This window comes from Syzygium oleosum, unplaced genomic scaffold (assembly GCF_021117445.2).
Source record: "Syzygium oleosum isolate NSW1041296 unplaced genomic scaffold, Sole_v2.1 Sole_v2.12, whole genome shotgun sequence".
NCBI lineage: Eukaryota > Viridiplantae > Streptophyta > Magnoliopsida > Myrtales > Myrtaceae > Syzygium > Syzygium oleosum.
The window spans coordinates 10,565,445-10,637,533 of NW_026607496.1; the positions used below are offsets into that span (position 1 = coordinate 10,565,445).

At 38.7% G+C, this 72,089-nt stretch overlaps 4 protein-coding genes across 4 annotated transcripts in view; 3 read left to right on the plus strand and 1 right to left on the minus strand.

Moving 5' to 3' along the window:
• Nucleotides 1-237: 237 nt before the first annotated feature.
• Nucleotides 238-3,103, minus strand: LOC115674182 (dual specificity phosphatase Cdc25). The gene is made up of 3 exons (XM_030596524.2): nt 2,945-3,103; nt 2,711-2,849; nt 238-663 (listed from the first exon to the last, which is right to left on the minus strand). Exons 1-3 carry the CDS (start codon nt 3,025-3,027, stop codon nt 493-495), a joined length of 393 nt encoding a protein of 130 aa, XP_030452384.1. The 5' UTR covers nt 3,028-3,103; the 3' UTR covers nt 238-492.
• A 19,764-nt stretch (nt 3,104-22,867) lies between these two features.
• LOC115674224 (uncharacterized) lies at nt 22,868-26,180 on the plus strand. The gene is made up of 4 exons (XM_030596568.2): nt 22,868-23,030; nt 23,135-23,212; nt 23,451-23,549; nt 25,936-26,180. The coding sequence occupies exons 1-4, from the start codon at nt 23,028-23,030 to the stop codon at nt 26,011-26,013; spliced, it is 258 nt and encodes an 85-aa protein (XP_030452428.1). The 5' UTR covers nt 22,868-23,027; the 3' UTR covers nt 26,014-26,180.
• A 28,356-nt stretch (nt 26,181-54,536) lies between these two features.
• On the plus strand, nt 54,537-59,336 carry LOC115674187 (ACT domain-containing protein ACR10). The gene is made up of 6 exons (XM_030596529.2): nt 54,537-55,039; nt 55,547-55,765; nt 56,723-56,828; nt 57,309-57,645; nt 58,161-58,445; nt 58,785-59,336. The coding sequence occupies exons 1-6, from the start codon at nt 54,886-54,888 to the stop codon at nt 58,920-58,922; spliced, it is 1,239 nt and encodes a 412-aa protein (XP_030452389.1). The 5' UTR covers nt 54,537-54,885; the 3' UTR covers nt 58,923-59,336.
• A 12,238-nt stretch (nt 59,337-71,574) lies between these two features.
• LOC115674234 (protein NUCLEAR FUSION DEFECTIVE 4-like) overlaps nt 71,575-72,089 on the plus strand; it is a 2,303-nt gene continuing 1,788 nt past the window's right edge. The window contains exon 1 of the mRNA XM_030596578.2: nt 71,575-72,089. This exon is cut by the window's right edge and continues 1,788 nt beyond it. Within this exon, the coding sequence (XP_030452438.1) occupies nt 71,725-72,089 (365 nt within the window). The 5' untranslated portion in view covers nt 71,575-71,724.

The following is a 72,089-nucleotide window of genomic DNA, read 5'->3' on the forward strand; positions in this document are numbered from 1 at the left end:
GTATCGATTGAAACGAAATCAAATAATTGCTGTCTATGGTCTCTTAGAAATCATCATATCATGAGATATAAGAGCCCAATCACCTGTGAATCACAACTGGTTCTGCAGATTTCAAGTAATCATCAAACAGAGGCAGACATTGTCCTGTTCATCTCTAGCCTCCTCTAAATAGAAAGCAGTGAAACAGCAGGCAATAATGTGTGTAAAAAAGCTCAGCATCCTTACTACACATTTGGATAGCTTCGTATCTTTCGCGTTTCATATGTTTCGCCGCAGCCAAACCCAATTAGATCCAACGACATCGGATTATCTGGTATTGCGCTTTGGCCATTGCATGTAAGGAAAATCAATATTCTCTGTCAGACCAGCAAGTATAACAATTGATCTAAGACTTATGACCAGCAGGCGGTGTCTTAAAGAACAAAGAGTGCTTGTAGAATGGCCACACATCGAGGAGCTTCCTAATACAACATGCTACATCATCGTCCATGACTATCCACTATGACCCTTACACGGGACGTCGGTGCAGCGACATATGGGCCTCCCCGATGCTTCCCATCCATTATAGCCACGTTCAAGCACTAAAATGTCTTTGATTCCTCCATCTTCCTTTATCTCCTTGAGATAATTGGCTAGCGTCCTTGCACAAGTTGGGCCGCGTACCTAGACAGGCATCAACACAGTTATAATGCAGAACTGCATATCCATCCATAGTCCTCAAATATAACTTAGAGCAAATATCTACTGACAAACCCAAAAGCATGCTTTTCAATTCTGAAGTACATTAGGATATATTGAGAGTATTTGGGGAATATTTACACTGACTATGCACAAATGCAATACACGGATTGGTAAATACGTAGAGTTTCAGGAGGAGATGCAAGAGATGAAAAAACCAACAGAGTAGTTCCATAGCATGGCCTTGTCAAGACAAAGACTAAATGATAGACCAGCTATAGTCCATAAGTCCATTCGATAGTTGCGTAGAAAGTCTCTCTTCAGTATGAAATTCATAGCCGGAGATCCGTATCTCCATCTATAATTTGTATTCAACATCTCACTCGATAGACAAACACACTCTCACTTGCACGCCTACCAAAAAAAGGCGTAAGATACACACTCAAAATTTGATAGGCAGGCAAACAAGTGAGTAGAGAGGCAGGCACACACGTGAGTAGAGAGGCATGCACACATATGATAGACCATCTTTAAAGAGACCATAGAACATGAGTGATAAAAAAAAAATGTAAGTAGAGATGCAAGCACACTCTCGCCCACTCAATCTCAATGCAAGTCTTGCATCAGGGTGAAAGTTATAGTTTGAATTCTGTAAGTCTAATACTGTGTATTCAACATCTCCAAAATGGAAAGAAGATGGGATGAACCTATCCATACAGAGTAAAGAAGTTCCAATTTAGGAACTGTATAGAATAGAATATACAAAAATTAGCTTTTACTTCATCAATATAAGATTCACCACTAAAACAAAGACGAGAGTACAAAAACTAATGACTTACAGTTACATAGAACTATAAAAGTGAAAGAAAATGGAGAAAAACGCAAAGCACTTAATGTTGGGTGGGGAGATTAAAGAATTTAAGAATAGCTAGACAACTCCCATCTGATCATGCTTCACAATATTTATCAGGCATCATTGACAATAAAGACAGTTTGCCAACCCTGTGAAACATGCACAACACTGAAAGAGAAAATCAGCCTATCATGATATCATCTCATTCCCAGAGTTATAACCTTAAGTTAATCTAAAGACAAATGAATGCATAGAACTATAGAAGTGAAAGAAAATGGAGAAAAAGGCAAAGCACTTAATGTTGGGTGGGGAGAACAAAGAATTTAAGATTAGCTAGACAACTCCCATCTGATCATGCTTCGCAATATTTATTAGGCATCATCGACAATAAAGACAGTTTGCCAACCCTGTGAAACATGCACAACACTGAAAGAGAAAGTCAGCCTCAAGATATCATCTCATTCCCAGAGTTATAACCTTAAGTTCATTTAGTGACAAATAAATGCATCTTGTCCAACCAAGTTTTCAGACGCAGGTTTTAAGGTCAACTCCAGCAATTGCAGTCCGCATTTTCAGATCACAAACAGGTGGAAACAGGATGAATCCCCCATCTCCCCGTGCCCCCCCAAAACGACAAGAGTGCAGAAGTCCACGTTTTCAGTTCCCATGACTATGTAAGGAAGCCTTACCCACACCCGCAGCTTTCTTTCTTTTTTTCATCTTTCACACTCATGGAAACTTGAGGGGAATCAGGATTTACCTACTCCGGACTAATTCACAAGGTTTATCAGCTTGTTCCTGAAGTTTCCTCAATGTTCCAAGGTAGACAATTTACTCTCCACCACAACACGAGAATGCAAGACAGGACAGGCACTAACCAACATTGGCGACAATATCCGTTTCGAGACGACAGTGAATTAACATCACAAACATACCCAATTTGAGTTAGTAACTTGCTGTTGAGTCTATCAAAAACTCAACTCAACTCAACTAGTATGCTTAGACAGGTATCATCGTAACTACCAATTTCCCATTTCTCCAAACAACCAGATCATGTCGACCCACCATCAAGATTTCGCTTTGCGGCCAATCAAACGACGACATCACTTAAAAACTATATAGGATAAAGAGAACAGCTGGACATAGGAGAAGGCGCTTGAACAATCAAAACCAAGAAACCTGGCTTAGGGCGCAATGGAAAACGAGGGTGTCCTTCCCCTCGACGTCCCGAACGAGATCGGCGATCTTGTCGGAGAAGCTGCCGCTCGCGTAGTGCAGGGACCCCGGTATGTGGCCGTCGTAGCTCCTCTCCTCGTCCCTGGATCAAACGGAATTCCCCCTCGATGAGAAAAAGAAAGAAAACCCAACAGAGACGCGGGGATGGAGAGACCAGAAGGCGATGTTCGAGCTCACCGGACGTCGACGATGGCGATGTTGGGGCGGCGCCGCAGTGATAGAAGCTGGGCGCCGGTGACGTAGGAGATGCTGCGCGCCATACTCTGTCTCTTGGGTCTCCGGTTCTTCTGATTCCAGATTTTCTGGGGAACGAGCGAGGGCTTTGCGGACTCACTAGGGCAAGGGCAAATTGGCTAAAAAAATCAAAAATAAAATACGACGTTTTAGAAAATATTTTCTTAATATCGCTTTAAATAATTAGTTAATAAAAAATATCTATATTATTAACGATAATTTAATTCAAAATATTTTCGTAGATAATGAAAATATTTTTTATTTTTTTTGTAAGCGATACGAGCAATCATTTAAAAAAAAATATTTCCCAATAATTCGTTTTTCACGGAACATGAGCCAAGAGAAACTTTCAATGTCTCGGAAACGTAGACAATCTTTTACGATTACTATAAATTTAGCACAAACTTTTACATGTCTCGAAAAGCACAATATCTTTTACCATTGCTGCACTATTTACGCTCCATTAATATTCCTTCTATTCTCGCCGTCTTCTATTCCACATATCAAATAACGTGGTTGTCATTATGCTGATTGTGCACATCAGCAATTGTTACCCTCTCCAAACCGACATTAAGTAGCTTATTCTTCACCGCAAAATTAACTTGAAATTAGAGCCGACAAAGACGAGAAGGTGGAGTTAATGAAGGTGAGGAGTTACCGTGAGTTTGTCGCGAATTAAATGTTGCCCTTAGTACTAGACCGAGATAAAATTAGAATTGGCAATTCGAGTTCGCTTGTTATAATCAAGTTTTACAATCATGTCAAGCAATGTCATTGAAAATTTCTATGCCTTTCAATTGTGCTATCACACTTATGTATGTTGAACTCGCATTGATTTATGGCTAATACGTAGAATAGGTGACGGCAAGAATGGTTAGAATAATAAGGAATGCTATTTTTGATACAACTATAAAAGGCTGGGTAACTTTTGAGATGTTTAAAAGTTGTTGATTTGCACTAATGGTTAAGAAAGCTGCAATGCAATCTACAAAGGTTAGAGATTGTTTTGTCATAATCAAAAAGAGGATAACTGTTGAGAAAATCCCATATGAGCGTCTCAAAGATTACGAAATAATCTAAAGCTGCTAACAAGTATATTTGAGTGTGTAGTATGAACAACCTCTATAGAGACAAGTCAAATGCAAATGGAATCGACAACAGGACGTCCAAAGCATCGAATGGCTTTGGCTCTGCAGAATGAGAACAAACTATTAAACGCAAAATGGGGCTAAGCCTGAAGGACCTTTGCGGAAGGAGAGCAAGCTCTAGAACAGAGTTCATTAAAACTCGGATGGACTAATAGAAGGTGAATAGTTTACAGATAACGAGGACGTTAATTTGCTTGGAATACCCTGTTTTTATAAGGTGAACAGACCATATGACGAAATTTCGTAAAAAATCTGAAAGGACCGTTTTGCAGAAGCAGCTCATGCTAGACGAAATAAATGGTTCCACATATGAGCCTCCATGTCCAAGCGGAAAGACCCAAGTCTTTATAATTTGAATTGGACTCAAATTGTTGTTTCACAGCTATCTATAAGGGTTAGAACCTGCTCAAAATAACTTGGAGTGAATGGAACATGTTTTTGCTATTTTGCAGGAAAAATGTCAAGAAGATTGTAGAAGCAGTGTTCTATTTTGGGAAATCACCTTCTACGCTCCTTAGAAAGAGGTTTTGATGGCGTAGAAAGTGGCTCTGGTGGTCAAAGTAGGTCAGACCTTGACTGAACAAAGCTTCCAATTCGTATTTTGAAGCTTGGAAGTCTTTATAAATATGTTAAAGTTGTTGGTGATGTGGGCAAAGCTTACGAATTCTCTCTTGCATTGAATTTTCTTGCTTTTCTTTATGTACTGTAAAGTGATTCGTAATTGTAAATCTTTGTAAGAGGCATGAATATTTGTAATTTGGAAAGAGAATAATATAATGTAATAAAAGGCGCTCAAGTTTGGGAAAGCAATTGAAGGTTCAAGTAGAAGTAGCACACTTTCTACAAGCTGTAACACATCTAGGATTACATAGTGAATGGCAAAAGTACACCAGAAGTGCCATAACTTGTGTACGGCGATCATTTTGGTGCCATAACTTTTTTTCAGATCACTTTGGTGCTAAGTCGGAGGAAAAGAGATCACTTTAGTGTCAATTTGGCCGGAAATCCGACGTGGCATTTTTTATTAATTTTTGCCGCCGACGTGGCTCGCCGGAGGCTGAGTCAGCGTGTACAGTTAGCATTTTTAATTTTAAATATTTTTTTTCCTTTTTTTTTCCTCTTCTTTCCTTTTTCTTTTCTTTTCTTTTTTTTCTTTTCTCCCCTCGCCGGCCGGTTGCCGGTGGCCGGCCGGCCACCGGCGAAGCCCGGGAAGGGCTGGGCGAGGGCGGCCTTGCCCATGGCCGGCGAGGGGCGGCCTCGCCGGCGACAGGCGAGGCCGCCCCTCGCCGGCCCAGGCGAGGCCTGCCCTCGCCGGATCTGGCGAGGGCGACCCTCGCCGGCGTCGGGTGAGGGAAGCCCTCGCCGGCCATGGGCAAGACCACCCTCGCCCAGCCCTTCCCAGGCTTCGTCGGTGGCCGGGGCAACCGGCCGGCGAGGGGAGAAAAGAAAAAAAAGAAAAGAAAAGAAAAAGGAAAGAAGAGAAAAAAAAGGAAAAAAAATATATAAAATAAAAAATGCTGACTGTACACGCTCGAAAAAATTATTTAAAATAAAAAATGCTGACTGTACACGCTGACTCAGCCTCCGGTGAGCCACATCGGCGTCAAAAATTAATAAAAAAATGCCACGACGGATTTCCGGCCAAATTGGCACTAAAGTGATCTCTTTTCCTCCGACTAGGCACCAAAGTGATCCGAAAAAAAGTTATAGCACCAAAGTGATCGCCGTACACAAGTTATGGCACTTCTGGTGTACTTTTGCCCATAGTGAATTATATAGCCTTATTTGAGGTCATTAGAGCTGGGAGAGTCGAATAGGCTAAGTAGAAATCTGAACAACAAAAAATGTGATTTGCATCTCTTTTATCTTTTGAACTCTTTTGATTTTTGTTTGATAGGAAATTGTGTTTCCGCATGTGTGTTCACATTTCAAAAACAGTGGTACACCATCTATGTGCTGTTCATCACTTTCTTCAAAAAAAAAATATATATATATATTTTGAGTTTCAAGGATAAAGTTCATTTCATGTTTATTTTTTCAACGCAAGTCGGGACTGGTTTAGGTCTTTGCTACATTTATACTAATTTCTGGTTGTCTTTCATTTCCGAAAATTTTACTATGGACGATTACCTTTTACTAAGATAAGTTTGTTTCACGAAAAATGAATGATTCGAAAAATATTTTCCTTAAAATGAGTACTTATATCACTTAAAATAATTAATTAATAAAAAATATTTTCATTACTAACAACAATTTATGTTTATAAATATTTTCATGGATAATGAAAATATTTTCCTTCGTTCACTTTTGCAAGTGATACAAGCGATAATTTTTATGAAAATATTTTCTAAATCTTTTATCTTTCGCGAAACAAATGAAGCCCAAGTGTCGAGACACTTTATCATGAATAGCTCAAATTTATGTTTTTCACGAAAAAAAGACTAAGAATTACTTACAACATAAGAATTAGGGCCCGTTTGGTAACGTGCCAAACAGTAAAAATTTGTTCTTTTGTTCCCAGAAATAGTTTGGGAACAGAAATGCGTTTGGTAAACTTTTTGTTCCCGGGCACATTTTTGCAAAAATTTGTGCCGAGAAACAGTTTTGGAAGAGAAACAAGAAGTAAAAAAAAGTTGCTTCTTGTTTCTCGGCATAATTTTGAGAATCAGTTTTTTTTCTTCTTTTTCTTTTTTTTCTTTTCTTCTTTTTGTGTTGCTCTTCTTGGGTTGTGGCCGGTCGCCGGCGACCGGCCACAGCCCAGGGCCGGCGGAGGCGAGGGTCCCCCCTGCCGGCGAGGGCGAGGGCTGGACCCTCGCCGCCTGGGCGAGGCGGCTCGCCGTCGGTCATGGCGAGGTCGGCCTCGCCCAGATCTGGCGAGGCCGAGCCTCGCCGTCGTGACCCACGGCGAGGTCGGCTTCGCCGTGGGTCGTGACGGCGAGGCTCGCCCGCCAGATCCGGGCGAGGCCGACCTCGCCATGACCGATGGCGAGCCGCCCGCCTCAGCGGCGAGGGTCCAGCCCTCGCCCTCGCCGGCAGGGGGGACCCTCGCCTCCGCCGGCCGCCGGTCGCTGGCGACCGGCCATGGCCTGGGTAGAAAGAAAAAAAAATAAACAATTCAAAATATTATTAAACTATTATTAATAACAAGAAATTTTGTGTAGTTAGCAAACGCATTTCTGTTCTTTTCTATTCCAGGAATAGAAATTTTAGACAGTTACCAAACGCCTTCAAATGCTTAGAAATTGTTTCCGGGCACAGAATAAAAAAGAACCATTTCTGAGTAGAAATAGTTCCCCGACATAGGAACATTGTCATGCGCACCCTTAGTCTATCATATAACTTTCAATTTTGGATTTATTTTGATGTTGGATCAGCTTACTTTATAAATATCAAGTGCGGGTTGGGTCTGATCCAAATCCTTTGGTATCCACTTGATTTGGAGTTTATTTTCATGACGCAAATCGGGATTAATTGGGGTAGTTAATAATTTCCGATTTTTTTTTCGGATTTCGAAAAAAGTATGGATGCATTTGTATTCTAGGTTCGATTTTGGTTTTTGTTGTTTCGATTTATTTGTTAAACATATTTGTATCTTAAATGAACAAATAAATTTCTTGATTTCAGGTCTAGGGTTTTTCTTCGTTAACTAATGGATCTGGATCTCGAATACAAGCTCTTCACCCAAATGCCCGCCTGACACAAGCTTTGTTACGGTTATATCCTTTGTCGAGTAGTCTCATTTCCCATCTTAATTTTTGGGGTAAAATTAATATTTGCGCCCTAGGTTTTTGAGAACGTTGCAAGTTGCCCCGCAATATCTCAATTTAAGCAAAAAAATCATTATGATTTTCAAAGATGTCAACACCGGTGGAATTCTTATTGGAGAAAGTCAATCACATGCTCTCAAGTGACCAAGTGATAGGGATGAGCATGGGTCCAAGGTAAAATCACGAACCAGCCGTTGGAACTGGTCCAGTTCCGGGATCTAGTGGAAATCGATCCCTGGTTCCAAATTTTTGGAAATTGTACTATGCGATTAGATTCATAGTTTTCGGGTAGGAACCAAAGTGTGGATCGAAGAACCTAAGAACCGAAAAATCGAACTTTTTATTTTACGTGTTTTGAACTTTTTGTTGTATATTTTATTGGGTTAATACCACGAAAACTTCAAACTTGTACACCTATGACAAATTTACCCAGGACTAATTTTTTTACTACCAAAAACCCCAAACTAATATACCTGTAATAAATTTACGCCAAACTAATCTTTTGACCACCAAAAATTCCAAACTGGTACATTTGTGACAAATTTACCCTCTATTAAATTGGATTAATACAAAAAAAAACACTACAAACTAGTATACTTGTGACAATCGGAGGGTTAAACCCCAAACTAGTAAATCCGTTAATTGTCACGTGTCATTTAACTTAGCAATTTGACAGTAAATTTAACGAAAACTAATGAAGGGTAAATTTAACACGAGTGTTCCAGTTTGGGGTTTTTGGTGATCAAAAAATTAGTTTAAGGTAAATTTGTCACAATTATACCAATTTGGGGTTTTTCGTAATATTAATCCTATTTTATTTTACTTATTTATCTTTTATGGATTGTTGCTTTTTTTTTTGTCAGGAATACTAAAATTTTTGTTAACTCAAAGTAAGTTATCCAACCTAGGTTTCGAGGGATAAGACAGCCAATTAGTAGGGAGTTCTTTTTTCCGTTGGGCCTTTGCCACCCAATCTGCCAACTTGTTTATCTCTCTTGGACAGTGGGTCATACGCACACCCGGATGTCCCATGGGCATTACTCATCGTCGTTCAAGAGGCAGCTAACCAACAAAGTACAATAGCTTTGTACTTCCCCAATTGCCGCACAAAGCTCCTCTTAGTTGCACACTTCCTCCACGAACTGAAGGCATCCGAGTAACGCTAGGGTTTCGGCCGCCATGACTGATCCGGTAAGAATTGAGCTCGTGAAGCCATGAATCAAAACACCCTGTAGTCGCGCACCACCATGGTGATAGCATAATCCGATGAGCATTTCATTTTTGAGCAATCGATGTTAATTTTGAGAGATTCTCTTGCCGGTAGCTGCCAAGTAGGACATAATCTAGCTTCTTGTTCCTTCTTCCTTTTTGTTCCACAATTCCACCTCAAGTAACTTGTGTGCTCTGTGATTGCGAGGTCTTTTGCTCAGGTTTGACCGGCATGATAGGAAGATACAGATATTATGTGCCTTCCAAATTAACCAAAGAATGCCCGTGATTTCCTCATTTAGCAATAGGTTTGCGTTTAATTCAAAGCATTGTGAGATCCATTTGTCCAAACGAGTAATAGGTTGGTATAAAAATTGCAGCTTTAGTTTCGAATTCGCCGAAATTGCTGTTGTCCATTGACAAATCAGGAAGACATGCTCAATTGTTTGCGGCGCTTGGTTGTACAGGGAATATATGGGATTGGGTAAGATCCATCTCTTGTAGAGGTTTTCTTTTGTGGGTAGGGTGTTTTGGCAAGCGCTCCATAGAAAGAGTTAGATTTTGGGAAGAGTGTTTAATTTCCATAATTTTGTCCAAAAGGATCTGGGAGTTTGGAATGAGGTGGAGGCTGAGGCTGTTTGCTGTTGTAGGTTTGCTAGATATAGCTTGTTGTCGGCACTTATAAATGTATAATTCTTGTCTCTATTCCTTGTCTAGACCAACCGATCCTCCTTTGAGTTTCTGTTTAGAGGGATACCCAAGATGGATGCGATCCCTTCCTTGCATTCCAAAAATCTCATTCGGGAAAAAATATTTTTTTAAATAAATGACTCTAAGGCTGCGAATGATAACCATTCTGTTTCTCTATTTCTGTTCCAGAAATAGATTTGGAACAGAAATCCGTTTGGTAACGCAATTTTAATTTCTATTTCTGGAACAAATTTTTGTTCCAGAAATAGATTTGAAAGAGAAATCAGAAGTTAAAATTTTTAGCTTCTCTATTTCAGAATGTAAATGAGAAACAAAATTTTTTTTTCTTCTCATCACTTTCCCTCACTACTAGTCGGTCACTCACCCGCCGCCCATCGCCGGCCGCCGCCACCCGCCGACCGCCGCTACCTTTCTTCGCCGCGCCGCCGGCCACTGCTCGCCACCGGCCTCCCCACCGCCGGCCGCCGACCACCGGCCACCTCCCGCCACCATCGGCCGCCAGCCGCCTTCCGCCGGCCAAAAAAAAATTCCAAAAAATCCTTAAAAATTGAAAAATTCCAGAAAAATTCATAAAAATTTCTAGAAAATAAAAAAAAGTCAGATTTCGGGAAAATAGGAAATTTGTTCATTTTTTCCAAAAAAATAAAAAAATTTCAAAACTTCACAGAATGGCTTAGAATACTTGTGGCCACTCACTTGAATGAAATTTAAATTTTTTGAAGTGCCTAAAAAAAATAAAAATAAAATCAAAAATTTCAAAACTTTACATAATGGCTTAGAATATATGTGGCCACCCACTTTGTGTGAAATTTAAATTTTTTGAGGTGCCCAAAAAAATCCAAAAATCAAAAATTTCAAAACTTAACGGAATGACTTAGAATATCTGTGGCCACCCACTTTGCGTAAAATTTAAATATTTTGAGGTGCCCAAAAAAATTTAAAAATAAAAAATTTCAAAACTTCACAGAATGGCTTAGAATACCTGTGGCCACCCACTTTGCGTAAAATTTAAATCTTTTGAGATGCCCAAAAAAAAACCAAAAAATTTAAAACTTCACAGAATGACTTAGAATACTTGTGGCCACCCATTTTAAGTGAAATTTAAATTTTTTAGGTGCAAAAAAATAAAAAAATAAAAAAAAATTAAATTTCACTCAAAGTGGGTGGCCACAGGTATTCTAAGCCATTCTGTGAAGTTTTGAATTTTTTTATTTTTTGATTTTTTTTTGGGCACTTCAAAAAATTTAAATTTCACTCAAGTGGGTGGCCACAGGTATTCTAAGCTATTCTGTGAAGTTTTGAAATTTTTGATTTTTTTTGGAAAAAATGACCAAATTTCCTATTTTCCAGAAATCTGACTTTTTTTTATTTTCTGGAAAATTTTATGGATTTTCTGAATTTTTTTTAGATTTTTAGGAATTTTCCAGATTTTCTAATTTTTTTATTCTATTTCTAAAAGAAATGAAGCGATTGTCTGCCGCCCGCCGTCCACTCGCCGGCCACATGAGAAGGAGAAATTTTGTGCCGTTATCAAATAAATTTCTGTTTCTGAAATAGAAATTTTGTGTCGTTATCAAACATGTTTTTTAGCATAGAAACTCCTCCAGAAACAGAAATAGAAAAATCAATTTCTGGCCAGAAATTGATTTCTGAAACAGAATGGTTATCATTCGCAGCCTAAAGAACCAATGGAATTTGTAAGAGTCTCCACGCCTGCTTACCGAACATTGCCTAGAGATAGGTCACGGAAGCCAATCCCTCCACTATCTTCTCTAGTTTTGACAGTTTCCCCACTCTTCCAATGCAGCCCAGATTTCAATTCATTCTGCTTCCACCAAAAGGAGGCAATCCTTTGCTCGATCGCTCTACACACCGAGATTGGGATTTTGAAAATGAACATGGCATATTGAGGCAAGGCTTGCACGACGGTCTTGATCAATGTTTCATTTCCTGCTTTAGATAATAGCTTCTCGTTCTAACCTTCCAACTTCATGTTCACCCGTGGCAGGATCTACGCAAACATTTGCTTCTTGGTTTGTTCTCAACTAGAGAGGATTTCCAAGTACTTCACTGTTTTATTAATCAAATGTACTCTTAGCTCTGAAGCCATGTTCTTGCTCAAGTTTTTCGGGCATCTCCCTCATTTGTTCAAGTTGATAGTCTGTCCCAAAGCAAAGCAGTAGTGATTCAACACTGCTGCTAAGTTCCGATATTTCCTAATCTTCCCATCCAAAAAAATATCCCATCATCCGCAAATAACAGGTGAGACAAGGTAGAACAAAACCTGTTTAACTTGATCTTGTGATGTTGCTATCTTTGATTGCTTTACTTAGGAGATGAAGAGCACATTAGATGTATTATGAATAAGTAGGGAGAGAAAGGATGACTTTATCTAATGCCTCTCGCGAGTTGGAAGAAGTTTAATAGTTCTCCGTTAAGTTTGACACTAAAAGTCATCGATTTTATACACGCCATGATGTTAGGAACATCCATTTCTCACAAAGCCTATTTTCTTCATCCACGCTTCCAGAAAGTCCCATTCTGCATGATTATACGCCTTTTGCACGTCAAGTTTTAAATCGCCTAAAATTTTTCCTTCTGTTTTCTTACCCTCAGCTGGTGCAGCACTCCTTGGACAACCATGATATTGTCTTGGATTTGCCTCCGCTTACAAAGGCACTTTGGGTCCATTTGGTTCAACTTTGCAAATGAGACTTGCAGGATTGCAAATACCTTTAGGTTAAAGCCCACTGGGGAAATGCAAATGGCATTTGGTAAAATATCCTTTGTGAAGCTACTTTAGGCCAAGTAGTGTTTGGCAATTTTTTTTTGCAAAGGGCTTTGGAAATTTTCTTTTTTATTATAAAAAAAAAAACTTACCCTACCCTTCGCCGGAGCTGGCGAAGGCATACGGCCGCTGGCGAGCTAGATTTGGCATCGGCGGCCATCGCCTGAGGTCGGGCGACCCCCGGCGAGCCAGATCTGCCACCGGCGGCCGTTGCTTAAGGCCTAATGACCCTTGGTGAGGGTCGCACGATGCAGGTGAAGGCCTCGCGCGACCTAGGCGACGGTTTCGCGCGACCCAGGTTGGCGGCCTGGGCGGTCGCGCGACCTCAAGCGGCCATCGCTTGGGTCATGCGACCTCAGGCGGCCGTCGCCTGGGTCGTGCGACCTCGCCGGCATCTCGCCGGTTCGATTCAGTGTCGACCGCCCTCGCCAGCCGCTCCACGGAAAAGATGAACAGTAATAAGAAGGGCAAAACCGGAATAAGCTAGAATAAGTGAGGGTAGTTTAGGGGCAAAAAAATTGGGTTAAGCATTTGCCAAATGCTAGACCAGCTTTGGGCTTTGAGCATTCCCAATGCTAACTTTCGGCCGAAAGCCCATAGGGAATGCTTGCCAAACGGTTCAGCATTTTCCCAAGGTGCTTTCAAGGCCGAAAGCACCTTCCCAAAGTTGAACCAAACACCCCATTTGTTCCACGGATATAATTTCAGAGAGTCAAGATTTAAGACTGTAACGTCCTCATCCTCACCTCGAGGTTATTAATAAGATGTTCCAGTCACGTCGCCGTCCCATTTATTTTATCTTCTCATTAAGAGCATGCAGAAGCATACAACAAATACCCAGACGACAACAAGCAGTCAGGAAAAATAACTTTGCAATACACTACTTCTTATATTACATGAGTGTATTTTACAAGCCTCTTTCTACGAGCCTTTTTCCGTTTTCAACACACTACACGTATCCGCGTAGGCTGGAGAAAATTCCTATCTCCTATAACATGACGACAGCTCTCAAAACTGGTGTGAGACTTTCATGCCTACAAATTTGAAAAACAACGGAGTGAGTCGAGGACTCAGTAAGTAAAACTCACTAAACTCTGGATAGGAGGATGCCTCGCCATCAAACAAAGCACATGTCATAGCCATATCAATTGATAACAGTTCAATAGCAAAGATCATTCAAACACACGCATTCTGTGTGTGCATAAGATGATCTCAACTTACCTTTCTATTCAAGCAACAACATCTCAACCAAAAGCATGCACGTGAGGGATTCATTATCTCAACCGTTGGTACGGCTCTTCCGGAAATTCTCCGGGCAACGTCCCCTAATCCAAGGGTGACGGCTATTCATACGAACTTAATTGGGCAACGTCCCCTAATCAAATGCGACGGCTATTCATCCGAATTTAATCAAGTAACATCCTCAATCAAGGGCGACGACTATTCTTTTTCCCCGTGTGACCATGCCAACAAGTATCATGCCAACTTGAGTACTTCACACGAAGTGAGCGTCATGCCATATAGCCTCCAAAATCTTACATCATGCCGGGCACGAAATCAAGTTCGTGATCCGAATCGACCGGCCATGGCGCCGACCTACACCAGCAAGGCTTGGATCGATACGCCTCAATACCGACCCTCCAAGCAAGGCTCGTTCCAACAGGCCTCGACGCCGATCCGAACCAAGCAAGACTCATTCATGGCCCGAGGCGTGTATTCATACATGAGCAAACCATACAAAATGCATATACATGCACGGCAAGCTATATCAAACGTACACAACAGCGGAATCCACGCAAGAATAAAAAGAACATGACTCGCCCAACAACGTAACACATCACCCTAGCCAAGGTTTAGTAAGTCTACTTACAATACCATACAAGCACAACAAGAACATGACTTGTTCTACCAATGTAACACATCGCCCTAACCAAGGTTTAGTAAGTTCACTTACAACCCTTTGAGGTTGTGGTCGAGTGTGGCTTAGGGGTGAGCCGAGCGGCAAGGGCACGGCGTGGCACGGGCGCGGGTGCGGCAAAGGCGTGGCCAAGAGAGAGAGAGAGGCGGCCAAGAGAGGAAGTAGCGTGAACAAATGGGTGATGGTGCAAATGAAAGCTAAAGAGTGGAAATGCAGGGGCGGGGGGGCTCATCTATTTATAGGCTTCAATCTCATCATTGTTTGTCCAAGTGGTCCAATTGTTTTCTTTGAAGTGGCAAACCTATTTGAGTGAGTTGGCTAGCCTAATGAATGAGTGGCAAGCCCAACAAGAAGAGGTGGCAAGCCTAAAGGGGAGATGTGGCATGCCTATGCCATTAGGAAAATCATGAAGCCAAGGTGTGCATTTCTCATTGGCACACTTGGTCATGAATCATCAACTTCTTCTCCAAGCAAAATGTTGATCCATCATGACCAAATCTTCCTTATGCCACCTAATATGATGATTCACCCATTGTTCCAATCAAGGTCTATCATAACTTATTTGAAAGCTAAAAATGTTTAGACTCTAACTCCAGAAGATACCAACTTGAGATTCCCACGTTTTCACTTAGAAAATAGTGAATCTTTGAAAAAAGGTAAAACTGGCAGTTTCGCGCCAGTTTTGAAATTAGCTTAAAATAATTAGTGAATGAACTTCAAAAATTCTGGAATTTAAATATATCACAGAGAACACCTTGATAAGTAATTTTCATGAGGAATTAAAAGTCTAATTTTTTCTGTAAATACCTCGTTCGGGAGCTTAAAGTCAGACTAAAAACTGTTTATTGGAACAGAATTCTTGCTTCTCAACATGAGCTCATTTCAGTAACCAAATCATCTCCAAAAATTATAAAATTTAAATATGTTGTAGAGGAATAAGTAATAAAGAGCTTTTGTGAAGGAAGTTTTTTCAGAATCATTCTATAAAATTTTATAAAAAATCAAGAACGTAGAAAGGTCACTGAAACAGAGCACTCGGGCAGTCTAGCGCGGGTTGGAGATTTGGCGTTCGTGCTACCCAAAAAAACTCCAAAAATTATGAAATTAAAATATGTTATAATACCAGATGTTTTGAACAACTTTTATGAAGAAAGTCTTGCAAGATTCGAACCATAGAAATCTCTACAAAATTGGGAAGCGGTAAAGGTCTAGCAGAAACCGAATATGGAAATCACAACTCATGTTCAAGAACTACTCAAAACTTGATCTACACGAATTTATATTCTAAAACACCCACAACCAGAAGCTAATTTCCATCTCCACCATCCATTTCCATCAATATCCTACATCTACAACCAATTCAACATGCAAACCATTCCGATCTGATATAGGGAGGCAGAATTTCACTTGCCTTAACGGCAGAATACTGCGTGGCACGGTTCGGAAAGGGAAAGAGAACCACAGCAAATTCTCCTCAAGCCTTTCGTCGAACCTCAAGCCCACGGTGAGAAGGAAGTTGGCGGCATTAAGGTCTAGAAATGGATCACGAGGGCGGACAGCAAGCTGGTGGTGTCAGGCAATGAAATTGATTCAGAACAGAAGAGAAACAACGGAGGAGGAGGTTTTGTTTTGGGCGGTACAGAATGAGAAGGGAAGAAGAAGAAGAAGAATAAGTCGGCGAGAGGGAAGGAAAAAAAATCAGAGACTTGGTGGCTTATGTGAATTGATCTCCTTCGCCGGTTGACTGAAGAAGAGCATAAGTTGTTGACCGGAGAAAAGAAATGGATAGGTGGCTGTGGTGATGCAAGGGAAAGAGCAGCTGGCGGTGGTGGCGATGCTGCTGTTAGTGAGAGGAAGCAAATGGTGTGGGAACTTAGAATAGTAGAATAATATGTTGACCAAATGATTGAAAGTGGATGAAGTGTTGGTGATGGCGTGGAAGATGGAAAAGCAGAAGAATGGGCTAACCATGTAAATTTGTTACATGAAGTCGGTGGAAAAAAGAAATGGCGTGCAGAAATTCAACTCGGGTGGATAAAGTGACTAAAGTTCATAGCGTAAACAAAGGACTTGATAAGGTCAGGACGGTTAATTCGTAACACAACGTTAACGAATGAAATGATAGATAATTGTAGCATGGTCTTGCGGTGGCTGACAAGGTGATGGTACGGTGGTTTCGTGATAATATCTGAGTCTTTCGAAGTTGACGCTTCCATAGCTCATTGACGGTTATTTAAATTCCCACGTAACGTTCAATTACGTATGCTCGTTAACTAATGGACGAAATTTTTGGGATGTCACATATGTTGTACAAACTGCAAACAGTAATTTTGGTGCTGAGTTTTTTCATTTTTTGGCTAGTTTTTGGGTCTACCAAGTTAGGGGCTTTGTAGTACATCGAAAGCACTTTTTATGGACTATAAATTTGCTTGAAACGGAGTACGGTGAAAGAAGTTATGGCTCAAATAAGTTCGTTGCGCGAACTACACATAGTCAACAATAATGGGTATCCACTATGGGTGACCTTGCCGTTGGCGCGTATGTAGCGTCCCCGGGCTCTACTTACAAACACTTCTTTAATATGTTATATTACTAACGCGAGCAAAAGACATTTACTATTATGAAGCATATATAATATGAATTATGTGAGATCAGGCACCTTGTTTCTATACTAAAAAGGGGCACATTCGGACCAATAAATTAACATCACTTCTTATTTGCACATTTATATGTGTTCATGGGGGTGGGTACAAACCATCTATACATCATACTACACATAGGAGGCCAAAAATTGCCATCCACTCCTATTTCTAGAGTAGTCAACCAAAAAGTCCCGTCTCTACTCCACGATGCCCTTCACGGCCGCTAAAGCTAAAGGCCGTAACATAAAAAAATGATCCACTCTATACAACTTAGTATCCCGTCTACTCGCCATCACCACCGATGCTACTACTATCGCTGTCAATCGGATATGGAATTGGACCAAGCAAACGCCCATCAATCTTCACAAATACTACCACCAAACGATAGGCAATACACCCCGAAGCTCTTCCTACATTGACCTACAAAACCGACGTACACTTCGTAAAAACAACATTAGGGAAAGCAGAATCCATGAAGTCATCGAACGAGCTCTCAAAATCTACGGGTACTCTATATCAAGCAATAGGAATAGCAGGCAAAGCAGCCATGACTAGTTATCTGTCAAGAGGTTCAACAATAAAGGAGTGAGCAAAGCTCAGCAAGAGAAACGATCCCATTTCATGCAATTCAATCCACCAACCATGGAGTTACAAGGTTCGTACTAAACAATCATTAGCTAGCATGGTTTCTTGCCATAGTTTATAGGACGCTAAACATATCAAACGTTCTCAATTAAACTCATTTCGAGATCATTGTTAACACAATATAATAGCAATATGTAAGAGACAACTTAACAATTTGCAATAATGCCACGAGCACCTACCACATTATTTCAATGTTTCAATTGTTTAGTCTCACGCCCGACTCACGGATTTCGCCGGTTATCCACCGGTCTGCGTGAGGCACCCCGGATTACGCCGATTTACTAATCGGTCCGGCTTCCATGGTTTATCAACCACATGCATCTCTACTCCGAGGCATCGCAATTTGCTAATCACAGCATCCCCGCACTCAGGTCAGGGACATCCCGACCTCCTACGGGGCATTATCGGCGCAAGGCCTAATGGACATCCCTTATGGTAGATTCATATCACACAACTCAAGCACTTTCTTTTGTACATACAGCAACAAAACCATTTCATGCCGTACATTTCATCATATCTAGCAAGTACATTGAATAACATATGCCATAAAAGTGATTTAACACCTTATTATTGCATACTAGCTATTCATATCCACAATTTCCATTATCTCTTACCACAAGGTAACCCAATTTGCACCACTATTTGATATCATATTGAGGCCAGTCATACCTCATTGGAAAGCCTAAAGGGTGTGGGTTCTATCTCCATAAGACATTGAATTGCGGTTTGGTCATTTTCAAGTAGAAAATCATGACTTTTTGCCAGTGGGTAAAACTAGACAATTTTGCACGACAATAGTAATCAAGGCTAAAAAATAGTAAATGACCCCAAAAAATTATGAAATTTGAATATGTTATAGAAAAAGACCTTAAATGACATTTTTCATGAAGGGTATGAAGCCTAGATCATTCTGTAAACATGGCTATTGGTCACTTAAAGCTAAACCACAATCAACCCGTTGGAACAAAATGTCTGCTTCTCAATAGAGACCCATTTCTCCACTCAGATCATCTCCAAACATCTCGAAATTTTTATATGTCAGAGAAAAATAAGTCACTTACAACTATTGTGAAGGAAATTTGTTAAAAATCTCACTGAAAAATTTATGGAAATTCGAGAAAGTATGAAGGTCACTGATTTTGCAATATTGGATAGTTCGAACCCGGTTTGAAGGTAGGCCTTCGTCCGACCCAAATCAGCTCAGAAAAATCTAGATTTAAAGTATGTTAAACTTCAAGAAGTGATAAACAACTTTTATGAAGAACGCATCCCCAAATTTGACCCACAAAAGTATTTACAAAAATAGCAAATAGACGAGGTACAGTAACTACAATTCTAGGTTTTAAAACCAGACTCCAAGAAACCAAACCTTAGTTGATACTCACGAAGTTTTGTCCCGCAAAACTCAAATCCATAGGTCTAAACTAACATGCAACAGCCATTCCCACCTTCATTCAACAATCTAAACCCGTCATCTTCACATGCAATTCGATATAAGCACTAAGATTTACATGCGATCACTTCTAAAGCCAAGAAACTCACATGCACTCACCGTCCAGGTCTGGAATTTCATATGCAAGCACATACAAGACCAAAAATCACACATGCAAGAAAGAAACATTCATCCACAGCACATTACAAGTAAAACCAAGCATGTATAAGGATCAATAGGCTTAGAATCAAGCCGTTTCCCTTGCCTTGGTGATTCTAGAACTAGGATTCTTCCCCTTTGAGCTGCTGGTGTGACCTTCAAGCTTGAAAATGGAAGAAAATGGGATGAAGATGAAGATGGAGGTGGTGGTGGGAGGAAGTGAAGGTGGGGTGGGGTGTGTGTCTCGACCAAGGTTGAGAGGAAGAGAGGATGAGTGAAAATGAAAGAAATGAGAGAGAGAGAGAGAGAGAGAGAGAGAGAGAGAGAGGGGGGGGGTGGGAGGGGTCGGCCGAATGGGGGGTTTAAGGGAGAGAGAGTGAGTAATAGTCTAGTCCTTCATCATTAGCCCCTAGAAAGTGTATCAAGCAAACTTTTCACCCTTGCATGAATTCTCATTGGCTGAAGTGGGCGGCCATGCATGATTTCACCCCAAAAATTCACTAAATTTCTATGCAAAATTAGCACTAAGTGGCCGGCCATGCATATAGTACATTAGGGTTCCAATCGTGTCCTATGTTATGTATATTAGGTGTACATAATAGCCACACAAGGAATATATTAATGGCCATTGTCCCTAAATTATCTTAAATGGTCATTTGGAACACATAAACTAATTAAAAACAATCGTCGATATTAAAACAATTCCCCTGTAACTCACTAATTTATGTAACGAATTTTGAAATGTCACAGCGTAGGCATCGTTTTATCAACAAATAAGTGTATTTTTATCGATTCGTTCGCTAAAATATTGGTTTACTTAGTTTTTCATACCGTTTTTCATTTTAATTATTAAGTATTTTAGTGTGTTGGCTCGAGTAACCACCATAGCTTGGTTTTTTCAGCTTTCCTAGGTGAGTAGTGCTATTTCTTCTTTGAGTTTGTAAACTCATGTTTTAAAAATGATATATTATAAATATGTTATGAGATAAAATTAATGGTGTTTTTGTTGCATAAAAGTATATCGAGCATTTACCGCCGTTTTGTCTATTTGAAATAGAAAGTTATCTTTTGATTTCGATTTGAGTTGATTGCATGTAAATGGTTTGTGAAACCTTTTGGGAAAGACTCATGAGAAGTCCTTGACTTTAATAATGGGTTATGAATGGTTATATACTGATTTGTGAAATGGTTTATGAAATAGATTTTGAATTGGTTTGAGAAACGTAATGCGATATATGAAATGGCTTCGTGAATTGTGAAGGATGCTGTGGGTAAGTATTAATGCTCAACGCCTCTGTGAATCCATTGATGGGTTGTGATGATGCGCATACTAGTCTAAAATATCCCTTTGGGCCGAGCCATCGGCAATGTAGGTGGAGACCTAGTCAAAAGGGCAAATTTTGTCGCCTTGTCACGGGGCGTTATCCATGATCATGATTAGATATGTGAGCGCAAGATTGGCCAATGGAATGGAACATTGGCGTGTTTTTTCGATGAAATTGATCAATGGGCTGGACCATTGATACTAGTTTTGATATTATTATTTGAAATGAGTATTTTGATATGAATATACTTATGTTGAGGTAAAATACAACTCATTTTGTTTCTGAGGTTTGTTATATCATGAAATTTTGGTGTAATGATTTATGCTTGTGTACCTTAAACATGTACAGTGGATGCTCGATCTACCTAGAAGAAATGTATTACTCACTGAGTCGTGGTAGCTCATTTCTCTCGGGGCATGAGCGTTTCAGTACTGTTTCATTACCATGGAGGACTTTTTTGATAGTAGAGACTTTTTGGTACGAGTAATATATAGCTGTGGAGCTTTTGAGTTGGTTTTGATGGATATGTGTGTATATATATTTATATATATAGCTATTAATGATTTATAGTGAACTCTGATATCGTAACGAGATAACTTATATATAATAAGGATGTCAATGGGTCGGGTCGGTTTTTTTTATAATACCCGACCCGACCCGAAATACTGAACGTGTGTGTTTGGCCCGACCCGAGACAAGACCCGAACATGATACAGCCGCACGATCGGGCCGGGTCGGGTCGGGTTTCGTGTTTCGGATTTTTATTTTATCACAAGGCACAATAGAACATCAATCAGAATCCAAACAACACCAACGATCTTTACTCCTTTGAAGCCCACCATCCCCAAATTCCCAGTAACACTTGAGCTCAAGAACGTCACAAGAACCCAAATAAACAGAGAAATCGCCCACTTCAGAGACAAAAGGAAGACACAAAGAAAGAACAGCAAATCACTTGAGAACGGTGGGTAATTATAGAGCACGAGATTCGGGACTCCCTCATCGCGGGCTCTGGAAATGGCTTCCAAAGCAGCGTACTCTAAAGAACCAACACAAGCGAGGACGAAGATATACCACAAATGACCCAGTGTCCGATCTAAATCTGCAGTGCCTGATCGAGATCCCCCTCTGCAACCGCGATCTCTTCTTTGCATCCGACTCTGTTTGAACCCACTCAAGAAATGCGGACCTCCAAAACCATCACCCAAAAGCACCGATAGAACGCCAAACTCATCCCAAAACACAAAAGGAACAAAGCGAATGAAACCAGAGAGAGAACTAAAAACTGAAATTCTATTCACCCAAATGCAGAACCCATTCGTACAATCATAGACCCATAAACCAAACCTCACAAGTTCATTTCGTTAGGAACACAAAACGCACTTCACCTAACACGACTGCAATCGATCCAGAACAGCGTTTTTCAGCCGCCGAAGCCGTACAGGGTCCTCCCCTGCCTCTTGAGTGCGTACACGACGTCCATGGCAGTCACCGTCTTCCGCCGCGTGTGCTCCGTGTAGGTCACGGTGTCGCAGATCACGTTCTCCAGGAAGATCTTCAGCACCCCGCGCGATATCTTGGCAAGATAGGGTTTCCTTCTTAGAAAGGTTGGGCTCGGCTCATGTGTGAACGCAGACGGCAGAAGAAAAGTTTCATTGTTTCGGTTGGGCTCGGCTCGGGTACCCTAGCCCAATAAAATCAAAATAATACCCAATTATTTTTACTGATACCCAAACAAATTGAGACCCAATCTGACCTGATACGAAAATGGGTCGGGTCGGGTCGGGTGATCAATCGAGTTCTTTGGCAGCCCTAATATATATATCTTTTGATATCAGATTGAGTTTTGTTTATAATAAGGCTAAATTCTTTGAAAAAAGAACAGCCGTGTCATGCCCCTATTCTTATTGAGTTAGAGGTAAGACAGTTAATGGTAGGGGACATCGATATGAAAACATCAAGCGACTAATATGGCAAAATTAAGATAGTGAGGGGGGCAAGTTGCAACCATCCTTATAAAAACCCTAGAGGCAAAGTCGTTTATGCTCAAGTCCGGATCTGGATCCACCGATTACGAGCACTTGACCCGAAAACCCGCCCGACGCAACCCAGGCGTACGGTTGTATCCTCGGCTCGAGAAGTCTCGTTCCCCGTCGTCTTCAACTTCTTGCGGTCGTTACCTTGAACGCTCCGACAGGAAACGATAGTGATTCGACCACCGCCGGGAACAGAGTAAATCGCCGCAAATCTCATCCCTCCTCGAACGCGCGATCCGATCCAACATGGTGAATCCTCCGAAACCCTCGAAACTTTCCGCCATCATCTTTCATCGATGGCGAATTCGTCGAGGTTTTTTTTCCCCTAACCTCGTGTGGAATTGTCGGATCAGGTTTGCTTGGCGTGCTTGTTGCCTCTCTTCCTCGTCCCCATCGTGAACTTACTGCCCCTCCTCCTCGACATCATCATGGTAAGACGATCCTGCCGCTCGCGTCGTTTCCTCGTTTGTCTAATTCGCCGTTTTCCTGTGGATTTCTTGGGTTTCTTTTCGTTGGGTGATTGTTGGGTCGGATTCGTGATCGAAGCATTGTGTTGGGACGATCGTGGTGCTGGGCATTTGCCCTTTTGTGCGGCTTTCGTGGGCTTCGCGTCGAATTTGGTTTCGCGAGCTCTGTGATGTGAAAATTCTAAATGGTGAAAATTCGCAGGCGAGAGTATACGCCCTTTTCGGGTGGGAGTACAGGAAGCCTGTGAGGACTCCTCCAGCATGTCCATATAAGCCAACAGCACCCATAAAGGATGGCAAAGTAAGTTATTGGATATAAAATTGTGGTTTTTGTTCTCTGCTTACATGCGAATCACTTTGAAGTGTGTTGTGAGTTTGGTTTCGATCCTGGAGTATTTGCGAATTCGTAGTCCATATAACTCATGTAGGAATCTGTGTACTACGGTATTGGTTGTAATGGGAAAACTTTTAAAATTGAGGCGAAGATTGTTTCCTTGAATCACCTATTTTGGTCAGGCGCATAGAATAGACTGTTGGCTGCATAGCTGAGCACGGGGTATGATGTGCGCTAAGGGTTTTCTTTTCCCCTTCTTTTAACTTTGCCAATAATTTGGACCTATAGGATAAAGAATAGCTCGTTACAATTGGAGATGGAACATTGGGGCTTTTTCTTTGTTGGAAGAAGTCGGACTGAAGTTCATTGTTGGTTTATCTAATCAATGTTCTTTCTTTGCGCTTTTTGTAAAAATTGGTCCCTATTGTGCAAGTTAAGTTGCACACAAATGCTAGCAGATAAAGAGCGACATGATTTGGTCCTTCCCTCAAAATTTAGTGGAAAGATTAATGGTACTTGAAGATTGGAGCTCACCTCCAATTTGATCGTGAAAATCAAGCATGACAGATTTTCTTGCATGTTCATCAAATGCTTGTCAGGAAAAAGTATGTGGATCAAGTCTCCTTAGCATTTTGTCACTTTCTTGAGAATGAATATTGGTACTTAGATGGTGCTGGAATATACTTACTGTTGCTTTATTGGGAAACAGTTAATTTATCCCTGCAATATTGTTGATGTACATCAAACTAAGTATATCTGCTTGTCAGGAAAGTACATTAAACAGTTAATTTATCCCCGCTGTTATCGAGTCACGGAACTCTGTATTTTATCTGAACAACTGCTCTAAAGGAGACAATGGGGTTTTACTTCTGTATAGTCAATAATGATCTTAGAATACTTAGGTGAAAAAAATTGGACCTCTGAGAACAAAACTGTGTTTACTTCCAAGAGCTTATTTCCTCTGTGCACGAAAGTAAAGTGTAGAAGTGTATCATGGGTTCTAATTTGAGGACATTTCAGTGTCTGGTGACTTCAACTGAACTGGCTCCATGGTACATCTTATTTCACATCTTATCCTCAGATTTAGCATTGTTGCTTCTTTATCTAAATGTTTCGTTTACTTGCAGTTACCGTTTATCAACACCACGGTCACTTCATATTCCTTGACTAAATGTTGATGGTTATGAAGCTGCTTCTTATTTGGTTTTTGATGGTCTATGCTGCTGGAACCTCACCTTTTTTAATAATCATAATACAACCTATTAACACGTATACAATTCCAGAAATTTCTTTGAAGAATGGCTGTGCTTATAGAAGTATGTACTTAAATATATGGGCTCCCATGCTCCTATCGTTGACATTGTGTAGTTAATGACTTCTGTAATCCTTAATCCATAGTTCTGGCCTTTAATCTGATAGGGTTATTTATTTGGTTGGGGGAATAATAAATGGCTTGCAATGGGCATTTTTGAATGCTCTCTGTTTCTCTCTCATTGATTCTTATTTTATTGTCTCTACTTTGTCACGACCTCCAGGAGAAGGTTTGGTTGGAAATCTTTTATCTTTCTTTTCAAGTCTTGTCATGAATGGTTGTTTCATGGGTGTTTAATAAACTTTACTTTGCTGAAGGGTTATTGTATTTTCAATTACTCCCTTTGCGCGTAATCAAAACCAAGGAATGGTGGTCAGAAATATTTCATTGGGAATGCAGTTTGTGCTTTTGGATTTGCCTTCTTCCTGTGAACCCAAAAATGAAACCTGCTAGGTGTATTTTGTTGTCTCTCTTATGTAGATGGAACACCTTCATGAGCCTGAGCTTTGTTCGTGCACAAAATGTTTGATTCATTGATCATGGTATTTCTATACATGTCCTCCTTTCATGCTTGTGCAAGCAAAACTACCAAAGAGCTGAGCAGCTGCGTTTGAGTCTTCATCTTTCGTTGGGTGGATCTGGGCCTGTATCAATGCAGTAGATCAGTTATCCTATTTAGGGATATTGCGGAGGGCTTTGAAAAAATCAAATCATAGCAGACAATAGTAAACGGGTTGATGTCACAAGTGCTACTAAGCACCTGAAAGAAGGGGCATTGAATCTGTTTTTAATGCATCATGTTTATTGTTGCCATGAATTTTGGTGCTTTCATCACTGGGTAATCCATAAATGCTAGTGCAGTTTGTAATCTTTGTGCCAGATTTGTAATCAAGTTGTAAACATAGGTCAGTGAATAGTGATATCCTCCGGGGAATGAGGTGTAGCAGATATCTATAATGCCTCTGGACTTGCTTCCTTTTTCTTATTCACATCTCTTTCTCTAGAGCCTTTCCGAGTTTTTCATATTTATTCACCTGGCAGGTAGGGGAAGGAGATGCACCGGGTGTTCCTGAGTCAACCGGAAAACCGCCGGAAGTGGCGGACAAGAAGGACGACTGATGTTAGCTTGATTGAGAAGCAAAGGAAAGGAAGAAGAGGAAGAAGAAGAAGACACTGCATTATCTTAAAACTTTTGTCCATTCAAGAAATCCGGTCTGTGAGCTCGTGAAAAACATGGACACCGAGAGATTGTTGGTAAATAAATGAAAGATTCACTTAGGTCGAAAGTGATGTTTTCGTATGATCTTTGCAATTGAAATTAGTTTCTCTAACATGGTCGTCGCCATTGCCGGCCGGAACCTTTCATCTGGTAATAGGCATGTTGGACTTTCCAAATGGTTTGGGTCCCCCCAACGGACAGGTCCAGTGAGAAGAGGCCCTCGAGCCCAAGACATGATCTAGCAAGAAAACTAGATCTGCTGTACCAGAATACAAGTTGCTACAAGACATGATCTAGCAATAATTCTCAAATTATTACGTCCACAATTTTTGGAAACTAAAAAGCAGTTGGTGGAAGCAAAGAAAATACCCACTCGGACATGTATTTTGGCGCATATGGCTGGCCTTGGATACTTTCCACACAAAAATCATCTTTTATTTTCTGTAAAGAAATGGCAAGCCACTCGTTCAAAACAACGTGGTACTTTTGCTACCTACCGAGGGAAAGGGAGAATCTCCGGCATGGATCCGGTGGGGGCCTCTGCCTTTTGGCGTGCTTGGAAACTCTTTGATCTAGGGAGTAAATTGGGACGAAAGTGACACGAAGTGATGGTAGAAAGTCGTGTAAAATGGTGAGCAAGAACCCCGAAAGTGGGGTCTTTCGGGCACAAAGAGAACCGGCCAGATTATTAAAAAAGGGATTTTGCACGATTGACCAAGAAGATTAGCAAGACATCCACATCGGAGGTGGGCCCCTTCGGTTACGCGACATTGTTTAAGGAGAAGGATTCAAAATGCTGATCGTTATGCTGTTGTGCTTTATCATTGGAGAAAAAGGGGTTGGTCTTCTTGCTTTTAGGTTGGTTCTGTGGTTTTCTTTAATCCTCCAATATGCACAAACAAATGGCAGAAATTGTTAGTGTTTCCCACAAGCATGCCTTGTGCACCGGGGGCAAGAACTTCGCTTATCATCTAAACCCCTATTGGCTTTGCCCAGACCCACGATCTTCCTGGCCAGATTCTCAGCCAAAGAGAAGAAAACAAATAGGCGAAATCTGAAGGAAAGCATTCGGCTTCTGTCCGTAGGACAAGAATACCATGACTTTTCGAACGGTCCTAAGAAATTCGCGAGTTTTTTACTCGAAAGATGGAAATACCTACCGTTGAATATCCTGTCCAAGCAAACCGATACCGGCGACGTGGCTGAAAATGGCGTTTAGAGAAATAGATTGGTAGAGAAATGAGCCGTAGTGATCTCTGGGAACGCACTTGAAGCGGCTTAGTCACAATAAAGAGGAATCCGAAGCAACAACGTTTTAGGGATTGGCATTGTCCGGCTTTCATCGATGTGTCCACGGCATCCTTTGAGACCGATGTATCTTTTGTATAGGTTAGCACTGTCACCCGCGTCATTATGTGTTACACCAACTTGCATGGACAAAAACTTTATGATCGATTCATTTATCCTTCATATAAAAAATTAATAAGCTTATGGATCATTTGAAATATCGGGTATATGTAAGTTTGTGGGTGTTTTGAATTGTCAATTATTTACTTGGATTTACACATCTACGTTTTTTACTTAATTGTTTTTGCAATTGACATATATCGTCGTATCAAACTTTATCCTAGGTGTCGTGTAGTCGAGATAATATAAGGCCATTCAGGTTAAGAGATGCATATTTATCTTAGCTTAGCTCTATAAGTCTGTTTTCCGAATCTATTCACCTCCATCCAATTCATTAGTAACCCACCAACTCCAATTCAATTTAAGGGAAAAACGAACTTTTTCAAACCAAATATTCCACGAGTCAAATTAATGACGGGTTAGGCCACCACCGCCTCTCTGATAGCTACCCGCGGGGCCCACAATCCTTCCCCCCCAAGAAGATCGTGGACGAATCGGTCCACGTGTCGAACCGGGGTTAGCCCGCAGGATTTTTCATTATTAGAATCTATCAAAAAGTCCACATTTCATCGATTAATCAAATGGACACAAGAAAAACCATCTTGTGGGCGGAGTTCGAATTTCAAATTCCCGACTCGACATTTGTTTGGGAATCTGAATTTACCTATTTTAAAATCGTTTTTTTTTTTTGAAAAAAAATGGCTAGAAATTGCTTCCCTCCTTCCCTCAACTCAAGGAATAATGAATAATTGTTTAATTTATGTCATTATCTTGGATGACACCACGTGAAGCCTACCCAACAAAAAAATTAATAATAAAAAATATGTGCATAGTGCTGTCTAAGTGGCATCTGACTTGGACCCTGATGATGATGTCTTGCATCCGGAAGCCAATGAGTCGAAGTCGTTCTTCTTTCTCAGCCAAAGTACCAAAGATCAAAAAAAGCATCCATTATAAAAACTTGGTAAAATTCAGTTCAAAATATTTAAATCTCTTGAGAAGTTGCGTATGCTTATGGCAAAAACTTTATGCGCATGGTCCAATCCAATAGAAAAGGCATGTACCTGTCTTTGCTAATGCTTTCCTTCCACGGCATAAAGAGTACTATATCTTGTTGTTGTCGATACTCCGTTCACCATTACTAAAGTGTTGGCTTAAATGGTAAGAGAGCTTGCTTCTCTATAGCCTTGTTCGGAGCACTCAACGAGTGAAATACTGAATGTGCCGGGCCGATGTGGGGGAGTGTGCCCTTAAGATCATTTTCGGGAGGCGGATTAGTTGAAGTGAGTAAAAACCTTACCCAAACATGACGTTCTCACTGAAATAGCATATCCGCTACAAATAAATAGAATTATTCCATCCATTGGCACATCGGCACATTGACAATTTAACGGCATCGGTGGACGACAATGATGACAAAGGCCAAAATTGTCTCGTCCACATGAGCAAGTGCCTTTTCATACAAGACTTACAAGAATTTCATCAAAAGCATAAGTGTCTCTGATATGTTCGTGGGCAAGTGATTCCAAAAAATGAGGATTTGAGAGGTTAAGTGTGTGGATCGGTGTGTGGAGTGACAATGGGACGATGGATAAAGGACGAAGGATATGGAGGGTTCACCACCGATACTTGAAGGCACAGGCCACCAACAAATGATAAAGAACCGAGATAGATGGCAGCTCACCACCAAGGCGTAAAGGATTTCTCTACCAGCAAAGGATAAAAAACTTTTTGATTTACCAGCAACGACGTTGGATAAAGAATCGGATAAATAATTCAACTCATGTAGAGGAATTCTCATATATTTATCAAAATCTGCATTACAATGGAGAATTCTCCTCTTTTTATAAAAGGACTAAGACATAGGAAATAGATAAACATTAAAGAGACACGAGGACTCCCTAAATATTAAAAGCATGAGAACTATAAATCATTTAAAGACCTAGTAACTCGAAAATGCATTAATGACATTGAGATTTGAAAATTTGACTCTTCAGCCTTTTAATTCATCTTCCAAAATTCTCCACCTTTGTCTTGACCAGAAAATAATCATCTTACGAAATCAACAAATATCAAAGGAAATTGCTTGGGACAGCCTCGCATCGATATTGGCAACTAATAATGTAATTCGATAACTTAATATTTGAACAGGAAGGAAGGATCGATAATTCCTCAATCGGTAACCTGGTCAATAGTCTTCTTTTCGACAACTTCATTCTCGACCTACCGAAGTAAGGTATGACCAAATTCTACCTTGGCTTGAATGGATATCAATTGTGTTGAATTTGTTGATGGAATTAAGTAAGACTCCCCGGATCAGTCTCGAAAGGTATTTGCGCTTTTTTCTTTCCAAGTACCAGTCTTTTTTTCTGAGAAAAGAAAAAGGGTCAGAACAAAATTTCCATGTAATTCATAAATTGCAATGCCATAGCGACACCCAATTTTCCACCAATCATTCATATTTTAGTTAGGGCTTAATACCATCAAAAATCATAAACTGGTACATCTGTGAAAATTTTACCCCAAACTAATTTTTTTGATTACGAAAAATCCCAATTGATACATCTGTGACAAATTTATCCAAAACTAATTTTTTGACTATCAAAAACCCCAAAGGAATACATTTATCTACTGTTAAATTGAATTAATACAATGAAAAACTATAAACCGATACACCTCTGTTAAAACCCCAAATCGATATACCCGTTAACTGCCATGTGTCATTAACTCAGAAATTTGATAGTAAAATTTAACGGAAACTAACGGAAAATAAAATTATCATAAAAGTATTAATTTGAGATTTTTGATGATAAAAAATTAATTTAATTTAAATTTATTATGAATATATCGATTTAGAGTTTTTTGTGATATTAATTTTTTTTAGTTATCAGCAGCACCGCACAGGTGAAGCTTATACCTTTTTCAAAAGTTGTTGGCGGCGGCTCCAACGAGGAAAAAAAAAACTTGAGGGCGACAAGACAAAAAAAAGCAAAGGATCTTTAATTTTTCCTGAGAAATTTCATCGTGGCCTCATTAAAGCACGGAGAGGGACAGCTAGAATCCCTCCGGCCACAAGACCAGATTGCTTCGACAACGAAGTCAGGTCAAAAGTCAACATTTGCTCTCTCTTCCTCTCTCTGAAAGGAATTGAAGTGTAGTTGGACTGGAAATGGAGACCTCAATCTGACTCAAAATCTCAGCAACGAACTACTTGTGGCATTCTATCTTAGGGCACGCAAACTATCCCCAACCAGTCATTTTCCTAGCCCGACATAATAAAAAATTTTAAAAAAATTAAAAAGGGAATTTTAGTCATTTTCCCACCTAGTTTTTGAATGATTTTGAGAAAAAGGATGGAGTTAGTATTACTAAAAACTCCAAACTGGTACATCTATAATAAATTTACCATAAACTATTTTTTTTACCACCAAAAATTCCAAACTGGTACATTTGTAATAAATTCACCCTCCGTTAAATTGAATTAATATCACGAAAAATCACAAACTCGTACATCTATGACGAACGGAGGGTAAAATCCTAAACTGATACGCCTGTAAATTACTACGTGTCATCCAATTTAATGCCAATTTAAATTCTCTTCGAGAGTAATATGAATTTTCAAGTATTCTATTGTTATCTACGGATCTACCACTTTATTTTACACATGCTAACTTGCGTGTGCTTTTATGTTAGTGAATTGAAAATTACAATAACCCCTCCATCTTCTCTCTATCAATACAAAAGGAAAGGATATAGTTATTGATTTTCTTTGCTTTGCTTTCGTTTCTTCCATTTACCTCCGACTACATTTTTTTTTGTTGGATTTCTACTTTGGGCTTCCAACTTATCTGTGTGCAAATTACCTCAAGACTTCAGAACTCGAAGTGCTAGTTCAATATCTCATAAGACTAATTCATCGGCGCAATACCTCAACATAAACGATGTGAGATCAGAGATATTTATGACACCAAAAACCCTCACGTATTAAACATTGATACCGCTACATGTTGCCTTACACATGTTTGCCACCAAGACAATTTTGGCCCGTGCAAATCGCAGTTCATCTTTGTCCGCACTACTTTAAAACGCATCATTCGAGATCGTCGGAACTCTTTTGCCACTGTACTTGCTCGGTGGGTAATAGGAGATGAAAGACATATCCGACGCCCCGATCATATAAAGCATATCATTATTTAGGGAAAAAAGAAGAGAGAAATTCAAAGAGAGAACCTATTGGAACCAATAACAGAACCTGATAAACACTTTTCCCTACAGCTGAATAGGAGCTTAGATTTCATACATAGAGCCACGTTGAGGTTAGGGACTTGATGAGTAAAATTATCATAAGAATGACAAAAAACATCAATACCTAATACCCCACAAAGAGAACCACTAAGAAAAAGGCAAGGCCTCCTATGCTGTCATGCGATGGCGTCACTGGAGGATCAGCATCCTCAAAATGGACATATTTTAAATGTGGGTGGGGGAGAAACCCAACTTGGTATCCAATCCAACTGGTTGAGTTGTCTCCATCTTTTGCCTCCTATTTCCAAAGTGGACACCGAACCCTCGACTAACACAATCTTTATACATATATTGCAAGTTGATTAGGGTCTCCATCACAAAGTTATAAAGATCTAGCCATTATTGTTGCTATCTTGACTCTCACCTCATAACTCCTAAGGCGAGGAAGATGCGTGGTACTTCTCTTTACCTCTAACGATGTTGCCCTTTCGTCGGACAAAAATAACTCCCATTCAGATCGTGCAATATTTTAAACCGAAACTATTTGTAGTTGAGATTCTTGGGGAGATGTGCGATTCTTCGATGCCGACCGCACATTCAAGCAGTGTTGCATTTTAAATATATGGACTATTGATCCTTTGATGTGTTTTTAGCATGTATGATAATATGTTTAGGAGTTATCACAACCTTTTTTGCACATATCTATAAATAGGAACTATAAATCCAACTAAGTGAAAATGCGGTATCCTGCAAATTTAGTTATGAATATTAAATAATTGTAAATGGATGTTAGGTTAAATTAATTATGGATATGAAAATAAAAAAGAAAGAAATATACTAAATTACTTATGTTTTGCAATTGTGAATATTATTAGTCCTTTTATTTACGAATTGGAACAACCTTTTAATATGTTCTAAAATATGAATATTGATTTTAATAATTACTGTTATTTTTGTAACTTTTATGTAGTTCTTTATCAATCGTTAACTATGGTGGACAATCATTTGATATAATTATATCGTGCTATAATAAAACTGTAATTGTTAATAAGTGCAACTATATTATAAATCCTTCATCAATTTTACTGAAGTTTTTATAACATTTCATTCTTGCAATACTTTTTCTCAGCAAACAAAAAAATCTTAATTCTATTTCATTCCTGTAATTTTACCTAGTTATCATTTCATTACATTTCTTATCCATTTCGTCCGATTTATCGTGCCAAACACTGCCTCATGTGTGTACATTTAAGCTTTCAAAAAAGAATTCATTTTTTTGGAGCATTTCGAGATCGAAGTCCCATCTAAACCGTTCAACTTAAGTTTCAATATAATAATTGAATTGTTGCATCCCCTTTTTTTGTCGTAACTTCTAACCTCATCTGAATTATATATTGTTATTTCACCTTCTTGTTCTTATCGATTTTGGAGGCATTAGACTGAGTTAAAATTGAAAGATTCTTTTTTTTCCTTACCATAAGGACAGAGCAACCAATAAACAATATGCATCAATTTTATTTAGCTTATTTAGCGCGAAACTCCATATGATCTTATACACACAAGCATGATCACAATAAATGTTATACGTAGATCAAAACCATAAATAACAATGATGATACGCACCAATAAATAGAAGGGTGAATACCATAAAAAAAAAATCTCAAATTATACCCATTATGACACAAATCCTTCATACTTTTTTTGTGTCGAGAAAAAACCTAAACTTATATATGTGTGACGTATATATCCTTTATTTCAGTTCCATCCATAGTATATTTGCCACACCGATATAAGTTCAGGGATTTTTATTGTTTGAGGTATTTGTGTTACAATTGGCAGGTTTGGGGCTTTCAGGGACCAAAATTTTTTTGGGTTTTTTGTGGTATTGACCCAAAATAGAAAGTGCATCGATTTCTTTTTAACATAACCTAATTCTTAAAAGAAAAAGAAAAAGAAAAAGAAGACAATATCAAGGACATGCTTATTTCAGTTTAAGTGAACGCAAGATAATAGTACCTTCTTCTTGTCAGATAAAATTTAAAATATTATTCAAGAATACATATGGAATTTACGGGTTAACATTTAGATTTTGCGAATATTTCAAGTACTTCGAATTTAAAAAAAGCTAAAGGTGCCCGATACGCAAGTTTTTGATTAAATAAAAAGCAAAGAAAAAAAGGGAAAAAAAAAAACTCATACAAACGGACAATGCTTTACCAATTTATGTTCTTGGCAACTGATAACGATGGTTACCAATTTCGCGGAACAAGAGTAACACTGACTTGAAGACCAGGACGACGGTCGGTCCGGCGTGAGTTGGACTGTAAATTTGTCAAAAAAGATCTCGGGAAAAAAATCGAAAATTAAAATTAAACTAATTTCGAAAGAAAGCGAGACGTTTCTTGAAGCATCGGCGAAGATGAGGGAGGGAGGGGGCCCATCGCCGGTACGAGACACGTGAGGGCGGCAGGAGACTGACAGGGTGTCCCGAGTCACGCACGAGTCACGAGCGCCGCTGGGGGGTGTTGGAACGCGATAACGATGTTGGGGGGGGCGGGGGTCAAACTCACGACATTTTAGCCTTCCAGGCTCTCCGCAAACGAGTCTTCAGCATCATCGACTCGGCGATTTCTCGTTCGCGGGAGAGATGGACACCGCCCTTTGTTGGGACTAGGCAGGGGACCGGGGAGAGTCCGGAACGAAGGTCCAAAATTGCTGGAACCCCGTCACTGCCACATCAGCAGCATCTTTGCGCGGCAGGTGCTTGTCATAAGGGGTACGGCTATTCGAAATCCTGAAATTTATAGCAAAAGTACAACCGAGTTTAAAAAATTATAAAAAACGCAATTAAATTTTAAAACTTGTCGAATTTGTACTATCGAGTCTTTTCATTAATACCGTCTAATTTAACTGATGGAAAATGCTGACGTTTTTTATTTATTTATTTATTATATTTTCTATCATACGTGGCGATGTCGTGGCTAAACCGATGCTGGTTTGGTCTATATCTGATTTTTAATAAAATTTTATTTAAATTAAATTAAAAAATAAGCTTTGTTTTTTTTTTTTTGAAAAAAGAAGTTCAAAATTGGTGGCGAGGGCCCTTGTCGCTGCAGCTCCACCATTACCAGGAAGGGCCGGCGATGTTGGGGAATGGTCGGTGAGGGTTGCTGGGCTCGCCGCCTGGTTTAACTCTCCTTTTTTTTTTCCTTTTCTTATTTTTAGCTTATTTTTTAATTTAATTTATTTAAATAAAATTTTGTATTAAAAATCATGTTTGAACTAAAATGACATTGTTTTAACATTTTTATTTCATGTTTTAGCCCCGTCATTGCAATGTATGAGAGAAAATAGTAAAAAAAGCCATGTCATCATTTTCCGTTAGTCAAGTTGAACGGAATTAATGGAAGGGCTTGATTGTGCCAATTTGACAAGTTTTAGGACTCAATTACACTTTAGAGACAAGTTTTAAAACTTTAGTGCGCATTTCCATAAAGATGATAATAATTTTTTTAAATTGATAATTAGATTGAGCATTTGAGAAATGTTACATAACAGGGAAATGCTGAGGTGCATTGAGTGTGTTTGTTTGAAGGGAAAATGAATAATTTTGAAAACATTTTTAAAAAAAAATCCCTTGTATCGCTTACGAAAATAAATGAATGAAAAATATTTTCATTGTCCACGAAAATATTTACACATAAATTGTTGTCAATAATGAAAATATTTTCATTAACTAATTATTTCAAACGATATAAGCGATCACTTTTAGAAAAATATTTTTTCAAATCATTAATTTTCCACAAAACAAACAGAAGAACCAAAACTTTTTCTAATGTAAAATAGATATCGGTTTTTGTTTTATCAAATTAATCTATGACATTTTATACATTATCTATATTGAATTTGTTTTTATCCTCACCATGAGAATTTAAGTGTTGTTTAGTCTTTTAATTTAATGATTGATTATGTTGGGATGCACAAAAAAAAAACCCCTATGCTTTAATTGGGGAGAGCTCTAGGAAAGAGAGCCCAAGTTTGAGTAACTCATCGTACCAAGTCTTCCATGTGAGCTTTCTCTAATGCCCCTCCCACATGCTGCTCCACACCCCACAAAATTTACAATGTCAGACTCCTCTAATATCACTCAAACATGCCTCACAATAATTTCCCTCACTTGCAAGTTTTCAGTGTTAGATACGCTCCCTTTTTGTCCAGATTTCCTTTTGCACCGACATGTCTCAACTTAATTCTCCACTTCATATCATGAAAACCAACAATCACCAACCTAAATCATATTGCTACCCAACTATTAGAATGGCCAATAAAAAAGTTTAAATTTTTGGATAAGACTTTCTTAATATGATATCAAAGACAGGTTATGTTTCGATTTATTTCGCATGTGCAGACATTCCACATATCGTCTCTCTTCATTTATCAATTTAAATATTCCATTTAAAGATATTTTAACATGGTGGTGATGGTGAGATGATGTGTGCACCGGTGAACTCTTTCAACGGGCCAAATCATGGCTTGGGCATTAGCGAGGAAGGAGGACTGTGTCAAGTGGCGCATCTTAAGCCACTGAGCCAATTCTCTGTTGGTCCCACTTTGCATCAAGAGGAGATTATCGAGGTGAGGCAATGGTTATCCGGATAGTTGCTTGATCGATTTGCCTAAAATCCCATCCAGGTTGTAAATGGAATCACGGACCCACGGGGAGTGGGCACTGCCATCTGGTTCATGTACTGCGGCTACGTTTCTACCCTTTTGATGAAGTCACCTTGAGATGTTACGTTCTATTAGAATGTCAATCGCAGGGAACCTACCACAGCCACGAGATGCATCGGTGCTAGAGGCCCCCCATCTCAGCATAATGAGGAAGAAGATCCAACGGGTGATATCACATCCACCTGGTCGGTCCATGGCGCCGTCTTCTTCATTTTATCTGAGCCGGAAGGAATGCAAACGGAGGACAATCGACTGCGATGGAACTTCGAGCCTCGTGGCCAGTGAGGTCAATGGGTGATTCGAGGGGTAGAAGGTAGTGGGTGGCGGGTGAAAGAGGGTGGAATTTACACGAGTGACAACAATACCCGCTATCCGTGTGGTCACTCTTTGTTGGAAAGGAACTGTTGTAAAAAACTGTGGAAAAAGATAAAAAAAAAAAAGAATTAATGCCTGAAGCGTTCAAGTACTGTCTTTAAGGATAATTTCGCTTTTCAAAGTACTAAAGTCAGTGCAACAATGACTGTCCACTTTGGATACAACATATTTTCCTCTTTACTTTGCACAGAATAATAGAGGGAACGGGAACAATAACAACGTTATATGCAAAATCCTACATATAAATGGAGGAAAAATAAGAGAATTTTCTTGTTGTAGGTATGTATTTTTTATTTTGATTTGGAGATTCTCTTTATAGGCAAAAGAAGAGGGTTAACAAATTTACTTTCTTTTCAAAACCTTTTGAAATATGTGGCGGCCATAATTTCCATTAGAGCCGTTATAAAACAATGGCTTTCAATATTTCAAAACCATTGAAATATCCAACAATCTCCCACATATTTCAAAAGGTTTTGAAACTAAAGTAAAAAATAAAAGATGGGTTAAACTCAATTGAATATAGCGCATCAGAACCGGTGCCTTTTTGGTTATGAATTAGACCTAGAAAGAATGACATATACTCTAGAGATTTTGCCAAAATTCTCATAGGAGCTGCCCCACTCCACACTTATATAGATGATTCCATCAAATGTATTTTACGGTTTAATACACCACCAATAAGGCTATGGAAATCATTAAGATCTTAACTCAACCTCTTTTTCATTGTAGTTTTGTACTATTCACACCTTAGGAGGACAATAAATTTTAATAGGGCATCACTCGATCACCAAGTGGCTTGTCATTACTCATATGAACCTAATTCATGCGATACCCAATCACATAGGTTGGGTTACCATAATTATTGATTTTTCTCAATAGAAGTCTCTTTCCCCTTGATGTATATAGTAAGAGGATAAGCCATATTCACTTTGACTTCATATAATCAATTGACATAATTCCATCTTCAAGCAGCTGCTTTACCACATCATGTCTCAACTGATTGTGTTTATTTTTACCATTGAAAGTTTTATTCTTTGCAAAGTTTATTACCGCTTGGCAATCATTATGCACAGACACAGAAGGTGTCGTTTCATTCCCAAAGGAATATCTGCTAAGAATTGTCCTAACCACTCAGCCTTATTGCCAAATCTAAAGTCTATATCTATCCTTCATATCTTTCTTTTTGGTCTACACTTTCTAGTCATTCAATCTTGCATTCACACACAAAAAATAGCACACTCAATTCCCATGCAACAATTTACACGGTAGCACATTTCACAAGATATACATACACATGTATGTAGCATCAATTGCACAATCATGCCAACATTTTCACTTGTTTCACACCTTCAATCCATATCTACATATTGTTCACTCTCAACATCTTCAGATTTTATACACTCACATCAAGGACATGCAAACATTGAACATGCACAAAAGGAATTATAATTTGCAATTCAGCCTATTAACACAAACGCATACATATTGAATACGCTAACGACACTCACGCAAAATACGTGTAGTTCCTCACTTTGATACACGCCCATAATTAACTCGTTCACAACAATTACACAAAATTATTGCAAATGAAATGACAACTAATCAAAGTCAAGTTATGGTATAATAGAATCACAATTATCAATATAAGCTTTGTTCCGGTGAGTATTGAGCTAGGTTCAATAAGTTTGAGCCAAATAATCGATGTAAAAGAAACAAGAACATGCCAGTTTCCTGTCATGGAGCCCACGACTAGTATTGAAGTGAACATTACTAAACCAATGAGACAAGTTCATTACATACCAATCCAAACTTGAACATATAAGATATGAACCAAGGCTCAGGGATTTTATCAAAAGATGATAGCATCTTGGCCAAGGAATTTAGATGCAATAATGACATAACAATTCATAGCCAATATATAACAGAAACAACACAGCACATTCAGATTCTTAAGATAGCCTAAGGTGAGATCAATTTTCACAACAACGGAATTAAGAGCTTTCGGCCTTTACCTTGCTAAGCAAGAGTATAAGGAATTCACCCTCATGAAGAGTAGTCGCTAATCATTGATCTGATCGATGAGATAGGTCGTTGAAGAGAATGATGTTGAGGATCGGAGCCAGCGAAGGAGGAACGCACAAGCTCTGAGCACTTTAAGCAAACTGACTAGAGAACGGGGCAAACAAAGCTTCTTCATGGCGGCGGAGCTAGTGGTGGTCAGGAAATCAGCAATGAAACGAAAGGCAAGGATTAAGAGGAAATGAGCCAGAGAGTGACTTTTGAATGCTAAAATAATCACTTGAGTTCCTTCCACCAATGCTCTATGTTCTTGCTCCCTCTCAACGCGTGTGCTCTGTGATGGCAGCGGCGGTAGTAGCGACGGCAATTTCAGCTTGGGAATCCATAAGGCAATTATCTTTAAGATTGTTGTAAAAATTGTTGAAAAAGATGAAATATAAGAACAAATGTTTTAGGTGTGCAAGCATTGTCTTAAGGAAATTTTGCCCCTTGCATGTGAAACTCGATGCGATAGGCTCTAGTAGTTATCCTCCAGGATACAACATATCTTCTTCTTTACTTCATACAAAATAATAAAGGGAATAGGAATAACAACATTATATGTAAAACTCAACAAATAAATGGAAATTAAAGAGAGAACTTTCTTACTTTTGGTATATTTTTATAGGAATAAGTGTACTCGAAATCCTGAAACTTGTTCAAATTAAGAACTTAGCAAATGCAGGTATTCAGTCCCCCGGCGATGCCTCTCTAAAGCCTTATGCTGCCGGGATCGACTTTTAGCATTCGGCTAAACCCTCATTCTAAAATATAAGGTCTTCTGGCTTCAATATCTGATGCACAAGATTCTCATAGAGGCAAGTGCAAAGCATACTATCAAGATATTGTGCTATCTTACCATTCTAAAATCTCTAATACCGGACAGGAATTTGAAGAGAAGAATGGAGAATTAGTTTTGCATGGTTTAGACACTCAAACACACGATTTTATTACTGAATGCTAGTCTTAGCCCACTCTATTACAAACCATGCCATTTATAGGCACAATAGAAAGAAAAGACAAGCAAAGTTAAATCATCGATGACACAAGCATATTGATGCCTAATAAAAACATATGGTTCAATCTAAGACGCCTATGACTTTCAACAATTACAACACTATGACTCATCCTAAAACACTTATTACAAAACTGTGACTCATCCTAAAACATTTATTACAACACGACTCATCATCGTGACCCATCAATATGATATTTATGACACGCGACTCATCCCAAACACCATTATGCTACATCATTAATATTCATCGTCTGATGATGGAGGGGATGAGCATCTTGTCCCCATCACCTTTTCTAAGCGGCCCATGACAGCTTCCCAACTGCACATTTTTCTTCTTTCTTTTATATTTTCCTCAGCAGGTTGCAAAAATCCAAATGGGAGGATCTCGAATACATATTCTTGTCACGACTTATTAGGAAGAGACTAATAAGAACTTGATGGAACATCATTAGATCTTAAAAGGATATCACTTGAATCTACTGGAATATTACTGAGAGATAAATGTGTTTCCAGCATGACAGGTTGGGGCTAGTTGTCCACATTTATCATTGATGAGGAGTCTCTAAGATTTAATAATAGTCCGTAATCAAAGGGATCCTGAGAAAATGGTCCACCCTATGGGTCTTGTGAATGAATCATCTTATCTAAACTCCGTTAAAGCAGCCTAAATCAGGGGTCTTATCTTCTAATAATCGCATGAATAATCCCATAGTACATCAATATTGTCGTCAGGCCAAACTCTTGGAGAAATGGTGTGATTATTCTCATAGAGTTTTCATTGGATTTCCATGTATCTCATGGATTGGCTCCAATACAACATGACAACATCTTATAAAGCCTGGCAGGGAATTCTTGAGCTTTGTAGGTTGTGACTCCTATATCCATCGGGTATCTGGAAAGATTGCTATGCTTGACAAATATCCATGGCCTGTAAAAGAGAATGATTGTGCGTAGTTTTGGATTTGGCCTGCATGCTCTTAGTTGTTTAGTGAAAAACACTTTCCATGCTCTTAAGGGTTAAAACAAATAAAGCATTTTCGCAAAATGGTGGTATTTTCCTCCATCACCGATTTTTCGGATTGCTTGGCTGATAATTCTTTGCATTTTTGTTGTTGGAAATTGAATGGAAAAAGTATGACAATTAAATTCATACCAATAAAATCATTTGAGTTCTTCCGAAAATTCGTCTTCTGGGGAGAAAGACAAATGATGAATGAATGGATAATCCGGATACGCGCCACTTGGTCAAAGATTCAGCCCACCATAATTCTTAAAGATCTTGTATTGATATTCCCATATGAGGTTTATGAGATTATCAAAAGGAGTTTTAGATTTGATCAAATCTAGAACTTCAAAAGGATACATCTTACTAGGAAGTCTAGGCTTCATGTCTTGTGTTCGAAATCCACCGGTCGGACTTCTGGAAACATGTATGAATAATGAAGAATCTTCTTTGGGCCTGGTAAGAAGATCTACAAGGACATTCTTATCTCCTTTAATATGCTTGGACTCAAAAGAGTATTTTGAAAACCATTCTATTCATTGGAGAAGTTGTGGAAGAGGCAATTGCTTCTATTTGAACTTCATTATACGATTAAAGGATGGCATATCCAATTTTAACAAAAAAATGACAACCAATAATATAGAATTCAAATTTCTTGATTCCATACTTAACGGCTAAACTTTCCTTAAAATTGGAGTTATAATGCATTTCAGCATCTGTGAACCTCCCACTTTTAAATTTACAAATACGCTTCTTGCCTTGAACTTCTTCTAAAAGAATAGCTGCCCAATATTTGTTTTTAGCATATGTTTGGAGGATCCCTTGGTCATCGAAAGGGATTTGCAATGGTGGCAAATCTTAAAGTTTCTCTTTGAGAGCCTTGACTGCGGTAGTCTGAGACTTTCTCGAAGGAGGAGGATCTTTCCCAAGCATTTTTTGAAGTGGATGCGTGAGCTTTGAAACTTTTGGCAGAAAGTCCCCTAAATAATTAACAATACCAAGAAATTGTTGTACTTGCTTAGGGGAAAGATTCTCATAAATTTCTAGCAAGATCAGCAAACTAGGCTAGTACAGTAAGATTCCTCGTCAGGACTAAATAAGAGGATATCATTAATATAAATTTGGGAACTAGCACTAATTGGCTGGAAAATCTTGCAAATGGCTTTTTAGAAGAGAGAATGTGCAGTTTTTAAACCAAAGGGAAGTACCTTCCATTGATAATTAGGTATACAGAATCCTGTTATGTGGTGATCTTCTAAATGGATTTTGAGTTGCCTTGCTTTGATATCAAACTTGGAATAGATCCTTGCATTCGTCAGGCATGAAAATAAGGCTTTTTTGTTTGGTGGAGGAAACTTGCTATCTTATAGAAGATGATTAAGAGGCTGGTAATTTATTACCAATATCTTTTTTCCTCTATTTAACTCAATTCTTTTATTGACATAGAATGCTTCGCATGCCCACTGAGAGTGAAAGGGCTCAATTAGTCTTTGTTGAATCAACTGATGGCATTCTTGACGAGCTAGAGCTACATCTTCACGATTCATCCCTGAATGAGTCACCTTTGTTGGATTGATATTTTCATTTTTCTTAAAAGGTAGTTTGACAAAAAACTTAGAATTCTACCACAACGAATTTGAGCATTTCTCTAGAAACTCTAAGTGAGTTTCTACGTAGGAATTAGCAACTGCTGTAAAATTGGTTCCACTTGGGCTAGCTGTAAGGAATACATCCTTTTGATGTCGACAAACTCCTTGAACTGGTCTTTAAAGCGTAAACCATTCGGAAGTATCCAGAGAGCATAGAGTTGGTTGAAAATATTTTATCCAACAATGAGGTCTCTGTTTGGATATGAGGAACCAATGATTGTAGTAGTAATGGAGCATGTAGGGAAAAAATGAATTTTTATGGGCTTACTCCTTACTTTTGTAGAGAATCCTACTCTAGATGCAGACTGTAAGTGTCTGATATGTGGTTCCCAAAATTTATTAGGAAGAATTTTATGATCAAGGATAGATGCATTGGTTCCAGTATAAATAAGTGCAATAACCTAGATAGGCATATCATACTTAGTGGGTGTAATGTGTATGGGTAGATATGGATCATGAGATGAGGTGATTTTGAAGCTGTCAAGGGTTTCAAGTTTGGATTGCTAGGGTTGGTTTCAATTGGTGGGTCTGTTGGCTCTGGAGAAAGTTATGTACTAAGGAAGTACAAATTATTAATGTCACTAGATGTTTCATCCTCACTGTCAAAAGTTTCAATAGCACAGATGGTATTCTCTGATGGTTTATCTTCAAGAGAAAAGATGGATTCGAGATCATCATTGTCAGGAGGAATACCTATTGTTTTCTCAAGCTTCTTGATCATTTTGATATACTTATTTTTCTTGGCTGCTTTGGGACACCTTTTAGCAAAATGCTCTTTTTGTCCGCAAATAAAGCATATGTTTCCTTTCTTCTTTCTCTTTGGAAACTTCGACTTGCGGAGAAATTTGTATCTCTTCTTCCTAGAAGATTTGAATTTAATCTTCTTGAAATGCTTCTTCTTTGTAGAGTAGTCACAATTATTATGTCCTTTTGGACATTTGATTTGCAACTCAGGCTTCTGGCAAGCTCTATCAAATTGGGCATTGGCTTGAAGATAGGACTTGATAATCTGCCTTTTTTGACACGAATCATTAATAGCCAAATAAACTTCTTGCTAGATTTCTCCAAGCGTAGCATCCAAAGTTCTTTTCCTTTTGATCTGAAAATTTCTTGCAATGGTTATGGCGAGATCTTTTGGAATAGACGTTGGGAAGACCGTCATCAAGGCCGGATTAGCTCCTATATCATAGAAGAGCTTCATCATTATTTTGAAGTGTCGATCCAGATCTTTTCTTTTATAGGAACATCATTTTATATCAAAGAATTCTTGTCGTTTCAATTTCTTCTAGTCATTGATATCACCAATAAAGATTTGGTGAGTCAAACTAAGAGCATGGTAGAAGTCTTCAAATGCCAGAAAATGATTCTGGTCATCTAGGGTAAGGCAGTTTGTGACGCCCCATAACGTCATGCGAGACATGTGTCTTTTCCAATTATTACTTAAAATTATTAAAACACGCGGAAGCATATTAAAGTATTCACACAATTCCCATACAAGTTTAATAAAATACATATGTATCTTTTTATAAACATTATCACCAGTTCTACAATACAACATTTAGCAAAAAACAAAATACATAATTTCTGGGAAGGGTCAGGGTCACTTAACTTCAGCATTATGCTACTACACCCAAAAGCTTGCATGTACACTAACGGACCATCAACTAAGGATCGATGACTTCACCCGACGACATGCCATCATCGCCAAACCCTGGAGGACCATCAAAGCCTCTAAGCGGTCCAACTAACTCACCCTCGACATTTACATACCAAGCGACATAACAATGAATTATATACTCTGGTAAACCCACGTCGACCCATAAAACGGTAGTACACCTAGTATAAACTACTGGTGATTCAGGTACAATAATATCTTCATAACTATAATCGAAAAACATGGGAGCTTCAAAACGCGGCGGTGTTGAGGGATCCATCCTACATATCTGAAAAATAAGGAGTGAACCGAGGCCCAGTAATTGAAATCTCTAAGTCTAAGGTAGTAGATTTACTCACCACTCAACTTGATATCAACAATAATTATAAGTTCAAGGCAGTACATAATACATGAATAAAGGTACTATCCTTCCTATCATGACGTGTCAGTGAAACAACAATAACATTGCATAAAATCAATCACTCATGTGCAAGCGGGTGGCATATTATATATCATGAATATCACATAACATCTCATCGATTCACGCATATGAACTCGCATTCGTCACTGGCCAGGACCATTTCGATTCATGAGGCATCTCGACTAACGAGGTATCGTCACCACCAACTCATGGGGAACGGAAATCATTCATACCCTTTGCCATACCTCGGCCCATTTATCACGGGTGTCCTCTTTATTAGTGAGGATAAATACACCACTGTACATCCGCGTGATTATGGTCTTTTTTGAATATCATAGCATGGCAAAGCCATATCATACCATGACTATAAGAGCCATGTTATCATAGGATTTCATATCATTTCAACCTTGTAGAGAACTGTTCCATACGGTAGAACATCTGGCTAACTCCAGAGTCTTATCTATAAACTCATACAAGGGAATTCACTCGGTGGCGAATAGGCTGTAGCAAAGGTCTTAATCACTTAACATCAAAGATATACATAATTAATTACAACCCAAAACATGTCACATATTTTCATAATTACAAACGCAAACTACAACATGTCAATTTATGTCATTTCACATAATATACAAGACAATCAATTAATTGTGCACCTTTCAACATGAGAACTTTCCTAAAATTTTCACCAAGCCAATATCAATTAGAGAAGAACTTTTGCAAGTTCTATAACATTTAAATACTACTACCCATAATTTAGTATCTCATTTAATTATTTTAAACCCCCTTGATTTAGCTCACTTTTACCACATATAAAAGAGATAAATTCCAAATTCTAAAAAAGATATTAACCTAGTAAATTTCTCATTTTATAACTTTACCCTTAATTTTCGATTTTTAAACCACAAAGCCATAATAATTAAAAAAAAACTATATGCTATTAATATGCTATTTAAAACACACAAATATTTTATTTACACTGTTGACTCCACATATTTTACAAAATTTTCAAAACTGCCCACTTTTAATTACTTAATACAAATTGCTCTAATTTTGCATAGTTAAACATATGACCTAATGAAGCAATTATCTCTAAAAAACTAACTTAACCACTTATCAAAATGAGGTCCCACATACTATGAACAGTCCCTAGAACTTCCAATTTTTATAGATTCGCCCCTCAACTTGGTAAAATTACAAATTTGCCCCTAAAGCTTATAAACTCATTTTTTTTCAACCGGTTTGATTTTCTTTAATTAATATTACTTAAAAACCCACTAAATGACACTAAAAATCATAATATAACACTGTCCACAGCAACTCTTCATTTTCTGTAAATTCTAAATTCTTCCTTACCATGACAAGAAAATACCAAAATACCCTTTTTATGCCTAATTTTACCATTTTCACACTTTTCCAACTCAAAATATAACAAAACCTCTTAGTAATCTCTCAAGGACCACCCAAGCATGTGAAAAACTTTTACTTCAAGCTCAACAATCACCAAAGTTAAACATACATCTGTTGAAACTTGCTCACACATAGCATAAGATCTAAACTAAATTACAAACAATCTATCAACCAAGATCAAGAGTACTGAATAAATCATTCTAGCTTAGTCCTTAGAGTTTTCACTTACCCAAAGTGAAATCTTCAACAAAGTAAGCCTCTAACCACCTTGAAATCAAAATAGATACTAAAAATTAACAAATCTTATTCTTGTGAAAATAACAAAGCATATTTGATAAAGAAAAAGGAAAGGAAAGTCCAACAATATACCTTGTCCAAGCTATATTGAACGTGAGCTTGAACTTTGATATTTTTCTTTTTAAAGAAAGCCAAAAAGAAAATTTGCTTGGGAAGGAGAAGGAGAAGAAGAAGAAGAAGAAGAAGGGGGTGGTGTTCGTGAAGAAGAAGAAGAAGAAATGCCCTTTTAGACTCTTATCTTTAAAATTTTTTACCATAATGAAAAGTATTTTGGGGTCACATTAATTGACTTGGGTTAGAAACTATAATAACAAATAACTATAGTTACTTTTAGATAATAACTTACTAGGGTTAAAATATAATAGGTCATGCATGATGTCATAAACTTAGGTTCCAAGTATTTCAATTAGGCATGTGACAAAATAGGGTGAGAATTAAGACATTTATTCACATTAATATAGTGACAAATGAGATAATTTAATTGAATAGAGGGAGATATTAAATTATTTTGGGTATATACTATACATTGCGGTAAATAAAAAGATAAATCGGTATTCGTTTGAAATGTCGGTAAATCAGAAAATTATTTTGAAACCGCTAAAATCATTAATAAAAAGTATAACGTAAAAGTAATACCTTAGCTCAATAAAATTTTTAATGTTTGGAAATCATTCGATATGTATTTTGGAACATATCGATCCCCGTTGGCAATTACTAAACTAATTTTATTACCTTAACAACTCTCACTACTTAATATCTTAAATATCATAAACTACGAAGAAAATTTCGGATGTCACATAGTTCCTCCAACTTCTTAGACTTCCATTAAATCCACTAACAAATTCGGATAGACTATCCCATTTTGATAGTTATTGGTTTAATGATTTAGTAGTCATCCAGGCATGAAATTCTTGTAGTTGATCTATCCACTTCGAACATGGAAGATCATCTAAAGTAAACCTACCCTTTGAAAAGGCCGTGTTTCTACTTTCTCCTTAAAACACATTAGACAAGCTCGGTTGGAACTATTCTGTGATTGACTCCATGTCATCATCTCCATCTGCCATCATTACTCCTTGTCATGAAAATGTAATTGAGTCCTAAAATTTTCAAAAAATACAATCAAATCCTAAAACTTGTCAAGTTAGTGTAATTAAGTCATTCCTTTAACTTCGTTCAATTTAACTAGTGGGAAACACTAACAAGTTTTAGGATTTGATTGTATCAACTTGACAAATTTTATACTTGATTGCACTTTTTGAAATTTTCAAGGCTCAATTGCATTTTCGTGATAAATTTTACTACTTTCAATGCACTTGTCCCATTTTTTTTTATAGTGATTGGGAAATTATGTTTATAGGCAAAAGGAGAGGGTTAGAAAGAAACAAATCAAATCAAATGTTACATAGCTGTTGCAAATTGATGGTTGTCATAATATCCATTAGAGCCGTTCCAAAATAATGGCTTTGAATAAATCAAAACCGTTGAAATATCCAACAAGAATCAACAATTCTCATTAGCAAATCGCACCGATCATGAGATTTCTTCCATAAGATGTTTCCATAAAATATTGATCAACATATTGAGGGCCCACCAATCAACCATTGGTTCGGGTACCAATTTCTTGAGATTAAATGTAGACCGTGCAGTCAACCAAAGAAGTTTAGCTGGGATATACTAGAGAAAAAGCAATAAAAGAAAAAAGAAGAAAATACCAAAATTCTATATAGTTCGGTGGGTAAAAGCCACTAAAAACCTCAAATTATGTTCATTGTGACACATTTACCCCAAACTTTTCTCGTGACACCAAAAATCCCAAACTTGTACCTGTGTGACATATGTACCCTCATCCGTCAAAGTTTCGTCAATGAGGATTATTAAAAATTTGCCTACATTGATGCCGAAAAAGTAAATGTTATTTACATGGCGCTCATGTGGCTTAAGTGAAATAAAAAAGCATTGTTTTGATTGTTTATCTGACGAAACCTTGATGGAAGGTAAATGTGTCAAAGAGGTACAAATTTTTGATTTTTCATGTCACGAAAAAGAGTTTAGGGTAAATGTGTCGTAGTAGATACAGTTTAGAGTTTTTTATGTCAGGAAAAAAAAATTCAAGGTAATTGTGTCACAGTGGCATAGTTTGAGGGGTTTTTGTGATTTTTTCCTTAGTTTGGTTGAACAATGCATTCATCCACGATGTGTGCAATCGTAAAAACTCCACTGTGAATTCAGAATGTTACAAGCACAATTGCACAATCTTTCAAGTATTTTTGAATCCTATATTGCACAATTTTCACAGAATTCTCACAAAAAGTATAATGACGGAGTTTATTAAAGTCCAAAACAATGTTGTTCCACACAAAACGCTGTTAACCATTTTGTGTTGGCGTAAAAATTAAATTGAAGATTAAAACATAAAAGGATAATCTAAAACAAAATGAAAATTTTAAATAAAAACGGGGAGGAGGGTCCCCTTCTTGTCCTCAACCTCCTTGCACATTTTCTTTTGGGTTAATTTAACGAAAAACCCCAAACTGATACATTTGTGATAAATTTACCTCAAATTAATTTTTTGATCACGAAAAGCCCCAAACTGATACACTTGTGGCAAATTTACCTTAAACTAATTTTTTTACCACGAAAAACCCTAAATTGGTACATCCGTGATAATTTTACCCTTTATTAGTTTTCGTTAAATTTTACCGTCAAATTTCTGAGTTGAATGATACGTGGCAATTGACGGGTGTACCAGTTTGGGATTTTACCCTTCGTCTATCACAAGTGTACCATTTTGTGATTTTTTGTGATATTAATCCAATTTAACGGATGGTAAAATTTGTGACAAATTTACCAGTTTAGGGTTTTTGGTGGTTAAAAAATTTGTTTACAGTAAATGTCACGCCCCGAATCTAGACGAGTGCGCGACACCCCAAGCTTGGTCGAATTAGTGCGACGTCCCAGGAAACGTCGCCGACCCAAATCAACATATCAGAGTCAAACACGGCGGAAACGAAAACAATAAACCTTGACAATATAATCATGGGGTAATAGACAGAGACAAATCACCAAACCACCAAGCACTTTATTACACCGCGATATATATAATATCCATTACAATCCATCACAACCAGCAACCTCTGCACCAACAACCGCCGATGTCAAAAAGGGACTAGCGACATCGAGTAGACTAATACTACCAAAAAAAAGGGGCGCCTCTTAAAACTGTCCAACCCCTAACTTCTAACTAACCCCTATTCGCCTTAGAGGGGGTCCACTCAGAATCAGTCTCGTCGATGCCAGTCTGTTCCTCTGAAGACTTGGGCTCAGCATTGATCTCAATCGGATTGTCCTTGCCTCCCGACTCCGTTGGAACTTCGATCAGCTAAATGGTTTTAAATAAAATCGTGAGAACACTTCTCAGCAAGCAACACCCTAAACCCTACCTAGGCTAACACGTATCTCTGGGCATGTTCGAGCACACAAATCACACAACAATCAAGCCAGAACAATAGCAGGCACAAATGTTTCACCTTGATACGCATGAAATTTAACATGCAAATTCAAGCATTATTACCAGTCACATAACAAACCATATTCATGCCCACAGTCGCATAACAAACACAACATCATACGATTCCCATTTCACTCTAGCACACACATCCAATTCATTTCTGACCAGCGTAAACACGCCTCAAGTCCACTTTCGATCCACGGTCCACGTACAAACGTCTCATATTCACAACACTCCTTAGCTCGCGTTACAGTACACGCCTCAGGCTATGTCTTTTGCCCGCATATCACGCCTCAGGCTCAACATCCTCCACCTACGGCACAACCCGCGTAAAGGAACACGCATCAGGTTAGCGGTCTTCCGGTAATACCGGGCATCGTCCCGCGTTACGGTACACGCCTCAGGACGGGTTCAATTCCCCTTGTTACAGTACACGCCTCAGGGATTATGTGATCAAGCGAGCACGTCAACAAACCACATTTTATTTGGACCCCGCGTTACAGTACACGCCTCAGGGTTTTTAGTGATCACGCGCACGTCGGGCACCCAATCACATATCAACCTCACACGATCAACTCGCACACGACACCCAAAGCATTCGAATCACCAACAAGCCACATTAACCCACAAATTCATCAATTCCACTTGCACAACCCGCGTAAAGGAACACGCATCAGGTTAGCGGTCTTCCGGTAATACCGGGCATCGTCCCGCGTTACAGTACACGCCTCAGGACGGGTTCAATTCCCCTTGTTACAGTACACGCCTCAGGGATTATGTGATCAAGCGAGCACGTCAACAAACCACATTTTATCTGGACCCTGCGTTACAGTACACGCCTCAGGGTTTTTAGTGATCACGCGCACGTCGGGCACCCAATCACATATCAACCTCACACGATCAACTCGCACACGACACCCAAAGCATTCAAATCACCAACAAGCCACATTAACCCACAAATTCATCAATTACACTTGCACAATCTCAATTTAACACAATTTTCATATTCTAGGCCAATTTTCACCAATCAAGGGCGTCGCACTCATGCCACAAATCCCGATTCACCACATATAGTAATTCAAACATAAGCATGTCACAATTCAAACACGATATGCACATTAACTCAGCCACCATAGAAAAATCACTAAAACGCCACATTTAAGCCCGTTTTTCATGCGATAATTCTCGATCATAACCCGTAATCATCCCAATCGCCAACTTAATCAATTCTAACCTCAATTCCACCTCTAAAATTATCACAAATCCATCCAAACAACTCAGCCAACCCAGTCCACCGATTTCTCCACGAATAATCCCTAAAACTCGCTAAAATGGCCCCAAACTAACCCGAAATTACCCATTGTTCTAGGCGAAGTTTAGGATATCACTTACCCGGAGTCCTAAGCTAGATTTAGCAACCAAGGGTGGCGGAACAAGGAAAAAACAGCAATGGCGTCGTCAACGAGGGGCGCCGACGGCCTCACGGCGACCACGTACGGACGGCGGCGGTGATGGGCATGCGGTGGCGGCCAAAGGCATGGCCGGCTGGCCACTTTCACGTGGGGGAGAGGGGGAGGGGGAATTCGACCAAGAGGAGAGGGAGAGAGAGGGAGGCGTGAGAAAATGAGGGGAGAGAGAGAGAAAAGAGATTAAAAAGGAGAGAAAAGGCTGGTGTAAGCCTACCCCCAGAAAATTACCATCTTGCCCTTCTCTCTACTTTCCATCCGACGGCCGCTATTCAATCTTATCCAAAAATCGACGGCCGAGATCAACTCTCACAAAAAATATCCAAGGGTAAAATTGGAATTTCACAAAAGTGCAGGGGCAAAATCGTCCAAAAATTTATATCTCTAAAGTTGGTATGAAATGACCAAAATGCCCTTCTCACATTATACTTGGCCTTCACATAATCCCAGGGGCAAAACGATCATTTTCCACTTCCTATCAAAATTTCAGTTTTCTGACGAATCCGGACAAATCCGAGGCTGACCACGTTAATAACGACGTCATCCAATTACTCTGTCATGACTTTCAAAATTTTCAACACCCAAACTCAGTCTCTAATTAATGGCCAAACTCAAATAAACGCGACTTGAGCTTATCTCAAACTAACGAGTGGCTTTCGGGGAAATTCGTACATTCGACCCGTGGTCGATACTAAATCGAGCCACGTTTAAGTTCACTTGAGCCATGGCGACCTCGATTATTATATAATTGCGAGGATCAATCACTAGTTCTAAAGAACGCGATCGTTTGGAATAGGTTTGAGATCGTTCGCAAATTTCGTATTTTGGCGAGGCGGAATCACCCGTGATCCAATTATACGACATTCGCAAATCGATCCATGACCATCCTTAGATCGGTCTATATTAGCCCAAAATATCACCTTGGCAATACTCATGGTCGAAAGTCAGTCCATGGTCAGGTGCTTTGGTCGCGCGAATCTAGATCCCTAATTAGCCTTTCCCCACTGGTTAGTGTCCCAAGAGTGATCAAGTCTGGGCGAGATTTACTACAAGTGCGTTATTCAAATTATGCATTTCATAAATACCAAGTGGGTCGAAATTTAGAATGTCACAGTAAATTTATCATAGGTGTACCGATTTGGATATTTTGATGGGAAAAAAAAAGCGTATCAGTTTAGGGTTTTTCGCAGTATTAACCATTTTCTTTTTGAGTTTCGGTGTTGTTTTTTAGTTTAACACTTTTTTTATGATCCACTCATGAGAAAAATAGAATAAAATTAATAAAAAAACGCCACATTGAGTTTTCATCCAACAAACGTCAACAAGTTAATGGAACGACTAACATGGAGAATGACAACGCGTTTTAAGATTTAAATAAATGAAAAAAAAGTTTTACGCTTAAAGTGTCGGATCGACACAAGTTTCGAAACTTCAATGAAAGGTGCGAGTGACTTTTACTCATATCCTAATAGAAAGGCTGGGAGAATTCCATGAAACCAACGGTTTGAAATTTTGTTTAGTGAATGAGAAGCCCGAATCATGTGGGCATGGTTCGTAAATCACGTGCAAGAAGAGAGTATAAATTTAATGGCACGTAAATTACAATTTTTTCACTATAAATATAATTGCTACAGTATCGACTTTATAAACGATACATATAAACTCCAATTAAACATGATAGATAAAAAATATTTTGATTGTTTAAAAAGCGATTATATATAACACGAAATTATGATACATTAAATACTAACAACTTTTTTCCTTACCTGCTTAATAATTTTAAGGGATACTTGTTAACAATTCAAAATCTTCAATATAAATTTTGAAAAGGAAGTCGCTTTACTAACTAGCTTGCTAATCTTGAAATCAATAAGAGTTTGAATACTAATTTCTTTTCATTGTCTCTTACAAAGTTACTTTCTATTTTATTAGGTAATAAAATACGGATAGTAAATTTACAATGTTAAATTTTTTGTATTTGATTTTAACTGCTTTTTCATTAAAAAAAGGTTAACACCATAAAAAATCCAAAACCAGTATACTTTTGATAAATTTACCCAAAACTAATTTTTTGATCACAAAAAATTCTAAACTGGTAAACCGGTAACAAATTTACCCTCCATATATTTTCGTTAAATTTTACCGTCAATTTGCCGAGTTAGATGACACGTGAAAGTTGACGGGTGTACCGGTCTAGGGTTTTACCCTTCGTTTATCACAAGTGTACCCGATTTAGGATTTTTTGTGGTATTAATCAAATCTAATGGAAACTAAAGCAGGGTAAATTGTCACATATGTATCAGTTTGGAATTTTTGGTGATCAAAAAATTAGTTTGGAGTAAATTTATTACATGTGTACCAGTTTGTGATTTTTAGTGGTACTAAGAAAAAAAAAACAAAATCTTCAGCAATTTTAGACCACTAGCTACCATAGTACTAGTAGTGCTCCCATGCTAGGGGTGAGCAAGATGGACCGCCCAAATCGGGACTGGACTGACCGGTTTGGTCCGGTTATCGGGAATATCAGTTCGGTTCCTGAATTCTAAAAGTGGAACCGGTTTTCGGGCGGTCCGATTCTCGGTTCTAGGGTGGGAACGGGTGGAAATCGGACCGGACCGATAAATATATATTTTTCTAGTTTTTTCATATATATATATGAAAAATATTTAATATTGATCCCATTGAAATCGATTGTTCAATTTTTTCATATATTATATATTTTTTCAATTTTTTTCATGGCCTTATAGGATCAAATCAGAACTACAAAAGGAAAGAATGGAATAATCGGTTCCCGGTTCACAAATAATATTTAATATTGGTCCCATTGGAACCAGACCGGATCGAACCGATGGTTCGGTCCGATTTTCGGTCCTAGAAACTGAAAACCGGTCATCCCAGTCCGATTCCCAGTTCTTGAGTTAGATCGGATCGGATCGAAAACCGCTTACCTTTACCCCATGCTATGCTAACTCCGTGTCCACGATATTAACATCTCACTATCTCGCGGCGATATTCTCACGCGAAACAGTTCTCGAGATATCAAACCAGAAGAGCAGTAAATTCAAAGAGAGCAGAGCAAAAAAAAAATAAAAAATAAAAAAATAAAAAGAAAGATAGAAAGAAAGAAAGAAATTGGAAAATAAGGAATTAAAAAAAGAAAAAGGAAAGAAGGAGGACAAGGATACAGCACCAACAGGCAAGGCAACAAAACCCAGCAAGAACTCAGTGCCGACTCCCATTCAACAACCCAAGAGAAGAGCAAGGCAGGCATCCTTAGATTCTGCTGTCTCTTGCCACTTCTTGTTCTTGTTCCTGTCTCTCTTCTTGCTGTTCTTGTTCTTGTTCTTCTCTGTGACATCACAGGGCATGAGATAAGACCTTCTCAAGACCTCAGCAGTCTCTTTTGACTTGCATCAAAGGGTAGGGGAAGACCAGAAAGGAAAGAAGAAAGAAGAGCCTACTTTCTACTCTGCATATTCCACTCCAAGGAGGAAGGGTGGAGAGGAGGAGGAGGGGGTAAGGATAGCATGGGGATTCCGTGCGACGACGTGGTGATCATAAGGCAGTCCGAGCGAGAAGAGGAGCCCAGCATGATCACCATTAACTGCCCCGACAAAACTGGGTTGGGCTGCGATTTGTGTCGCATCATTCTTTTCTTCGGCCTGAGCATCGTCCGAGGAGGTAACTTCGAACTTCAATCTGGGTCGGTTTCCGTTTGGAGCTCTGTCGTTTTGTTTTTTCTTGCTCTTCTTGTTCTTGGGTCGATTGATGAAGTTTTACTGAAGAGCGAAGTGGATAAAAGTGCGCAGAAACTTTATATGTTTTTATTGGAGCGCAAGCGAGAGGTGGAGGTTACAATATCATCTTTTTCCGTGTCATAGCAGACAAGTGGATGAGTTTTAGTTGAGACATATGTTTACGATCTGTTTTGAGGCAGATGTTAAGGTTGTGTCTTGCAGAAGTAAACAATATTTATGTGGAGTTTTTTCCCCCAATGAATCTTTTTGAAATGACCTTGTGATTGTTTGAATTGAGAATATGGTTTTTGATTCCTGACTCTGGGTCATTGTGTTCCATTCAATGGGAAATTGTTGCCGGATTTGGTTGCATCGTGTTAAGTTATCCTTATATTTTTTGGTCATGATTGTTCGAAATGCTGATGTCTGATTATTTGATGTTGCGATGAAGATGTGTCGACGGATGGAAAATGGTGCTATATACTGTTTTGGGTCATCGGCAAACCGAACACGAGGTGGAGTTTATTGAAAAAGAGACTAGTTGGGGCATGTCCCTCTTGTTCTTCAGCTTCCAGCATTTGGTTTTACCATTCTGAGCTGCAGCCATCGAAGCCTCCTGACGTCTTTCTTTTGAAGTTAGGTTGTTGTGATCGGAGAGGACTTCTGTATGGTAATTTTCATCACCACATAAACCTGGTTTCTTCATTACTTTTGGCATCAAATCAAATTGTCTCTTTCGATGTAGATTTGAGGAGTATAACGTAATATTTGTGGATTAGATAGTTTGGGACTTAGATGTTCATACTTCCTCTCTTTTATGAAATTGAATGATTATATTTTTCTTTACTTGGTGCCATTCTAGTGTTTGTCTGTTTAGTACAGGTTCTTAAAAATAACAGGGATAGATGATAATATCATGATACCTTTGACTTACTGCTACTCTGCTTTATTGCTATGGCCTTTTGACTTGCATCTTCCAAACATTTCTTCTATCATGATCACTGCACAAGAATCCTCTTCATGGCCTTCCTCGTTGTGTCAGTAACAATATTAGACTAAAATCGGGTGACCTCAGACACAGCGTGAAACAAACTTTCGGCTTGGAGTGACAATATTGTCAATCACTTTGAATAAATTGGGTGACCTCAGGCACCGTGCTACACAAACTTTGGGCTTGGAAAGGGACTTTCAGTTATGTGTTGAAAGAAACAAATCATTAGATGACTCTTCTTCTTGTTTTTTGGCTCATTTGTAGAGAGAGGAACAAAGGGCATTTCAAGGAGTTGAATCCTCTTGGGATTCTTTTAGGGGTAATTGGTTGTTCACTCTTCACTTTTGGTATAACAGGAAAGTTCAATTTCATACATCTAGTTTGTCGGTAAGGTAAAGTCTTTTGTGCATGATTTTGTAAATGCGTGGCTTCTACTTGAAATTGTTTTATGCAGGGCGGTACCCCTTTAATACCTTCTTAATGAAATCATATGTAGAAAAGAATCGTCAATCACTCCTTCTGCCCAATTTTTTTTAGTTGCGGGGGGGGGGTGGGGGGTTGGAATCCTCATCTTATAAAATATAGGAAAATATATCTTTTACATTGAATTTGAGGTTGTTCCTTATTTTTTGGCAGATGTGACGTGGGTGCTTTGTGAGCTTGAGCTTATAATCAAGAGAGTTAAGGTGTCCACGAAACCTGATGGAACAGTGATGGACCTCTTTTTCATCACTGACACCAGGTATGATATTTCCGTCTGCTTAAGTTCAACCTACAAATCCATTTTTAGGCATATTTTTGTTGTGCTGTTATGTCAATGCTGCATAGATTCAGCCTTGTCCATAATCTGCTCTATAATTTCTCAGCTCGATCTTCTCAAAGCAAGATTGATACGTGTTCCATGAAAGATTGCGCATAATACAATGAATCCTGAAATTACCATCAGACAAGAACAGCTTTAAATCCTTGGCTTGGCAGTTTCTCTACCGCCTTCACTTCTATACTAATAGGGTGGACAGACCATCGGCTAGTTAAGGAAGAAGACAAATTTATCTTCTTTAAGATAGTTGGTACTGGAGCTTTAGGAAGATAGCAGTTGGTTTGCATAAATAACCTTGAGGGGGAATAAGCAAACCCTTCTTAGACTTGACAATGTTATTTCTCATATTGACATTGCTATTCTCTTTTCTCCTGCCTAAATTGTTAAGTTTTCTCATGCCAGGGAACTTTTGCACACAAAGAAGAGGCAGGATGACGTAAGCGATCATTTGAAAACAGTGATAGGGGAGGCCATGATCAGTTGCGACATAGAAATGGTTGTTCCTGAAATAACAGAGTGTTCGCAGGCCGCTTCGTTTCTTCCTTCTGCAATCACGGAAGACTTTTTCCAGAAGGAAATGCCTACTAATCAGCCAAACGGGTTGTCGACCTCCAAGAGTGTTTCCGTCAAGATGGACAACATGCTAAGCCCTGCTCACACGCTTGTCCAAATAAGTTGCCAAGATCACAAAGGACTTCTCTATGACATAATGAGAACCCTGAAGGACTACAATATTCAGGTAGGAAGTTTTCAAACCATTTGATTACTTTCAAGAATGTCAGAATTCCAATCACCATGGGTATGCATTTAGCGCTCTGTCTCATCTGGTTCTTGTTTCTTCACTTTGGTGGGTTTTTTCTGAGGAAGTATCTTTTTATATGATCTGATGATCCACCCACTTATCCAGGTTCAACGTTAAATGTACTTTCAGGTTGAAGTTCTCTGGGTGGTCATCTTTATATATGCCTGTGTAGCGTCAAATATCTTTGACGACAGAATGAGGGAAAAATGAACTACAGAAGACAAAAATGCAAAAAAATAAAAAAAAAGAATGACAATAGTGTTGAGTTTATAAAGTGCCTGTTTAACCAGATGGTTTTAGAATTTCTTTCTTTGGTAGAGGTTCACATTCTTATGCATGCCTTGAAACTGGGAATTTTGACCTATCTTATCATAGCATAAATAATTTTATAGAATACAGTTTCATCTAATTTGTCCTTATTTACGAATATTGCTAAATGGTGATGTTATTAGATTTCTTATGGACGCTTCTTCATAAAGCAAAGAAGGAACTGCGAAATTGATCTCTTCATAATGCAAGCGGATGGGAAGAAGATAGTTGCCCCAAGCAAGCAGCAAGCGTTGTCCTCCCGTCTGGAGATGGAACTCCTTCAGCCTCTCAGAGTAGCCATTGTAAGTCGTGATCCTGACACGGAGTTGCTGGTTGCGAATCCCGTGGAGTTTTCTGGAAAAGGCCGGCCCCTCGTCTTTCATGACATAACCCTCACTCTCAAGACGCTCAGCGTCGGCATATTTTCGGTACATTCCCTGCTTGCTTAAGCTACATCTTTAATCATAGTTTGTGCCTGTTGTCTGAATTGGGTTCTCAGTACTGGAATATCGGCTGAATTTTCAAACTCTCTTTCTGGCCTGCTCTGTCCATGCACAAATTGGTGACACTACGACTAAGTTGATGTGTGCTGCTTTTTGATGGTGATGCCTATGCTTCTTATGTTGTGTCCAAAACTTTGTTTCTTGTTGCTTCTGTAATGTTAATCTGATCATCATTTTCGTGCAAAGCCTGACTTCTGTCTATCATTTGATGGGAGTTCATGAACTTGCACATCAATTTTGTTCTCTAACTTCTCTTTTTCCCAGGCTGAGATTGGGAGACACATGATTGGAGATCGGGAATGGGAAGTCTACAGAGTTCGTCTCGATGAAGGCGAAGGCTTGTCTATTGCGAGGGAGAAAATCGAGGAGGAAGTGTGGAAGATGTTGATGGGCTGGGACTGAAAACCGATATCTAATTCCATTGATCGCACATGCTTTGCCGATGTGAATTAGGCGAGAACTTAGCTACCATCCACTTCACTCACAGCTTCCTGAAGACTAACTTTGCTTCTGCGGATGGAGATGTTTATAGCAAATGGGATGGGACATGAAATCAAGCTCTCAGCTCTTAGCATACACGCCGCAGAAGCACAGCGAGGCGCTAGTAGTCATGTTGTAGAAATGCTTATGCTTCGCGAGTGACAGGCTGTTATGGCTTATTCTTGGAATGCAGATTTTTTTTGCAGTCCTATTTCAGAGTTGTAAATAGCATCTAGTCGTGTATAGAGTTCAGCTTGTTTATCTTGTGAATTCATGTGTAACCTTAACCGAGGTTTGTTATTGCAGAAAGAATAAAGTCTACAAGGTTTAGCTTCATGGTGCTCTCTCCATAAGCCCTAATAAACGTGCAGATTAATCATAGTGATATCTCAGTTTCATTATCAAGTACAACGCATCACTGTTGAGTGTTCTTATGCTTGCTCGAAGTCTAGTATTCCGGCGAACACTGCTAACAAGATATGATAAATGAGGAAAAAGGTTGGAAATCAGTATTGATGATGTTTTACAAGGCCGTTGGTCCTCTATTCTTGTCTGGAAGTCCATGGAGAAAAGCTTGGCCAAGATGGTCTTACAAACAGGGGTTAAAGAGAAGCTGATGGGAGAGTAAACCAGTCCCCTCATCTAATCTCAAGATTCTAATTTTTTGCATCCTTTATTTTTTTTAATGATTTCTTAGGCTTCGGGACTAAAATGTGTTCTCCTGAGCATATGTTAAAAAGTAGAAAAATGCAGAGTGTGGAAGATTAGGAAGTTGGAGACTATCTACATTTTTACCACAAAATTTGCAAAGAGAACCAGTAAAGACCAATGAAAGATTCTGGCAAAAAAGAAGAAAAATAAAAAAAGAAGCAATTTCCCGATTACATTAGTAAAAGGGTCATGCGGCTTAATTAGTCGAAAAAATTTTAGTTTTTTTTTTCATTTCATTTTTATTTTGATTGAGAGTTACCAGGTGATTAATTGTCTTTTATTTTATTTTTAATATTAGAGGTGGTGAGTAATTTTTTAAGGTACTTTTATTTTAATATCCAATCCCCATGCACCACTCTTGCTATTTTTTTTCGTTGTCAATTTCAAAACTAAGATCTAAAGTTTGGTTCTAATAAGACTTTTTTTGCACCCGAACGATCAAACTCTTGAACATAAGTTGTTTTTCAAATGAATTTAAAAAATGATTATTGCATGGCACTCCCAAATCTTATTGAGATAAAGTATGTGTTGTAGATTCACATCTTAAAATTGATTTTATTTAACTATATACGACAACAATGTACATGTGATATATGATTATGACACATAAGATCTCAGCTGGCGACTTCCAAAGTTTTTTTCGAAGACCATATTAACTTGCATGTGTATTACGTTATAGAATAAAACGAGCCAATTACATCTTAAAAATTTGGTCAAGCAAATTGCTTATGATATGGAATCGCGTATTGAACTGCACTTTAAAAAAATTTGGACATAGATTCGCAGGTCTAGATTGATAAGCTTTTCATGGTGCGATTGAGTCTATTCGCTTCATTAATCAGGATACTTCTCCAATTTTTGACATGACACCGCAAAAAGTTCATCGTATGTGTATTTCCGATGCGATTTAACAGGAAACCTAATTGATCGACCTTCTGTAAATCACGTAATGATGTAAGAGAACAAAATAGGAGCTCGTGACTCTTGAGACTTGAAGACAAGAAAAGTACCGAAAGTGTCATAAATCTGTTATAGTTGTATCAATTCAATGCTATTTTTTCAATTAAACCAATTTAATCATAAACCTTTTCACATTGGTATCAATTGAATCCATTTGGCCAATTTATGCTGGAAACTGCTGACGTGGATGTCACTCGTTCTACGTGGCACGTCTGGTGTGAAGTGGACATTTAAAATAATTGTTTTGAATTTTTTTCTTACTTTTTCGTCCAAGGCCATAGGTCATGGTCTGCAAGGGCTGGCCTTGCTTGAGTGATGGTTGTCCTCGCCACCACAAGCAAAGGTCTCCCTCTTCGCAGTGAGGGCTAGTGCTGATGAGGTCGACCCCCGCCTAGGCGACGTCACCGCTAACTTTGTCACGTTGGATGCCAAACGTCCACGTTAGCAATTTTTGTCCTAAATTGGCCAAATGACCTCAATTGGTATCAATGTGAAAAAATTTAAGATTAAATTGGTCCAATTAGTATCAATAAGTTTAGGATTTTTTTGGTATTTTTCCCACTTGAAGATTTTCTTAACTTGCAATCTATCTAAGACAGTGCAATGCAAGTGTCACGGTCCTGAGGTTTCCCATTAACAAAGGACCGTGTTCGATCTAAGAAGACTGACCAAATCGCCTAGGGTTTCTAGAGTCCTCTAGAATATTCTCAAGGATGGGCGATATGGTAAATGTACTGAGTTCTAGAGCATTCTCGACATAAATGCCAGTAGTTGGTAGATGGAGAAATGCAATCTATTCTGTTAGATCGAAAAGTAATTAACGGTTGTAATGAGATGGACTCTTGTATAAATAGGGTGCTCTCCTCCTTGTTTGTATCTATCCAAACACTTGCGCAATAGAAAGCATTCTTTCCCAGAGTTTCTCTCTCTAAACACTTTCTCTCTCTTTGATCCGGGTGAGTGAGCAATCAATCATAGGGAAAAAGGCTTAACTTAGGACCTTCACCGATCTAAGGAAACCTAAGTTGCCGCACAGGTCTGATTCCAAACAATTGACTTGTGACAAGTGGTATAAGAGCAAGTAGAGGAGAACTGTTTAAGGAGATCGAGGAGCACATCAATTGATCGAGAGAATGTTGAGCCAAGAAGCTGTCCCAACTGTCGTGGATGGTGCCAAAAGGAGGTTGCCCAAGAGAATGAGACTCGCGGAAGACCCAAGAAGAGGGAAAACTCATTGGACGTCATATCCGCCCTTGATGAGAAGCTTACTAGAATGAGGGCCTCCATGATAGAGCTCGTCAACAAACTTGATGAGGTGAAAGGGTGAATCACTGAAGTAGAAGAGATGTTTCGCCTCAAGTTCACGAATGTCATAAATCGAACCACGGCCCCCTTACAACTAAAGGATGAGGCTCTTGAAGCATTGATCGAGACCCTGAAGATGGAAGTCTTGAAGCTTAAAGAGGACAACCCCCACAAAGCTGAGATCAAAGCCTTGAAGGAGGAGGTCCAACAACTCAAGACCGAGCTAGTCCCGTGCAAGACTAGTATAACAATGGTGCTATACTCATTCAACTGGCGCGCAAGCTAGATGTGCCGAAGCCCAATGAGTTGAAGGGCAATTGGTATGCTAAAGAGGTGGACAATTTCTTTTGGAGCATAGAGCAATAGTTTGGCGCCATTGGGATTCAAGTCGAGATGGCCAAGGTAAGAACCGCTTCTACGTTCCTATCGATAATGCAATGCTTTGGTGGTGCAATAGGTGTGACAAGACTAAGCGAGGCGTCGATCCCATCAACACGTGGGATGATTCCATTGAGGAATTTCGAGATTACTTCTTCCCTGAGTTTGCTCAACAAGAGGTTTGTAGGAAGCTCTATCGCCTTGAGCAACGGGGCTCGGTCTGGGAGTATGTGAAGGAGTTCACGTAACTCAAGCTCCAAATTCCCAACCTAGGGAGGAAGAGGCTCTCGAGGCATTCATGGATGGATTGAAGCTACGGGCCCAACTTGAGTTCAAATGAAAAAACATCCGAAGTGTCTCAAAGGTTCATTGTATCCGAGTCTCTCGTCAACTTCACCATAGTCGAGTCCTCCAAGTCCAAAGAGAATGGGTGGACAACGAATTACTGCCACGAGGATGAAGAAGGTGAAATTGTTCGTAGCTGAAAAGACCCGGAGGCGAAGCTACCCCTGGCTGAAAGGATCAACGGGAGAAATCATGAGGAGAAGGGTCATCCAAACCATCCTTCCAAAGGTGGAACCGACCCCAAGGAGACTTCAATAAGGAAAAGTTTGAGAAGCCACCACCATCCCCATGCTTCATTTGCGGAGGTCTCCATTGGACCCAAAAATCCCCAAGAAAAACAAGCTCAACGCCTTGCTCGCCATGGAGGAGGAAGAGCCGAAACAAGGAAGAAGGGAAGTGTGACTCGGAGCCGTAAAGGTTCCCAACTCCATCAATTCCGTAAAAACCCAAGCATCGTCCAAAAAGAAGCCAACAATCTCACTTTTGTCATTGGTGGAAGTTAAGGTATGTAGCACAACACTATATGCCTTGGTTGACACGGGTGCGTCAAATAATTTCTTGTCAAGTGGGCCGACGAAGAGTTTGGGACTTCGCGTGGAGTCAACCAGACATTGGTTCAAGGCAGTCAATTTAGATGACGTACTAGCCATAGGCATTGCTCAGAAAAGTGGAACTTCAAGTCGGTGCATGGAAGGGCGAGCTATCCTTTGAGGTAACTCCGCTCGACGAATATGATCTAATCTTAGGTTTGGAATTCTTTGACAGTGCGAGCGCCATGAATGACTTGGGGACGAAGTCCATTATCATCTCCGACCCACAATGCCCATTGGTGGTACCTACGATTCATGGATTAACAGAGACCAAGAACATCTCCACGATCTGACTCGTGGACGAAGGGTCGAGAGTTGAGGAGCTCACAACCGAGTCAAGCATAAAGCCGCAACCTTTGCAAAAACCGAAGGTAGAGTTGGAATATCCTACACCAACTCAACAAGAAATGCCAATCTATGTACTATTTCCGAAAGCGGAAAACTTGCTGGACAATGTCAAGATAGCCGAACCGAAGAAGGAACTAAATAGCCAACAGGCCGAGAAGCCAAAGACAAAGCGGCATAAACAATGGAAGAATCAGTAACATCCAAAGGAATCAAATAACCAAAGCAAAAGACACCGAGTAGAGAGCACCAAGGACATTGCTCAAATGGGTGGGGGAGAATGCCTTGGTCCCAAGCTTTCTCATGAGCAAAGGACCGTGTTCGATCCAAGAAGATCGACCAAGTTGCCTAAGGCTTCCGAAGTCCTCTATAATATTCTTAGGGACGGGCGATACGGTAAATGTATCGAGTTCTAGAACATTCTCAGCATAAAGTAGTTGGTATAGATGGGGAGATGCAATTTCTTTCGTTAAATCGAAAGGCAATCAATGGTTATAATGAGAAAGACTTTTGTATAAATATTGGTGCCCTCCCCTTCATTTATATCCATCCAAACACTTAAGTAGCAGAAATCATTTTTTCCCAGAGTTTCTCTCTCTAAACACTTTTTCTCTCTTCGATTCAAGTAAGCGAGCGATCGATTTTTGGGAAAAGGCTTAACTTAGACACTCCACCGATTTAAGGAAGCCTAAGTCGCCGCACGGGTCTGATCCCAAACAATCGACCTGTGACAAAGGGATCATTTTCTCAATTTTGATTTAAGGGTCTCTTGGATGGTGGAAGAAAAAAATTACACCAGAAAGTGGACCAAAAAAGATGTACAAAGTATTGCTTCTGCAACTTATCTGACACTTGATTTAACTTTTTACTGTGAATTTCACCACAATGGTTTTATCCATGAACATCTTTGGATAAAAAATAAATTAAAGTTTTAAGCATCCACGTGTCCGATGAATTGTAACTTTTTCATTAATATCTTGATACATGATGACATTTTCCTTCATCTTACATTTGCATTTAAGAAGACTTCATATAATACTACACATGCATCAATTTTTCTTTATTTGGTCTGAAAGCGACTCGAGTAAATATTAACAATTAGCGAATTAGGAATTATCAACTATAGTCGTTCGAAAAAAATATACATTTTTATGTCCTTTATTATGTAATATACAATGTGTGTTTATTGAAATATCAACATGAGGGAAAACAAAGTTGTTCCCAATGCAAAATTAGTGCGGTTTGGTGTCTATGTTGGTTGCATTCCTGTCTAAAATCAAGTCAACTCACTTCGGATTATTGGTAAACCCGAAATTGATCTGACTTTTCAATTGACAAAACGATTGGATTTTTAGTTATATGTGTTACAAGATGTATTTATGAATTCCACATTCATGTTAAACTCACTCGATCTATTTCTAGTGGCCTATTTACCTCCAAACTTATTAAATAAGAGGGTGTTGCAGGTTTTTTTTTTCAAGCTTTGATATATGGACAATAACTTATTAATTAGCTACGTTTACATATGAACTTTCATTTTCATGCTTTTTATGATGCTACTTTTCTTCTCAAACAAATGGTTTGCCAGATATTAAAGATATTTTACTTTTTCGAAAGCAAAAAAGAACACGATAAATGATTGATACACATTCGTTCACTTGACCATATAAATATTTCTATTGAAACTAACATAATTCTAGACAAAATGCATACGGAATAGATTGTTCATTCATCTAATTTCTTCCCTTTTCATTCAACAATCAAATGTTATTTGCACGTGATATTATTCTTTTTCGCGCTGAGGCACGTGCATGTCGCTGGTGTATATAAATCATAAACGTCGGTTTCACTTTTCTTCTTCTTCTTTATTCCATTTCTAATCCTTATTGAGTTCCATTTGCTAACGTTGTTTGAATCACCAAATGCGGTCAAGCAGCTCGTGAATCGAATATTAAGTACAGAAGCAAAATGCTAAGTTGTTGGAAAAAAGATCAAATGGCATAAGGAGCGAGGAAGTGTCTCAGCGGAGTGATTCCTGATTTGGGCAGCCACACGTGTTAGATTCTAATTGTGAAGCTTCATCTTCTCTCTACATCATCACCTGAGATCATCGAAGCTGACCACTATGGACAGACGATGGGTGACGTGGATTCTATTTTTTTTTTATAAAATCATAAATTGCTCTTGCATAACTTTTTACATTTTAAAAAAAACAATTCCTTTTTGAATATTTTGAAGAGAAAGTTGAAATCAAGGAAAGTAAACTTTTCTCTATGAGTACAATGAATGGACCCTCATATATACGAATTTTGTCACGAATCGATCATATATGTTTAAGGTGCTTCTCACTGTTTACTTGGATGCTTTCTAAGGGGAAGGTGTTATCTCCCTCATAGTGTGCAAAAGTAAAATAGTTGATCAAAGCCCTATTTTAAGGTCAAGATATAGTCTCCACGAGACATGGCATCATCACAATCACAGTTGTTCACCGTAAGATTGAAATAAACCGTTTTGCAATTCTCAATCACAACAGTTGTGATTTTTTTACAATTCAATCTAATAGTGAAAATTTTTCCCCCCAAAAAAAAAATCTAATAGTGAAAATCTGTGGAGACACAGTGCTCATGAGGGACCATAGACTCACTTGCCTAAAGAGTACGAGTATTCCTTAGTATTGAAGCTTCGATGGGGACACATACATTAAAACTTGCACATGAAATATGAATCATGATATGCAAATGAATTTACGTAGAGAATTCAAGCGAAAAAAAAAACATCGGTATTACGAAGATAGATAAAATAATAATAAGAGGGACTATCGGCATTTATATTATTGACCTATGCATTGATACTAATTATGTGAAGGTATTCTTTGCCTCAAATGGGACTATGGCGATTAGTATCTTATGTGTTAATAATACAATTTGATATCATAATGCTTGCCTGAACAGATACCGATATTTATTTACCCTTAACTTAAGTATATGGCACACAAAAGTGTGTGGCTTTAGTTCCAATTTTTTTTAATTAAGTAAATACAACTATTTTAGCTTTAGTTTATTTTAGGTTATATACTTGAATATAACCTATTTTTTGACATATTTTCTTTTTTCAATATTCTTTTTGATAATTTATGATGTACAAAAAATTTTATGCAAATCTATCAAATCACGAGATTAACAGAGAAATAAACGAGATACAGAGAAAACAATACACCGGGGTTTATGTGGTATCTACTCTAGGGCAAAGCGGTCAACGATGATTTTATCACGAACGATGGCAATGATAAGCTCAGAAGTACGTCTCTCTCAATCTCAATTTCCAATTACACTCAACCAATTATAACTAATATTTCCTCTCAATTGCTTCAGAGTTTTACTCAGAAAACTTTTAGAAACTCTAGAATAACTCTCAAGAGACTCTAATGTGTAATCTCGCAAAATAGGTAAAAAAGAAAATTTAATCCAAAGTTGGCTAACCATGATCAATTGTGGTCCACCAAAGTTCCTAAATATATAGACAACCAAGGTTCGCCACTATGCTTGACCGATAAACGGCCTTCAACCCTTTCAATTTTTGGCCAAAATTCGGAACATATTGGAGAATCACTATCTTGGTTCGTGTTAATTATACTATAATACTTATGTATGTTAAACTCGTGTCACCCTTGGATTTGCCAAAAAACAGTGTCAAAACGTATAAATTCATGTCAGAAATTACCACTCTTGTTCTTAATAGAGGCTTTATTTAGGAGTGACCAATTCCATATGGGTGTTCTCGACCTAGAATCGAAAATTGACCACCCTCAGTTCCAAAAGATTGGAACTGGGAATCGAACAGTCCGTTTTGGAACTGCCAGTTCTAGAATCAACGGTTTTGGTTCAATTCTCGTTTCCATCGGGAACCGGCCCATTTTCTATTTTGAATAAAAAAAATTCCTACAATATAGCGTAAAAGTTGCACAGTTTCACTACAAAAACACATTTTTGTCAAGTTTTTAAGTTGTTTCTTCATGTTAAAGACCACGATAATTTTTTATGGTGCAAATATATATTTATATATTTTCTTCACAAGAGGATTCAAAATCAGTTTAGAATTGGTTTGGCTAAGGAAATGGACTGGTTGAATTTGTTCTCGGTAGAACCAGTGGCTCTAGCCTTGAAACTAGGAATTGAACCTGTCTTAAGCTGATTCTAGGTTCACGGAACTACCGTTTCTAGATTCATTAAATCAGGAGCTGAACTGATTCTCTCTAGATTTGGCCTCCAATCCATCGGTCAAGGCTAGTACGGTCTGGCTCTCGAATTGAACCGGACTCAGTGCTCATCCTTAATTTTACTGTTTATTTAAAACAGAAGTGGTGCCACCTGCTTTGGTAAGTAAAACATTAAAAAGAAAGTGGTCTGTCTTGCTATAGATTACCTCCTTTTTGGTTGGAGGAACTTCCTCCAACATCCTTACTCCGGTTGGTGCATTACCAGTCAGAAACATCATCTATATGGAAACCCAATTAAAAACAAACATGACCGATCTTCATGTTTGTAACCCATCATTTAACAGACAATGTAACTATAGAAGGGAAAAAATACGGGCCGTCTTGAAATTTATGCCGATGAAAAAAAAAAGAAAAGGCAATTCGTATCATACATCTCAACAAACTGCGGTATCTCCCTTGAACTTTCTTTATTCCTTCTCCTATTCAGTCCAGTTTCAATGTCGCTTGTGTTTTGCATGTGTAGATTCGATTCCCATGGGGGGGGGGGTGGTTGGTTTTGGGGGGAAAGAAATTCTCCGGTGCACGAAGGAGATGCAAGCAGCGTTCCAGAATGCCGGAACCCAAGATCGGCAAAAAGTCGTCACGTCCTTCTAATAACGTGCGCAAAAGAAACAACCGGACGGAATCGATCCTTTCAAAGATACGGCTAAATGTAGTTGGGTTTAGTTCATTATTCTCGCATGAGCTCATTCAGCCGCCCCAAACTTTTTATCCACAATGAACCTTTTAGCCAAGAAGGCAGGTCGTATACGGTTGTTCTCATAGCCATCACTGTCTCTATTAATGCTTCATTAGTTCATGAGTTAATTACTTAACTATCAATCAAATCGGGAAAATTACCCAAAAAGTCATAAACCTGCTGTGCCAATTTAGTCATGAACTTTTCAAATTTAGTCAATTTAGTCCTAAATATTTTGACAATTTGCCAATGTAGTCATTCAGTTGATGACGTGGACGCCGTTTGTCTTACATGGTACGGTTGACATTGACGTGGACAATTTTTTTTACTTGATTTTTAAATTTTTCTTTAGTTTCTTTTTTTTCTTTTCTTTTTATTGTTAAGGGCCAGCATAAAAAAAGATGCCAAGTCTTTTTTGGAACTCCAAGAAGTATGAGAGAGAGAGAGAGAGAGTAGCATAAAAAATGAAAATCATGAGAAATTCATCCAAGAGGCCACATCATTCTTGGCCTAATTCAAAACAAATAACATCAACTTTACCTTGAGTGACAATTTTGGCCTAAACTTTTTTTTGTCTCATAAAAAATCACAAACTTTAATTTAAATCCCAAATCTAGCCCAAACATTTTGAAAATTTCATACCACAGGAGGATTTGGGACTAGAGTAAAAGTTGATGCTTTCTATTGAGACAAAAAAAGTTCGGGCCAAAATTGTCACTCAAGGTAAAGTTGGTGCTTTCTTTTGGAATTAGCTCCATCATTCTTTCACTATTCCTACCCATTCACATCATATATATAATTTTTAAAATTGCTAAGTCTTCTTTGGAGCTCCATGTACTCTTATGTTATGGATTATATGATAATCTCGTACCATTTATCCAAAAAGAAAAATAACCATCAAGAAGACATCGAGAAAATTATAAGTAAAGATGCGAGAATGTTCTACATGCACGTACAAATGGCAAAACCACGTGAACCTGTGTGCTTGACCTAACCAGAGAGCAAATATAGATCATATGTAAATGGTATTCATAACCTGAATTGTAATGTTTCAATGCGAAACAATATTAAAGAAATCTTGAAAGTGAATGGAGGAGAAAACACATTGATCCTAATTTGTGTTATCTTAAACTATTAAAGGAGAAAATTGATGGAACCCTAGAGGATATTGATACACTAAATGTATTAATGGTCGATCGATTATTTAACACTAAACAAAGGTAAGCGACCAAAATAAAGAGCAGGGATACCGGATGAATATGATATTTTCATTTGGGAAAAATTGAATAAAAATCCGTTTTTGGTGTTACCCATTCGAGTAATTAGTCGACTATCATTCATAAAAATCAATTTTTTATAGTTTAACTTGCCATATGCTCTAATGAAGAGAAGACTAACGTGTGCATATGATGGATGGAAATAAGCAAAGATCCTAATTCTCATGATTGGGATTAGGATTAGGATTAGCCACACACCACACACTTGAAATGATTCTCTAAAGAATAAGATGGCCACTTATGGTGCGCAAAATCAAAAGGGTCTTCCACATGTGGACTCTGCATACACTAAGGTCAGAAAATTCAAAGACCTAATAATTATAAATAGTATGGATGATGAATTATTGTTTTCTGGTCCGAGCGATTCCATAGATTTCTTATCCTATCTAATCGTCGACTCTGCCCATTCAATTCGGCATACAAGTGATCCCGATTCCTAATAATCGCATGGGCTTTAATGGAACTTTTTCGAGAAGTTTGAGGTTGAAATTGATGGAGGATGTGCTTTATTTATTAGGGCAAATACTATAAAAAAAATCCTAAATTATGCCCATTGTGATAATAATATCCCAAACTTTTTTGTGGGTCACCAAAAATTTGAAACTTGCCCACTATGATCCAAATATCCCTAACATTTTCTTTTTTGGTAAGGAAAAAAAAAAGAAGAAAATGTTAGGGATATTTGGATCATAGTTTCTTTGTCACCAAAAATCCAAACTTATACATGTGTGACATATACACCCTCCATTTTAGTTTCATCTAGAGTATATTTGTCACATTGGCATAAGTTTGAGATTTTTTATGACAAAAAAAAAGTTTAGGGTATTTGAATTAGAACATACAAGTTTTGGACTTTCATTGACACAAAAAAAAAAATTTTGGGGTATTTGTGTTTTAGTGGGCATAATTTGAAGTTTTTTTGTGTTATTAGTTCTATTTATTAAAGATGGGTTAATACCACGAAAAATCCCAAATTGGTACACCTGTGACAATTTTGCCCAAAACTAATTTTTTGACCATGAAAAACCCTAAACTGGTACACTTATGATAAATTTACCCCAAACTAATTTTTTGATCATAAAAAATCCCGAATTGGTACATTTGTGACAAATTTACCCTCTGTTAATTTCTATTAAATTGAATTAATATCACAAAAAATCATAAACTGGAACATTTGTGATAAATGGAGGGTAAAACATAACATTGGTATATCCGTCAATACTGCGTGTCATTTAACAAAGCAATTTGACGGTAAAATTTAACGGAAATAAACTGAGGGTAAATTTATCACATGTGTACCAGTTTGAGGTTTTTGATAGTCAAAAATTCGTTTGGGATAAAATTATCACGAGCGTACCAGTTTAGGATTTTTCGCGTTATTAACCCAAGATCAATTGGAAAAAGTAGAGATAAGATGTTTCGGTGTCGTTGTTGTCTTGGGATTATATCTATCGTTCACATACGAAGAACCGGTGGGAGCTTGTCGTTTTCCCGCGATTCGGGCAGGAACGGTCGTTCCATTCGCTGCTCCATGATCAGTATTTACGACCAAAAACACACTCTCTTTTCTCCTTTTGTGTACAGGACAACCAAAAGCCACTTTGCTTCTGCTGAAACTTGGCCACCCTTCTTCATTCGCCAAACGACACCGTCCCACATCCCAAAACGCACAATCCCAGTCGACCAAACAAGTCAACACGAAAGCTCACTCCTTTCCCCCCACCACCCAGTATATAGACCCGCTCAGATCAATCACGTCCACACACACCACAAACACCAGCGAGTCAGGCCCGCCCCAATCAGCAAATTCCTTCCATCATTCTTGAGTACAACGTCTGTTGCAACTTTACTTGCCAAAATGGTGATGGCCGACGCCACCGCCGGCAGCCACGGCTGGAGGGAGACGAGGTCGGTGGCCATGCACGTCCTCCTCGGGCGGTGGTTCATGGCCTTCGCCGCCCTCCTCATCATGTCTGTGGCCGGGGCCACCTACATCTTCAGCCTCTACTCCGGCAACATCAAGACCAACCTTGGCTACGACCAGACCAGCCTCAACCTTCTCGGGTTCTTCAAGGACCTTGGCGCCAACGTCGGGGTACTCTCGGGCCTAATCAACGAGGTCACTCCGCCCTGGGTTGTCCTCTCCATCGGCGCTGCCATGAACTTCTTTGGCTACTTCATGATCTGGCTCGCCGTCACCGGCCGCTCCGCCCGGCCCCGCCT

Coding starts and splice junctions, on each gene's coding strand:
- LOC115674187 (XM_030596529.2), top strand. CDS start 54,886: ATGGGGATTCCGTGCGACGACGTGGTGATCATAAGGCAGTCCGAGCGA. Junction 55,766..56,722: donor TCGGAGAGGACTTCTGTATG/GTAATTTTCATC, acceptor ATTTTTTGGCAG/ATGTGACGTGGGTGCTTTGT. Junction 57,646..58,160: donor TGAAGGACTACAATATTCAG/GTAGGAAGTTTT, acceptor TGATGTTATTAG/ATTTCTTATGGACGCTTCTT.
- LOC115674224 (XM_030596568.2), top strand. Junction 23,213..23,450: donor TCCTCCTCGACATCATCATG/GTAAGACGATCC, acceptor GAAAATTCGCAG/GCGAGAGTATACGCCCTTTT. Junction 23,550..25,935: donor CACCCATAAAGGATGGCAAA/GTAAGTTATTGG, acceptor TTCACCTGGCAG/GTAGGGGAAGGAGATGCACC.
- LOC115674182 (XM_030596524.2), bottom strand. CDS start 3,027: ATGGCGCGCAGCATCTCCTACGTCACCGGCGCCCAGCTTCTATCACTG. Junction 2,850..2,944: donor ATCGCCATCGTCGACGTCCG/GTGAGCTCGAAC, acceptor CGTTTGATCCAG/GGACGAGGAGAGGAGCTACG. Junction 664..2,710: donor TCCATTGCGCCCTAAGCCAG/GTTTCTTGGTTT, acceptor ATGCCTGTCTAG/GTACGCGGCCCAACTTGTGC.